Raw genomic sequence first — 72,089 nt, 5'->3', positions numbered from 1 at the left:
GATCACAGCATTAGGAAGGTTAAAAACCACTGACATGGAGCATAATCAACAAGGTTGCTGTGAGTCATAGACCACTTTAGAGTTGAAGACTTGCAAAGGAACAAAAAAAAAGGCAAGAAAAAGAAAACAACTGATGCTTTGCATTGATCTAATCCAATTTGTTGAACATGTAACTACTTTCTTACCTAAGCATAGCAAGGGAGATTCTTTGACGAATGTCTGTGGGCTATCTACATGTGTATGCATTCAGGAAGCTGCCAAGTAAGCTGCATGGGAATGACTGGCTTTGATTCTGATAGTTCCTTTCAGCATGTTTCATTGTATTGACCAGTTCATCTCATGAAGACTATGCACACATGTCTGCTTACGGAGGTTAAAGACAACGTGGCAGTAGCTGGTCTCTCCCTTCTACCATGTGAGTTCTTGGAATTGAACTCAGGTTCTTCAGTTCAGTATCAAGTGCCTTTACTGGTGGAACCAATTTACTCATACTTTTATTTTTATCTTCATGATTGACTCTGATCACTGCGGTCATAAACACAACTTACCTAAGCGTCCACATTTAACTTTTAAAAATATTGTTTCCCCTTGCTTTCTTCAATTTGAAGACAATGTATTACATCATATGGAATCTCATTGCACTGGACATTCCCAGTGAAATTCATTATTTTGTTTAAGGTTTGGTGGTGAATATAGTGTATCAATAAATATTAAGTTCAGAAAATATAAATCATACTTGTTATTTTAATATAGAAGATCCAGTGTAGAAAGATCATGTAAAAAGGATGGATGGCCTACCGTGTTAAAAAGATGTCACACAGAGAATGTAGAGTAGGAGCAGCCATGATTCTTAAGGTTGAAAGAGGACAAGAGGACGTATAAAGTATTTATACTTGAAACTCTGCTAGAAAAACTAGTAGCACTAAGCTCTAGTTTCAGGAAAGGTGTTGATCAACTGATTTCACATTAAAGCAAGAAAACAACTACCTGGAGTCTAGGCCTACGAGTAGAAGATGTTGCCTGATATTGCTGCATGAGTTCAAGTCCAGTGCTTTGTAAAGGTTAGAGGCCAGATCTCTAAGGAAAGGTCTTTGCATACATGGACTGTAGCATGAGTCTTAAAAATTCTTATTAATAAAATCAAACCTGAGACCAGTTATTGGGGTCAATGCTGGTAGATCAGAGAGACAGAACAAGCCACAGCTATCTCACCTTGCCAATTCCTCAGCTGGTCCTGTTTCCTCAGACTGGAAGCCTCTGATTCCTCATCCAGAATGAATCTTAGCTGAACTATGTTGCTCCAAAGCCTGAAAGCTTAACCAGCCAAATGCTTCTAGTTTCTGGTCCTCACGCCTTATATACCTTTCTGCTTTCTACCATCACTCCCTGGGATTAAAGGCTGGCTTTCTGGGATTAAAGGCGTGAGTCACCATGCCTGGCTGTTTCCAATGCGGCCTTGAACTCACAGAGATCCAGAGGGATTTCTTTCTCTGGAATGCTAGGATTAAAGGCATGTGCTACCACTGCCTAACTTCTATGTTTAATATTGTGGATGCTCTGTCTCTGACCCCAGATAAGTTTATTAGGGTGCACAATATTTTGGGAAACACAATACCACCTCAATGGACCCTCAACCTCTATGTAGACATTGCCAGGCTGTTTGCGGAGCGGTATGACAAAAGGAAACTGGAAACCAGTTTCTCCCATAAAAAAGAGCTGTTGTTGCTGGGGCAGTGATGTCAGAATTGACACTAGCATCGCAGAGTACAGAACGAGTAAGGACTTGAAATAAGCAAAAATGCATAAGGTCATCCATGTCAAAACAATCACCCTTTTATCCTTTGCTTTTGATTATTATTGATTCCTTGCTTCTGAAAAGGCTTCACAAAATTCCGTTGATAGAATTTTCTCAAACACAGATTCTTCCCCTGAATTATTAAGAAATCTACTTAAATATTCTTATATACAAGGTGGAGAATGTAGAGATGGTCAACCATGATAATCCTTAATAAAATAGTAAGGAAAAGATTAGTAGACAAGGCAACTCATACATACTCACCCTGTTACAGTCTGCTAGGGAAGACATGCTTGCCTGCTCTATTATGTAATCCTATAATCAATTGTGAAGCCATGGTGAATACCAGGTCCAGGTCTACAGTACTGTGCTGTGTTCCCTGGGGGCCAACACTCACACAAATAACAATTTCCAACTGATAAATGCTGTCACTGAGTGCACAGATGGGAAGTGATGTGCGACAGAGGTCCTGTGATCCTGTGAATTTATATGAGCCTGCCGTTGTTTTCAGGGCACTGGGAGTTGAAACTATACCTGGCAGTTTCAAACTCCTCATGCCACAGAAGCAAGAAACAAAGGGCGAAAGCAACGAGCTAAGGTGACAGGTCCTAATTAGCAGGAAGAAATTGGAGTTGCTTCCTTACAAGAGTCTGTCTGTGACCTAAGGGATTACCTCGTGGTGCCTCTCATTACTTCTTAAAACTAATGAAAAATCAGAACAAAGGAATAAGCAAGCAAAGACACAGATGTGAGGACTCAGATCATTCCCAAATGGAGGCTGAGATCAGCGAAGGGAAAGGACAAGGTCAACACTCTGAGACTGACAGAGAGCAAATGACATATGGAATGTGCAATGTGGAAAGGAAAGAACTGTTGACTCAATTTTTGTGTTCCCAAATCCAAATATTGTTTCTCACACATTTAAGTTCTCAATAAACACTGAGCAACTAAATAAAATTTGTCTACTGTCTACCAGTACAATGGTATCAAATATCATTGTAGAAAGATATGTTCTCTGAACACAATTTGTAAACACATTGATGATTTAGGATTAGAAATACTCACTCTACAAATGTATTCTAAAAAAAGTATGACACCCCCCCCCACAGTATGATTATATTAACACCACCATCCTGATAAAAAGTATTCTGAGTATTCACATTCTTGGTTAGAGTCTTTTAACTTCCTTCTTTCGATTATTTGTTCATTATTAATGATCCCACAGAATCACATGAATCAGTTTGTTAAGGGTCAGACTGGTCCAGGACTTTGCTGGGGGCCCTGATGTACAAAGAAGAAATTTTTACTTTTCAAGAATGAGGAATATGCTTGGCAAGGCTGATAAGAGCCTGGGGCCAGGGCCTTGGAGGAGCCATGGTTTAGGTCTCCTACTCTATTTTCCCTTCCTTGAAGGTCTGTGGTCATCATTCTCAAGGCTGCTGAGTACGAGGTCTGTGGCACATTCGAGATATTCTGTGCTCCCTTTGGGCAACATTGATTAGCTTCCTGCTGACTTCGTCTCATTGTGCTTTCTGCTGATTCTGTCCCATTTTTCCCCTACAAACTGTATATAAGATGCTGTACTTTTTTCCCAATGTAATATTTTTACTGGGAGTTTCACATAATGCACCTTGATCATATTCATTTACCAGTCCTCTCAGGTCCACACTCCCATCTTGTGACTTCCCCACCTTGTTCCCAGAAAGACTAAAAGTAGAAAAAAACATACCAAGTCCAATTTGTGTTTCTCATATACTTAATAGCCCATGGTCAAATTCCCAGTGGCCAGTCCCTTAAAGAAAATTGACTCCTTTCCCACCCACTCCTGCCTGATGTTGAACATCTTAATAAATTTATTTGGCATAAAACATAACTTTTGCAAGACCTCCTGTCCCCAATTTTCCTGTCTTTTTCTTTTTCATTCCTAGGTCCTCTTTCTCAGGAACCTGTCACTGAAGAACCACCTGCTGGTAGAGGTCACTGTTCACTTTCAGCAGACTTGGGGATGTCTGTCCAAAACTCACTGAAAGATGTCCTCGTCTCAAGGATCTTTAGGGATGGAACAGATGAAAAAAAATGTTAGAAAACACGGAAAATCGATTTTATTTTAGGACTCTAGGAATCATTTTTTTAAATTAGTTTTAAAAGATGAACTTATTATTTATTCTACGTGTATGAGTGTTTGTTTTGTCGTCATGTATGTATGTGCATCACATGCCTGCCTGGTGCCTGCAGAGGACAGACAGAAAAGGGCGTCAAATTCTCAGCAGCTGGAGTCACACACGGTTAGGAGCTGCCATGTGGCTGTTAGGAACTGAAGTTGGGACTTCTGCAAGAACCCAAATGCTCTTAACCCTTGAGCCTTCATTCCAACCCCTTAAGTTCATTTGCAAATATTTTTTTTTCTTTTTACTTTGTTTGTGCATGTGTGCTCCTATGGACACGAGAGAACAACTTGCCAGAGTCAGTTCTCTCCTTCTACTGTGTGGGTGCTGGGATCAAACCCAGGCTGCCCAGGCTTAGCAGCAAGCACTTTTACAGACTAAGCTGTGTTGTCGTCCCTCAAATTACTTTTAATGCTATAATATTAGAATTTTACCAACCATCAGGCAACAACTAATTAACACTTGCTCTGAGTTATTACATTATTATTAGTAACTTACCTAAAATGTGATAGACTAATAGTGACAGTCATATTGCTAGCTTACACCATCACAGTACAATGCTTTACAACACAGAACTATATAATTTCTTCATTTAGAACATTCCATATAGAAGCATTATTCCAAATTTCTTCCCAAATGTCTAGTTACTTCTAAGTGATATAAACTTATCCCTAATGTATGTACAATAGACAGGGACCATTTCATATAGGCAAGATCCTATCCTGTGAAGTCCTTCTGAATGTATCAACAGTTTATGATCTCTTTAACCTTTTTCTGTTCCCTCCCTCCCTATAAAATAGTTACTCCTGCTTTTGCTTCATATATTTTCCATTATCTATTCTTCTAATCTTCTCTCTTGAGACTTCTTCCAGCCCCCTTTAAATATATTATACATATATAATTAACAACATATCTCATACATATTTTAGCTTCAATATAGATTCTGCTTATTAATGAAATCATACAGTATTTGTTTCTCTGAGTCTAGATTACTTTGTTTAGCATAATCATCCAAGTCCATACATTTCCCATAAATAGCATAGTTTCATTCTTCATTACAGGAGGGTGAAAATTCAACTGAGTATATATACACATTGTGTATTGATACCTTCTTCTGCTGCTGGACACCCAGACTGGTTGCTACATTGACTATTTTGAGCAGTAAAACAGTACGGATGGGCAAGTATCTCTGTAGCATATTGGCATAGAATCCCTAAGGTTAGTCCAGTAGTAGTATAGGGTTATCATCCTTGACCTTTCTTACTCTCAGCCAACAAGCTACCACAAGTCTATTTTTTATTTTCTCTGCACATCTTGAAATTGCCCACTTTGCAAAGAGCACTGGTAGAGAATAATAGCTACAAACCAATATTTGGCTGTGAATTATAGAAAATTCTTAGAAGATTACTATATTCAGAGGAAGAGGAAGAGTCTCAACCATCAAAGCAGTGGGAAGAAGAAATTGGATGAGATTAAATGATGAATAAAAGAGAGCTAAAAAGAAATTCACCGTGTCCAGCACAGCAAATGAAGATAACCGTAGTAATAAAAAGGTAAGGGAAAAAAAAACAAACAAAAATAATCCAAGCAAACAGGTAAACAACCAGGGATACCATTGGCATTAGGAAACTCCCCTGAATAATGTCTTCAATCACCTTTCAGAAGATGCATGCTAGCTATCTCGACTAAGAAACAAGATCCAACTCCCTGACATCTCCAAGAGAGAGACTTTCACTTGTAAAGAAACCTAAAGACTGATAATCAAAGGTTGGAACTCATCCTTTCAAGCATATGGAAGTCAAACACAAGCTGGCTTTGCTACTCTGATATCTGGTGAAGTAGACTTCATGTGTTTTAGCTTAGTTATCTTCATTCTTAAAGATTAGTTTGAATGCAAGCAGCGTTTTAAATGGCTCCTTTACACACAGAGATTCACAAGCCCTAAGTGTAGATATGGGAACGTTAATGACCTAGGTTTTATAATGTCCTAGTTTTTAAAGGAAGCCTGTTTCAAACTTTTGAGGCTTTATGCTAGAATATTGGTTAAACCTCAGACTCTCTGAGGCTTGGTTCTGCTGATAGGTAATCACTACGAAGCTGGGAAACAGGTTTTCATCTTAAAGTCTAAAATGATGTTCATTGTGTTGATTATCACTGCAGGAAGGAGGAAGGTCTCAACTATGACATCACTCATATGACCTTTACTTGACATGTGGTTAGCACTTAGCTGACTTTCTGAAACAATTCCTATATTCCTAAAGCCAAAATTGTAAAATGTACAGTTACCACTAAAATGGTGAAGTTTTTTTCTAACACAAATTTTAACAATAAAACTACTGTTTACTTCAAAATGGTGTGAATAAGTTAATTTTATTACACTGTGATAAAAAGTTTGTATTGTTTTAAAAGTGAGTAATGATAACTTGTGCAAGCTAATCCACATTCCCACAGAGACACCTGTAGCCATAAGTTTTCTCACACCCTGTCCGGCCCTGCAGTCTCAGGTTCCTCTGATCACACCTGACCCCTGCAGTCCCTCAGCCACTTATACAATAATCATTCAGAGGCTTGATATTATTTATCAACTGTCTGGCCAATGGAAGGCCGCATGCTAGCTAGCTCTTATAGTTTAACTCAACCCATAACTATTAATCTATTGCCACATGTTTTGTGGCTTTACTTGCATCCCATTACTTGTTGCTCCTAGGATGGCAGCCTGGCATTCTGCCCACTCTGCCTTTCTCTTTCCTGTCTCTCTCCCGCCTGCCTCTAAGCTGCCTCACAATAAGCCAAAGCAGCTTATTTATTAACCAATGGGAGCAACATATATTCACAGTATACAGAAAGACATCCCCCAGCAGACACCTTCACATGTTAAATATCTCAGCAATGAAAAAAAGCTTAACTCATTCTTTCAATTATTTTACATTAATAGAAAATATTATTTTCTAAAATACCCACAATCATTAGCTACAAAAGTAACCTGTTATGTACTTCATTTTCTAACTTGCTTTCATGTAGGCAGGCAACATTTTTACTCAATATCTGTGTTTTTCTTTTAAGAACTAATAATTTTGTGTGTCCATATGAAGCCGAAGAGGATCACTTCAGTATCCGTTCAGAACTGTGTTGGAATTTTGGTGGGGATTACATTGGATCTGTAGATTGCTTTTGGTAGGATGGCCATTTTTGCTATGTTAATTCAACTAATTCATAAGCAAGGAAGATATGATATCTTCTTTATTTTTTTTCTTCAGTGAAAAAGTTTTATCACGCAAGTTGTTAACTGCTTGGCTAGAATTACCGCAATATATTATATTATAAAATATATAAAATGTATTATAAAATATATAATATATCATTATATTATTTGAGGCTATTGTGGAAGGTGTTGTTTATCTGATGTCTTTCTCAACCTGTTTATCATTCATATTTAGTAGGGCTACTGAGTTCTTAAGAGTTAGCATTCTATCCAGCTACTTTGCTGAATGTGGTCATCAGATGTACAAGTTTCCTAGTGGAATTTTTCAGGTTACTTAGATATACTATAAAATCATCTGCAAATAAAGATACCTGTACTTCTTTACAATTTGTATCCCTTTGATCTCTTTCAAGTGTGTTGATTGAGCTAAAACATCAAGTACTATACTGAAGAGGTATGGAGAGAGTGGACAACTTTGTCTTGTTCTTGGATGTATGGAACTGCTTCAAATTTCCCTCTTTTTAAGTTTATGTTGGCTATGGACTTACTGCAAAGTGCTTTTGTTATTTTGAGATATAGTCCTTGTACCCATCACCTCTCCAGAACTTCTTTATCAAGAGAGGGTGCTACATTTTGTTACAGGCCTGTTCATTGTCTAGTGAAATGAAAGTGTGTTTTTTTTTCTTTCAGTTTATTCAATGGATTACATTAATTAACTTGCATATGTTGAACCATATCTGCATCTCTGGGATTAAGCCTATTTAATTATGGTAGATAATCTTTTTGATGTGTTCTTGGATTTAGTTTGCAAGTATTATACTGAAAGTTTTTGCAACTATGTTCATAAGAGAAATTGGTCTGTAGTTCTCTTTCAGATGGTCTGTTGAGTCTTTATGTGGTTTGGGTATCAGGGTAACTCCAAGTAGGTAAAACCATCCTAATTAATAAAAGAACTGCTAGAGGGTCAACCTCAAATTGTATTTCTAAGATATAATAATGAAAACAGCATAATATTGGCACAAAAACAAACACATTGAATGATGGAATAGAATTGAAGATTCAGACATAAATCTTCACACTTATGGATACCTGATTTTGGGTAAAGAATCCAAAGATACACAATAGAAAAACAGGCATCATCTTCAAAAAAAATGGTGCTAGTCAAATTGGATATCTGTATGTAGAAGAATCAAATAGATCCATAGTTATCACTATGCATAAAACTTAACTCCAAATGGATCAAATACCTTAACACAAACAAGATACAAAGAACCAATAGGTGGGTAGTAGTTTTGAACTCATGGACACAGGAAAAGATTTTCTGAACAAAACACTATTAGCACAGGTAAATGATCAAGAATTAATATATGGGTTCTCATGACACTAAAAGATAAAGGACACCATCTTTCAGATAATGTGGCAGCCTACAGAAAGGAAAAAGATTTTTTTACCAATTATATACCTAATAGAGAACTAAAATCCAAAATATATAAAGAACTCAGGAAACCAGTTACTTAAAGAAACACAAATAACCCAGTTAAAAGATGGGGTACAGTTCTAAAGAGAGAAAATAGAGGAAACTCAAATGGCTTAGAAACAAAGAAACATTCAGCATTCTTAGCCATCAGGAATATGAAAAGCAAAACTACTTCAGGATCCTGTCTTACACATGTCATAAAGGCTAAGAGCAACAGAAGAAAGTCACAGCTCATTCTGGTAAGAATGCGGAGTAAAAGGAACACTCATCCACTGCTGGTGGAAGCATAAGCTTGTACAGCCACTATGGAAACCAGCGTAGTGGTTCCTCAGGAAGATGGGAATTGATCTTCCTCAAGATCCAGCTATACCATTCTTGGGCATATTTCCAAAGGATGCCTCATTCTACCACAGAAACACATGCTCAACCATGTTCATTTCTGCCAGAAATTAGAAATAACCTACATGTCCCACACAAATGAATGGATAAAGAAAATCTGGTATATTTAATGATGGATTTAACAATTTAATAATATTACTCAGCCATTAAAAAGAATGAAATCATGAAATTTTCAGGGAAAGGGGTGTAACTACAAAAAAAAAAAATCATTCTGAGTGAGGTAATCTAAACCCAGAAAGACAGCTATGGTGTGTATTCACTTGTATATAGATATTAGCTGTTAAGTTAATGATAACATTGTTACAATCCAAGAAACACAGAAGTTACATATATAGTACAATATTGGGGTAAGAGAGAGTTCTTCCTAGGAAAGGGAAATAAAATAGTAACAGATAGATGTGGGTAGGCTTGGAACAGTAAGATCAAGTGGGGAGCAGGAGGAAAGAAGGGGAAAATGAACAGAATATGGGGAGAGACAGCTAAAATCGAGGGTCATTTGAGGAGTCATATGGAAACCCAATAGAGTTGAAGCTTCCTAAAACATATACATATATAATGGTGATCTAAAAGAAATCACCAAATAATGAGGTAGACAGAGCGCCAACTGGACATCTTTTGTCACCAGATGAAGTTTCCAGTACTAGAAATGGGTTACATCTAATTGAGTTGTGTAGATGTAATTCTTAATGATCTTACTAAATAAGAAACACAGAGCCAAATAGAGTTAAAAGCCCAGAGATCGAGCAATAGCCAAGAGCTAAGACCACCTTATCTTTCTGCTCACTGCAGTTCTTCCCTTGAGAGAGAGAGAGAGAGAGAGAGAGAGAGAGAGAGAGAGAGACCTTCTTCCTGTGTCCTGTCTTTTTATTGCCTTTCTGTTCTGCCTTCTCATTGGTTCCTAACCCAACCACACGACTTCCTTGTCACTGCCTGTCTATACAGACCTCCAGGTCTCTATGGTTCTTACTGAGATTAAAGGTTCGGATCACCACTTGGCTTTGTCCTTGAACACAGGAGACTCTGCCTGCCATGTGATCGGATTAAGGGCATGTGCCACCACAGCTGAACTTCTGCTAAATGGCTTGCTCTTAGCTCTGATCTCCAGGCAACTTTATTAACATACAACCAAAATCACATTTCAGCACAAATAAAATATCATCATAGAGTTGTCCAAAGGAGTCCCATAGTAACCACCAAGCAAAGCAGGCTGTGCCAAGATTCTAGGATGCTTTCCATAAACTGATGGCAAGGTCTTGTTGCTGAAGACGACACCTACACAACTCAGTGAACACGGAGAAGTCGAGCTGATGCCTACATACAGCCTTCACCCCTACTCCTAGGGTTTTTGGTACAGGAAGGTACTCTGCTTGCTACCGAAGGAGAAAGGCAAACACCAAACCAACCACAAATGCTTCGATCTACAATGGTGTCCTGACTGCAAGATACGATAGTGCAATGGTGGCCCAAGTTGAGTGGAAGTAATCAAACAATATGTGTTTTGACATAAAGCTCACTTCTTGAGATGGAACCCATATCTGTCACTGCTTGGGTAACCAAGAACCTGAGATTAGATAGTTCAATGATGTACAACAAAACCAAATGCTACTGTTTTCATTAAAGTAAAAAGCAATAAAATGATTCCTAATGAGAATCTACACAGATCAGTATCTTGCTCAGCCATCATCAGAAAAGCTTGATCCTGCAGATGGAAACGAATACAAAGTCTCACCGCCAACATAGTGTGAGAGACCTTGGAACACTTAGCCCAAAGAAGGTGTCTCTATCTAATCATTCCCCTCGGGAAGCAGGGGACCTGGCAGCAGAGGAGGCAGAAATAAGAACCAGAGGAGCTAGGTAACACCAAGGTAACAGGACTGACACACATATGAACTCACAGAGACTGAAGCAGCATGCACAGGGCCTGCATGGGTCTGCTCCTGATGGGGTCTTAGAGCTGAAAGGAGAAGTGGACACATCCTCATTACTAACCCAGAAGCCATCTCCAATTGATAACCACTGGTAAATGAAAATTTCATTTTCTCCAGAAGAGTCTCACTGGGGAAACAAACTACTCTTAATAGATGGCTGTAGGCTCAGCACTAGATGGCCAAAAGAAAATGCATTCAACCACATCATTGGAGTTTCCTTGTTTCATAATGTTGTATAAGGGCTTTTTCCCTACCTTATTATTCTATTATTTTATTTTATTTATTTATGTTTTTCTCTCCTTTTACTCTATATAACCTTTGTGTGTGTGTGTGTGTGTGTGTGTGTGTGTGTGTGTGTGTGTGTGTGTGTGTGTGTGTATATATACATATATATTAAGGCTTTCAGTTTATTGTGTTCACGGGATTCCTGAGTGTGTGAATGAGTGGGACTCTGTGTCTGTATCTGATTCTTGTGCCTTTTCTTGAGCTCTTTTCAAATTTTTTCTCCCATTCTGCTGATTTGCTAGTTTTTGTTTTATCATATAATATTATGTTATTTTAATTATATTATCCCTTAGAACGCTGTTTGCCTTCTAATGGTAGACAGGAAGGGACAGATCTGTATGAGAGGGGAGGTGGGGATCAGCTAGAAGAGTAGAGAGAGGGAAGATCTCAATCTGGATACATTATGTGAGACTAAAATCAATTTTCATAAAATGGAAAAAGTAAAAAGAATTAATAATGTTGGTTATTTTCTATTTCTCAGTGTGATTTTTTTCAAAAAAATGAAGATATTCAGTTTTTAAGTTACACAACAGTAAAGATTTATAATATAAAATGATAAGTCAAGAAAATAAAGAATTTTATGAAAAAAATAGTTTCCAATGCTGAATTATTAGTGTCAATGACTTGGACAGAACATAAATACTTTACAATCTTCTAGTGATTAGGAAATGTGCTACTGCCCTCTTCTGGAAGAAACATAAATGACAGGAGCTTTACATATCCACTTCAAAATGGACTCAGATAAATAGTGTCTAAGTACTAATGATTCTTTCTTTACCTTTATTATGTTTCTTTATTGGTTTGTTTTGCTTTTCTCATTAATTTAACTAATTTTAAATATAATTGTTAAATTTTCTTTTATCCCCTAGAGTGATCAATATATCATTTCAAGAAAATTCTTTATCACACCATGTACTTCAAACTTGTATGGAACACAATAGTATAATTTACATGAAAATGAGATATAATGGTGAAGCATTTAAGTTTGAGGACAAAACTGGGCATGGTGGTGCACACCTTTAACTCAGTACTCAGTTAGAATAGACTGAACTCTATTAGTTTGAGGCAACCAGGTCTACAGTTACTTCCAGGCTGCTTGGGACTACATAGTGAGACCCTGCCACAAATATATACATATACATATACACATATCCAAATATATATATATATATATATATATATATATATACACACATACATATACGTGTGTGTCCTTATTATAGTATATATAATATATGTTTGAAGATGGATTAAAAATTGGTTTAGCATTTAAATTGTAGCTGGTTAACATAGATGGGAAAACTGGATGAAGTAGAAGATAAGACAATGTCAAGGGCCAGAAGAGATAGCTCAATTGATAAAGCACTTGCAGTGCAACTATAAGGATTACAGTCAGAATCCACAGCATCCCCATTAGAAGCCAGGCATGGTGGCATGCACAAGTGATCCCAGCTTTGTGGAAGCAGAGACAGGAATGTCCTGACAGCTTGTTGACCATCCCATGTCGCCAAATAAATGAGCTCAGTTATTTAAGTGAGCAGGAGACCTTTCCCTTGGACCTACATCCTCCACAAACAAGAACACACACACATACACACACACACACACACACACACACACACACACACACACACACACACGTAAGCACACATGTATATATACTATACACACTCATGCACACACAAGCCCACATAGAAGCAAACAAAAATTATGTTTAGGTCAGAGTGAAACCATGTATCACTTGTTATTATTGTTCTAGGTTCAGAGCTAATGATGCTGTACTATTGGACTGCTATGTTTTCATATGAACATTAAGGGTTAAGCACTCTCACCCTGACTTCAGATATTGAGATGGAGGCATGGAGAAGTTTTATAAATTAATCACATAGTAGCAGGGCGGTGGTAGCACATACCTTTAATCCCATCACTCAGGAGGCAGAAGCAGGCAGGTCTCTGAATTCTAGGCCAGTCTGGTCTGCAGAGTGAGTTCTAGAACAACCAGGGTTACACAGAGAAACCGTGCCTTGAAAACTCTAAAAGGAAAAAGAAAATCACATGAATATTAAGTAACAAAGCTAACATTATGTGAAGCTAGGATACCTAGTTACAACCTCTAACTTACCTCTTTTCAAGCAAAATTCATATAAAGAACTTGGATATTTATTTTGGATTCTGGTAAAGAACATTTAATTGGTCAGTTCATGGCATGTTAAATGGTTTCAACTTTAAAATATACATAAACATATATGTGAATATAAATTTGTGTGTGTTTGTTAAATAGACTAAGTTTATTCTATAACAATGAACTTGTTGAACTTGTCGGTGTTCCTTTGTTTTGACAGGACATCGAAGTATGGTCAATTGCTAAAAACAAAAAAGAGGTTTAATTCAGCTTCTATTTCAGTCTAAATGGTCAAACCCATTACCCTCATCAATCCGAGTTCTGTTAAGAACAACTATGACTGTATAAGCTCCCGACTGACAGCAGCATGATGCGAGTGGCAAGAGAGAGGAAGAGTTTATGTGGCAAGACAGGAATCCAGAAAGAGAGCAAAGCAAGGTTTGCTCTTTCATAACAAATGATTTTATAGGAATTATCTGTGGCTCAAGAAGACTGCGTTGACATACTCTAAGGATGGTGCTTTCAGTAACTTCCTATTTAAATCTTTCTCCATGTTTCACATCATGACAGTGGGAAAATGCATCAAACAGAGAAGTTTGGAAGGACCAACCACATCCAACCCACAGCAAACACAGAGACAGGAGCTGTTCCTTCTCTTCTGACATCACCTCTATTCCCTGTTTTCAACCCCTCCCTCTTTTCTATTCCTCCTTTAAACAACACTTCACTCTTTCATGTTAGATGATACATATGTCCTGGACATATACTTCTGACCAAAACAGAATTTCTGACCTTTGGGAGTTGATTGGCAATGTAGGAAAGAATTTTAATATAATGTGATGAATGCTCTTCCAAGGATGAGCAGAGAATGTGATACAGCCCCATTAAGGAAAGTACCATCTAAATGAGAACTGACGCATGGATTGGTTCTAACCAAAGTTGGAGGATAGAATTGAAAAGAAAATGGACACAGGAAACGGCAAGGGTGAATTGAGAGTTCAAAGGACTTTAAATATCAGTAGCAGTCGCTCCATATGCTAACAAAGAGAACTGAGACAAGACCTGTCCTGAAGAAATTCAGCATTATCGCACACAGCCAACACTCAAGGAAGTGGAGAAAATTAGAAGATTTTTTCTGCTTTTAAAGTTCTTTATTTACATAAAATCTTGTGAGATGTTTTTAATTTCTGTTCATTTCTTAAATAAACTTTTACTTTATGTGCCTGCACTGTCATGCAATTTTAAAAGAAAATGTGTTTCAATTTTATGAAGAAATACTATTTTCTTCAAATATTAACATGTTTCTTGACTCTTCAACCACATACAAACACAACTTAAAATATTAAAATATATACTGAAAGTAATCAAGAAAGTTAATACAATGTATTGACACTTTAGCAATAATTCTGGCCACTAGTATAGTACTTTGTTAATACTCTTATTAAATATATATTTAGCCAATTGATAAATGAATCAACCAGCTTTCCCACTGTACTTTAGGTATTTGTTGTATTTCTATTACTATGGATAAAGTATGAATCATCTTTGATGAATGATCTTTAAAAAGAAATAGAACTTCTTAAAATATATGAGCTACAAAAATAAATGTATTCACATCATCCTTAATAGTACATTCAAAAGTACAAAAAGAATTCAATCCCAGGGACTGGAGAGATGGCTTAGAGGTTCAGGGCACTGGTTGCTGCTCTTCCATAGGACTCGGGTTCAATTCCCAGTACACACATGGCAACTAACAACTGTTTAACTAACGACTCCAGTTCCAGGGGATCCCACACCCTCACACAGACACACATGTAGACAAAACACCAATACATATAAAATAAAAATAAATAATTTTTTAAAAATCAAGGCTAATATAGCTAAGAGCAATAATAAGTTATACTTGTCACTTTGTCTTTCAATACTTGTGTAGAAAATCTAGATTACTAGACTCCTTTCAAAATGCAATTTTAATCTGATCATTCTCTTTAAAATCCTAGTCAACCTTGAGAACTCATCAGTACAGTTTACACAAGCTGGCCACGCCTGGCTGATCAGTGATGGACACAGGAAAGGAAAGCAGGAACTCCAGTGTGTTCCTCGGTCTAATGCGTGTCTTTCTTTAATAATATTACAGAGACAATTAAAATAAAAGAAAAGCTCATCCACATATAAAGTACTTCCTCTTCTCTGATGACTAGAATGATAATGTGCCAGTAAAAATTCTACTCAGTTTATTGTCAGACATACTCTGTGATTATTTTTCATTCAGAGCAGCTTGTTAATGCCAAAATTATTTTCCCTTGCAGAATGAATTTTATGTATAATGTTACTCAAAATTATATGATCATAATAAAATACTAGTCCTTAAATGTATATAATTGTTGAGTTTCCACAAAGATGATATTTATAAAGAGTTAGGCACTTTCAAATTGTCATGGCAGAATCAAGTAAATAATCTCACAATTAATACACATCTTATTTATAACCATACACATTATAAAAAGTATTTTTCTGATCAACATTTTGAAAAATGTGATTATTTCTACTCATGACCTCGATCTTGGACCCATCTGCATACTCGGACTTGAAAATAGAGAACTAGGTCAGTTTAACTTGAGTAAAAAATAAAATAAAGAGCTAAAAGCTGTGAAAACCTGAGGTTTCACATAGGAATTTGTTTCTTTTCTAAAATGAGGCAGAAAGATGAATCACAATGTGGTTGATTAGAGCAAGGATATGTTGTGCTCTTGGATGAGTCATCACATTTTAATCATAAAATAAATGTATCTACATATTTATGTTGGGATTTGTTGGAATGTGAGTATTTTATTAGTAACTGGGAAATTTTCACTGTTGAATAAGAAAGAGTTCCCCATGCTTTATGGCTGTGACTTACTGGGATGCAGCTTCAGATAGAGAATAAACATATACTATGATGTTAAGGTAAGTGTTATATAAATGATTAGTTGTCTACCAACAATAAGTTCTAGAATTGGTTTACAGTGACTACAACTGGCTGAAGGAAATAAAGATTGGGGGCTCCTACTGAGAATGGCGCATTGGTCGACAGTGTGAAGTTCATGAAAAATTATTGATGTGATTAAGTTTAAAGAACTTATGATGTGGCTTCATTCAAATTTTTCTTCCCAAAAGTTGATTAAGCAAGTATAGAATTAAAATATTGGATAGTCTTACTTAATTTATTTAGTAATGACTGGACAATCCAGGCTCCCATTTACTGCCTTTATTTCACAATATTGTAAGATATTGATTTAACTTAATTTTTATGATCCCATATTGATGTTTGTAATATTTACTCATTAGAAGTTTGAAATTAAGCAGGGAAAATGTCATATTTTGGACAACAGTGATAGTAAATATTGTGAGAAGATGAATATAGGCGAGTGTCTGTGTCTTTGGATCCATCTTACCTTGTGGATATGGTAGATCAATGCTAGTATAGACAGATTAAATGGATGCCCTATTGATCACTCTACTTGAAAATGTTAAATTTTGTTTCTGCTTCTCAGGTGAGGGTAGACTGTAGTACTGAGATCTCAGGTCAATGGACACTTGGTAATCATGTTTTTATTTGAGGTTCTGCTGGGACATCATGATGTCAGAAGAGGTTCAACCAAGGAAGCATGCTCTCAGGTCAGGTTAATCTAAAGTAGGTACCATGATCTCGAATTAGAGTACAGTAGAGTAATATATACTGATATTACAGTACACTGAGTATGATGGTCTCATGTTAGGATGTAAATAGGATATCATGACCTAACGTCATGGTATACTCAGATGCCATGTCCTAAAGTCCAGGAAGACTGGGGTACAATGTTCTCAGGTTAGCTTACATTGACGTAAAATTTACTGGACACTGAAAGGACATGTTTTTGTAACTATTATAATTACCTTTATTGAGTAATATTTTAATTAAGAAATTTTTATTCATTCTGTATACCAACCACTGGCCCCCTTCTCATCCCTCCTCCCACTCCCCTCCAGCCTTCCCCCTCAGCCCACCCACCATCCCCTCCTCTGAAAAGGTATGGCTTCCCATGGAGAGTCAGCAAAGCCCAGTACATTCAACTGAGGCGGGTCCAAGACCCTCGCCCTGCATCAAGGCTGCGCAAGGTATCCCACCATCGCCCATTGAGTAAATTTTATTCTTAGAACTATGTATCAGTCTCTTCTATGTCTTTTTACAATTATAATTGCTCTAATTTTAATATTTTTCTTAATACTTTTTTATGTTTCCCAAGATTTCTATAAATAAATCGCTGCATTTGTAACTAACAAATATGTGAAGCCAGGTGGTAGTGGCGCACGCCTTTAATCCCAGCACTTGGGAGGCAGAGACAGGTGGACCTTTGTGAGTTCGAGGCCAGCCTGGGCTACAGAGTGAGTTCCAGGAAAGGCACAAAGCTACACAGCGAAACCCTGTCAAAAAAAAAAAAAAAGTGATTTCACGAAAAAATTAAAATATATTGGTTTTAAAGTGGAAATTTGAATCTCAGCATTATAGACTGCTTTAGCTTTTAAGTCTGTTCTGGATATCTGGTAGAAGATGACAAAGGTCTGTGGAACTGAGAAGTGCTTTCGTGGGTAAAAAGTAACTCATCATTATAAATAGAGAGATGGGCCCACACACTCTGGACAAGGTGCTACTGGGCTGGGATGAGGGTAGCAAAGGGGTGGAATGATTAGAACCATCCCATTCAAATACGTTTTCATGAAGAAAGTCATAGGAATTGGGCGGTGGTGGCGCATGCCTTTAATCCCAATACTTGGGAGACAAGGCCAGGTGGATCTCTGAGTTCGAGGCCAGCCTGGGCTACAGAGTGAGTTCCAGGAAACGGTACAAAGAGAGAGAGAGAAAGAGGGGAGGGAGGAGGGAGGGAGAGATGGAGGGAGGAGGGAAGGAAGGAAGGAAAGAGCAAGCTCAGGAAACAGCATAAGAGAGAGATAAAGACACAGGGACGCTATGTACATTTGTACATGCAGGAAACCCACAAAAACACTAAACTGGAAGTCATAATGCATATGTAAAGGACCTGGAAGGTAAAAAGAGAATATATATATATATGTGTGTGTGTGTGTGTATTAAAATAAAAATTAAATACAAAAAATTTTAAATACCTTTTCTTAACATGTGTTTATTTGTATGTGGGAGTGGGTGGTCATAGCATGCAAATGGAGGTCTATCTACCTTACCCGGGGGGTTCTGAGTCAAACATAACTCTGACACAAACTCATGTTGTCAGAGTTGGTGTCAGGCCACTCAGACATCTCATCAGCACCTTTTTTATCTTCCTTACCATAAAACGGAATGTAACCTAGAAAGTTTATTACCACTTCCAAGTAGAATAAGAGTGGATCTTACATTTGGAGCCATTACATCTTCCTAACACACCCCCACACACACATTTCTAATAATCTTGTGAGATACTAGAATGTATAGAAAGTGGAAAGTTAACTGAACAGCAACTGCATGATGTACCTTCCATGCTGTTATCCATGATGGAGCAGGACTTGTGGTAGTGATGTACTCATGTTTCAATATGTAACCCCTCACCCACGCTCTCTAAGCAAGACCAATAAATTCATTGGCTCTCCACAAAAATTAAAAGAAAATAAAAGAAAGCTGATAAAATGATATTGTAAAATACACAAAGGTATAGAAATGCAAATATATCTTTATGCAATTATGTTTCATCACCTAATCATATTGTGATGCTGCCTCCTATACTAAGACGCTAACCTCACCAATGAGAACATTTCTTCCTTCACCCATTTTATTCTTAGCACTGCATTAAGGACTCTGCCTCCTTTCATTCTGTTTTGTAATTGCAAAGAGACATCCCTTAGCAATGACACTTCTAGATGTAAATTAGACCAAATATTGATGAGATAATGTAAAAAAATCAATTAACTTCAAATTTTGGACTTTAGCGAAGGATTATCTCCAATCATTAGTGGTTGTTAAATACCACAGTATCTGAGAAAGAACAGATAAAACTCTCACTGGCAATTAATAAAAGAAAGGGGAATTAAGAATAGGGAATTAATAAGAAAAATATGATTGTATCTATATTTTAATTATAATTATCTTGGTGCATTGACTCAGTATGTATAGGGAGTAATGTTGAGATACTGTCATGTGGACAACATAGAAAAAAAAAAAGAAAAAAAGATTCAGAAACAGAAAGTCAATGTTACATGCTTTCACTTATGTCAGACTTTTTGTTTTTGTTTTTGTTTGTTTTTATCACTATTGTTATTGGAAACTTAGAGCTGCACAATGGATTACCACCAGCAGAGTAGGGGAGGAAATGGAGAAAAACAGATTTGCATGTATGTTTAATGACTAAATGTAGAGGGCTCATATAAATCATGGGTATTAACAGGGTGGGGCATGCATATAACTCAGTGGTAGAATACTTGCCTAGATTGCACAATATGCTCGTAGGATAAATATCCAGGAAAGGAAAGAAGGAAGGGAAGGAGGTAAGAATTATAATTAATAAAGTTGCTCTATGTGTTCAGGTTATTTTTACTACATTTCCAGTTTTTTAGCTAATGTCAAACATGAAACAATTGAAGCAAGTATTCAACTGTGTACACAGTTTGTTGGAAGCTATATGCCTTTTTCCATATTTTGAGACAACATTAGAGCACCCATTAATCATTAAACTCTGTTGTTTATTTGTCTGTAAAGTGGTCACAGCCCTGTGACTTTGTTAATCCCACTGGGAATGTGATAATAACTACAAAATGCTTAAGTGCTGGCTGAAATGCAAGAACCTAGGTCACCAATTGTAAGGGGCCATAATCCAGTTTAAATGATTCAAGGAAAATCAATGAGGGAAACAAACACCATTGTTTAAACGTTGTTTATTTGTAGGTTAAAATGTAATGCCATACAGTTTTAACAATCACTTTTAAAAAAAAAAAAAAGGATTTATATTTGCATAAAATGAAGCAAAACAGAAATATATGAAATCAAATACCATCTTGCTTCAAGTTTCCAAATCAGCACTTAAGAGTCCCAATACATATCTCTATACATCGCAAGTATATTCTATAAATATACTATAAATGATCTCGAAGCCACAATAAATATTAAGTAGGTTTTTAGGCACACGGCATAAGAAAAATGCAGAATCTGCATAATTCTAGAGAGTGTAGAGCAACTCGCTCTTAGGTCATTTTCACCCACCTATTTTACACAAAATATACAGCCATCCCATGGGATCCTCTGTCACCTCTGACTCTAACATGTCATCCACCCTAGTGCCTTCTCATTCTTTGATACTATTGCTCTCTATAACTATCATATAAGAAAATACTTTGCAGTTTTCTTCAGTTAGTGCCTAAATAAGTACAGCCTATCTACAGAACGTATTCATGGAAATGCGCTGAGAGGCACGGACTCACACAACTGTTCTTGGTAATACTGGGACTCACCCTGACGGCGAAATTACAGCTTGTAAGATATACCGGGGATTTTAAAACTGCCAATAATATTAAATTCAGAAATTATTAGAAACTGAGGTAATACCTGTTTTTTTTTCTTTTCTTAAGAGATAGAAATACTTGAAAATATGCCAAAAGTATTTTTAAAAAATCCTGGCAAAATATGACCTCAGTCACTGCAAGCTTTGTTTGCCATCATCTCTGTGCAGATGTAAACTGAGGAATGCCTTACACTGTTGGGATTAAAGACCACAGCCATGAACACCTGAGATCACCTTCTGGTAAGTGAAGCCCAATGCTTCTCATAGTAGAACCAACGCTCATTGATAAAAATGAACCACACACAGCGTCTGCTTCCATTTCAGCTACAAGTCTGACTCTGGCATATCCGGCATGTCTGCCATCAAATACCCAATCCCATAGCGTCCATTCGGAGCCGTGTCCAGTGTCGGGGAACCACTTTGTTTTCGATAAATATTTTTACCAAAATTTGGAGATGACATTTCGCTTGGTATCTTTCCATGAATGAGGCTTGCATCGTCTCCTTCCAAGTTTACGGGCTCTTTCAGGACTCTTCCTCTCTTATACGTCACAGAGGCCAAGTTACCCGAACTATCATCTATGAGGTTGCAGCGACGGATGACAAAAACAACAGGGACAGGAAGTATTGCAAGAGCCATCAGAGAGAAACAGACAACCATCCCCCACATCGGATAGCTCAGAAATTCTTCTGATGCCTGAGGAAACCAAGGAAAAATAACTGTCAGCCTTCTTCGCATGCCCACATATGAATGAGTTCCATTGGTCTTGGGTTTGTGTGCCCAACTCTGGGATTATGTCACTTGCTCAGATTGACAATAAGTAATGGAAGTGATATTCAGCAAATTCAATAGTTAAAAAGTCTGATCATTTATGTTTTGGTTTCTTAGAATTCTGCCCTTATCCCATAAAGTTTGAGAGAACCCAAGGATGAGATAAAGAAAAAAAGGGAGTGGAAGAGAAAGGGAGGGAGGGAGGGAGGGAGGGAGGGAAGGAGGGAGGGAGGGAGGGAGGGAGGGAGGGAAGAAGGGAGGGAGGGAGGGAGGGAGGGAGGGAGAGAGAGAAAGATTCTGTTTCCCAAACCGAATGCAACCACATCTGTTAGTCTAGAAAAAAAAGCAAAAAGAATTGACAATAATTAAGCAAAACTATCTGTCACTAAGTTTTGGGGTACTGTCACTAAGCAACAGACATCTGCAATGTGTATCATACTATCTCTCAAAAATCTGAAAATCTAGATGTTGAAGCACATCTAGTCCCAAGGTTTTCATAAAGATGACAGGCTGGTCTGTGTTTCCATTGTGAATGTGTGATTGTTATGTAGAATTATTGACCATGGGGTAGTTAAAATAAGTGCACTGGTCTATAACAGCCAACACAGATCTCATCTTTGAGCCAGTGTGACTGATACTATTTGGAAACACACCTTCTATAGTCACTGCTCACGGAAAATAACTGTCATAAAGCCTTGTTTCAATATTTATTTAAATTATGTCTACATCACTAATATGTATTTTAAGTGTTGTGAACAGCTGAAATGTAATGAATTTCTATAGAAAAACATTTCCAGAGGTTTACTGTGTTTCCTAGAGTCAAAGACCTTGCAGCCACTGTTCTTCAACGATAAGATGAAGAGATCTGGTTTGATAAGTAGAAGGCTGATGAGTGTCATTTGCTAAATAGAAGTTCACAGAGTATAAACATCACAGCTGTTGCGGGTACAAACTATAAACCATAATACTCCAAACCAAAGCAACATCATTCAAAAGCAATAAATAAGTAAATAAATAAACAAACAAATAAAATACTATGAAGCAAATAAAATACGAAGCTTTCTAAAGTGGCATAGTTTCACTTCAAAATAAGCTAACTTCTTTATTTCGTATTTTACCTTCTCCTCGATCCATGCATTATAGCCCGGAGGACTTAATCCCATATTCACAATGCTAGCAATTAGCAATGTCAGTAGCATTAAAGGGGAAATGTATTTCCACATGTAATAGTAATATCTGCTTGGCGCAAAGCCTAACATATCTGTTAGGTCTTCTATAAACCTGGGTAAAAAGAAAATATATTATTATTCTTCCATCTTATTACACTGCCTTACTAACTTGACAGAAATCTGGATTTAGACACTTTGGTATATCTTGCACTGATCACAAACTTAGAGTAGAGGGATATCTCTGTGGGTAAGTGCCTACCATTCAAGTATGAGGGCTCAAGTTCGAATTCCAGAACCCACATAAAAAACCGAGGCCCATCAGTATGCATATCAACCTCAGTGCTGAGGAAATGAAGACTAGCCAGTCCCAGGAGCTTACTTGGCAGTCTGTCTAGCTGACATAGCAAGCCCCTGGCCCAGGGAGAAACCCCTTCCAAAACAGAAGAGGGGTAGCAACAGAAGAGGATAACCCAATGTTAACCTCCGGCCTCCACAGGCACATAAATAGACAAGCTCGTCTTTACATACATGCATACATACAAACACACACAAATTCATAATGGAAGATGACTTACCCGATGAATATTGACTTATAAAATAAAATGAAGTTATTAGCATTGTGTTTAAACTTTTAGTCAATGATGAGGACCTATTTTACAAATGCAAAATTTGCTATTATGCTAAACTTTACAAAAACGATAATCATTTTAAGCTACTATCAAATATCACCAGTGGGTGTTTATACTTTGTGGATTTCTCACTGTTGTTTTTTTTTTTTTTTGAGTAGTGTCATAATTGAAAGAATGTTCACATTTTTTTATTTCATTCACATATCTTTCCTGTCCCTCCCCTAGGATCCTCTCTTTACTTTGTCCTGTAATTTCCCAGTGACAATTACCGAAGGCCATCTCCATTTTCTTGTTCGCAAAGGCAGCTGATTCTCTTACTACTCACAAATTAGGCTTAGAAGCAGAATCATGAATAGACTTATGCTGGACTGGGGGTGGAGTTGTCTGGTAATTGTGGGATAATTTATAAGGAAAGAAATTGAGTCTTTTAAGTATACAGCACCAACATGGCAACAGTTTTGCCACTGCAAAAATAGTCATCTCCCTTTGTAGTCATCTAAAAGTGAATCTTAGGACCACCAAGATGCTCAGTGGGTGAACGTTCTGGTGATCAAGCCTGTGACCTGAGTTAGATACCAAGAAACTACTGTAGGATGTACCCATGTGTTCCACAAACACATAAATAAAAAATGTAATGAAATAATAAATACATAGATAGGTAAATTTAAAAAAAATGAATCTTACTGCCACCCACTCATCCTTGTACTGATGTTTTTCACAAACTTTCTAGAAATCTAACTCCAGATCTCTAGTGGACAGTTTCTCATAACTGTAATTGTCAACAATCACTACACTTGAATATCAGTTTAGCTACGTTGAAAGATATTTTTTTCTTTTCTTGATTATACACATGTATAGCTAACAAATAATATTTGAAAAAAATGCATGTTGACAAGCAATTCATCTACTAGAACATAGTTTGCTTTATCAAAATAAAGTTTTGTTTCAGTATGATGCTCAATATTTTTTCTTGTACTAATAACTCAGAGATCTGGCATTGGCTATTACATCTGGTTTTGAAGAACTCTGTGCACCGTTTCAATAATCACATTATCACTTATGTCAGGTCAGTTTTTTCATTATAGTTTTGTGTTTGCTTTGAGATGTATATATCTCATATATATATGTATATCTCATAAATACAATATATATATATTTGTATTTATGCTTTATTGCATATATATAGTGTATTTATGCTTCCTTAACTTCTTTCCTATTCCCATTTCTAAATTATTCATTATTTTACTTGATTTTGTAAAAATAATAAATAAATAATAAAAAAATATTTTCTATCTCATTTAATTAACTACTGTGCTTTCTTTTATGTCCCTTTTATTTTTTGAGCCTCATTTATGACATACTTACATTTTACATGCAACTATTTCCTGAACCCCAAACTTTTGCTTTTACATTGACTTTTCCTCTGTCGTATTTTTCAAAATTTAAACAATTCCCCAATTCCACCCTTTTGAAATATCTATCAATTCTAAAATTTTGAGTATGTTGGGAAAATTTTTAATTGTTCATGGCTTGCTATGTATCTCACTCCCTCATTTTCTTTCCCTTGAATTATTTTCTGTAAGACTTGACTACACTTTAAAAAAAATCAATTTTCCTGAATTTTCAGAAGGAAAGGATGAGGACACCTCCATATTTGCAATGATCAAAGATTGTCCTTGCAATGGATCAGACATGTGGTATCTGCATTCTATGGGTTTGGACAAAGTCATGACAACATATATTCATTATTAAAATACCTTTTCTAAACACCCCTTTGGGCTCAATCTATACATCTGTCCCTATCCCCAAATGCTGTCAAACACTGATCTGGATACTGTCTAAACAGACTGTAACAAGTTGAAATCCACCTGGATTCCGCATTATTTTCCACAGCTTCTGTTTCTTAGCAATACAGATTTTCTATCTCCAACATTGTTTTCATGGCTTGGTAGGAAATTTATCTAGGATTGAATAATATTTTATTCTCTGCCTGGGTTTATCCATTCATCTGTTGAAAGGCATCTTGACTGTTTCCAACTTTCGACCATTATGAGGAAAGCTACTACAAACAGTCCTGTACAATTTTTTTTTTAAATCTGGAATATATTGTCAACTCCTTTTAGCAAATACCAAACTGTGTACCTGACACAGCATATGATTAATGTGTCTTCATTTTATCACAAGCTGGAAAACTGTCTTATGAACTGGCTATGCTATTTCATATCTCCAACAGCAATGAACGAGGGTTCCTTTTAGTCTACATTCTCAGCAATATTTTGTGTTGTTGTTGTTGTTTGGAATGTTATCCATTCTAGTAAGTGTATAACAATATTTCATTACTATCTTAATTTGAATTTCCTTTTTAGTATGTAGATAGGTATATGTGGTATGGTTGTATGCATGTATGTTTACATATCTGTGTGTACATATGTATGTATGTATGTGGGTGTGTTGCCCTGGGATTGACATTGCATGGTGTTCTGGCTGGTTTTGTGTGTCAACTTGACACAAGCTAGAGTCATAGAGGAAGGAGCCTCAGTTGAGGAAATGCCTCCATTAGATCCAACTATAAGGCATTTTCTCATTTAGTGATGAATGGGGGAGGGCCCAGCCCATGGTGGGTAGGATGGGGTCATCCCTGGGCTGCTGGTCCTGTCTTCTATAAGAAAGTGGGCTGAGCAAACCATGGGAAGCAAGCCAGTAAGCAGCACCCCTCCATGGCCTCTTCATCAACTCCTGCCTCCAGGGTCCTTCCCTGCTTGAGTTCCTGTTATGACTTTCTCCAGTAATGGACTATGATCTGGAAGTGTAAGCCAAATAAACCCTTTCCTCCTCAGCTTGCTTTTTAGTCAATGTGTTTGATCACAGAAATAGTAACTGTATCTAAGACACATGTATTCCTCAGTCATGATACACTTAGGCAGGGTCTCTTACTGAACACTACGTTTTTGGCTAGCCAGCTTCCTGGAGACTTCCAGCCCCTGCTTCCTTTATGGGGGGATTACAGGCAAGTCACCATGCCCAAGCAACATGTTTTCCATGGGTTCTAGGAATCTGAACCGCAGTATCTGTGAAAGCTGAAATGCTTACTCACTAAGCTATCCCCAAGCCTCCTTAATTCCTATGCATTTCCATGAAGACGCAGAAAGTTTTTCATTCACAATTAAGGCACAAGACTTCATCTACTTCTAAAATTTCTATTGCTGCTTTCTCTAATAAAACGTGGTTGTTAAATGCAATTCCTATTCTTCCTTGTTTGTAGCTTTGGACAATAAGACAGTCTTGACTTTACCAAAATACTCGCTCAATACCAATAATGCTATTTATGTCACATAAGAGGACTCTAGTCTTCAACTAACATGCACTTTCCACAAGACTCTTATCACTCAATCTGTATCTGTCAGGTGGAAACAATTATTTTTAAATATAATGAATAAAGACTTCAAAGATCACTTATCCATTGAGATGAACTTGAATGTTTCATTTCAAATCAAATATACAGCCTTTTCTCATAAAAAGTGTGCAACTTGGGTTTAAACGTGTAGAAAGTTCAGTTAATTGCATATGAAATTTGTGTGGAATGAATGTATATGTATCTCAGAATCAAACAGATCATTTCCCCAAATCTTTCTGACACTAGAAACCATTAACTCCTTCTCTCTGCCTCTCTCTCTCTCTCTCTGGGTGTCAGTCTCTCTCTGTCTGTCTCTGTCTCTCTTTCTCTCTCACCTCTCATAAAAAAATATAACCTAGGAAGTAACGCATAAGCTTTAGAATGAAGTGGGGAAATCTTGAGTCACAGATTCTCTGCTGTTCAGGTTCTAAATGAATAAGGTGCCTCTTATTCTTCTTATCCTCTCCATATATGAAACGTGTGCAACAATAACAAGTCAGGTGGACTTAAGGTCATGGAACATATCAAATACTTTTCAAGTGTGGAAGTTATTCATTGATAATAAGAATTAAGCCCATGCTTAGAATTCTAGACAACCTTACATTGTATGCAGTTCTCAACCCTCATACACTGAGGGAGTGTATGTCAGTAAACTGTTCAGTCAAGAAGAGACTGGGAAATGCTTGATTTGGTGAAGAGTCATCCTTTTTCATTTCATTTCCCCTTTAAAATGAAATATTGATCAAACTTTTCAAAAGCAGAAGTGAAAGCTAACGGCATACAATCAAGTATACTTACTTATCTATGCCATAAACAAAGCTTATAGCAATGTTCTCCAAGATGACCACAATTAGCAGAGGCAATGTGGCAGAATAATCATCAAACATTGTGACAAAGTAATTTCCAGAGCGCTGCACAAATATCAGGCCGATACAAAATGCTAGGAGGCAACAGATAACTAAAGAAAATAAACAAATAAAAAATTAGCATCTAACCAAAGCCAAGACTTTCCTTTATTATGAATCACTACATTCAACCAACAGGGTTCATTTTTATATTTTCTGGTAGGCAATAACTTCTCTTCTTCTTTGGAAAATTACATGTTGGGAGTAGGTTACACTGGGTTAACCTCTACTAAAGTTAAAAGTATGTATCTCATCTCCTTAATTCTGTGGAATTCCACCTACCAAGTATGAATAATAGCTGAGGAAGAGTTGTATGACAATTTTAAAAATAAATATCCATACCATATTGCTGTGGAATGTTCTGTATGGCAAATGTGCTGCTGATTAGTCAATAAATAAATCACTGATTGGCCATTGGCTAGGCAGGAAGTGTAGGCGGGACAAGGAGGAGAATAAAGCTAGGAAGTGGAAGGCTGAGTGAGAGAGACACTGCCAGCCGCCACGATGAGAAACAGCATGTGAAGATGCCAGTAAGCCACAAGCCATGTGGCAAGGTATAGATTAATGGAAATGGATTAATTTAAGCTGTAAGAACAGTTAGCAAGAAGCCTGCCACAGCCATACAGTTTGTAACCAATATAAGCCTCTGTGTTTACTTGGTCGGGTCTGAGTGGCTGTGTGACTAGCAGGTGAGAGAGATTTACCCTGACTGTGGGCCAGGCAAGAAAACTTTAGCTACACCATATTTCTATTATTAGTAGAAAAGTGACCTTCCTGGCAGCACATTCTCGTAGATGATCACTACATTTAATAAGCTTCTGTAGTTTTGAAATCCCTGTGCAATTTTGAATTAATAATGAGTCTAGTGTGCCTTATAATGAGATTATCAAACTTACATATGCTCATATTTGATTGAAATAGTAACTGTCAATATAGTATCTTATCATTATAATACACTTTTACATGTCATTGAAGTATAACAAGAAAAATCCAATTAGAAAAAGCCTCACCATCAATCCATAATTACATATTTATCTTGCCTGAATAGCTTGAATGTGCAAAGTAAAGCAATGATTTTAGGGCTGAGTATTTTGATTATCCAAACAACGAGGAGGAACTATATTAAAGTTGTTTCCTGCTCAACATCTAAGACATAGATTCACAAATTTAGGGACACTTGTTGTTAATATAAAAACTTACAGATACATTTGTAATCTGGGTGCGTTTTCTACACATTTAAAAACTATTTTCTTGGGCTTCTTGGCAGGGAACATAAATAAGTAATGGCTATATTATATGTTTCAATCCTGTTTTAACATAGATAAGTAAAATTAAAAGAAGGAGGGAATAGCTCTCTCTACTTCCTATTTGTGGATCCAGATGTGAGTTCTTAATATTGTTCCACTTGCCTGCTACCCTCTGAAACTATGAACTCCCCCAAATAAATTCTTTCTTCAATTAGTTACCTTGGATACGGTAGTTTTTCACAGTAATAGACAAGTAACCAATATAGGATAGAAATAAAAACTACTTTTTGGAGAAGATAAAAATGTAAATGTAATTTATAATAAATATAACTTTTCTCCTAAAAGAATTAATACCCTAAAATAATAATACCTACCATTGTATTATTATGAAGTATAATCTATTATCATATAGATATTAGTACAATCCCAGAGATAACACGGTCCAATTACAGTCTCTAATCTCTCACCAGCATAAATGGACCACACAGTTCATGTTGAAAGTCAAAAGTGGAATCTCACCAGTGAGTATTTCCTTCCTCACTTTGAACGTGTCCACAATAGGTGTGATGATCCCTTCAATGGTTCCAAACATGCTGCCAAGCCCGAGATTTATCAGCATGAGGAAAAACATCACTGACCAGAAGGGAGATGCTGGGAAATGAGTCATGGCTTCTGTAAAGGCAATGAAAGCCAATCCAGTGCCCTGCACAGCCTGAAGAACACAGACAAGAGCGATAACCTGAGCTGCTTCTGTGCATCAGTGAAAGTGGGGAAATCATTAAGTAATAGCCAAAGCTACTGCAAAGAAATATGCTAACATAAGCTTTTATTCCTTAAATGGAGTTCTCATTCCCAGGACCCAGATTGATGGTGTTGAATAACCAAAGAAGGAAATATAGTTCAGAGTGCCTAAACAGAATATACAACTATATGGTGTTGATTATTACTTCAAATATCGTGGAAGGATATACTATATTAATAAATTTTGTTAAAGTTTATGAATGTAAACACTGATTTATTGTAATAAAAACAAAACACAAAATGTATGTATGTAAATATTTCTGGCCTATGAAATAGTTTAGTCATCTGGAATAAAGAAGCAGAAAATGGGAAGAATAAACCTTTTAACTTAAAAGAATTCAAACAAAAAAAGGAATTACTGGTACATTCAGTTGAGGCAGGTCCAAGCCCTTCCCTCTGCATCAAAGCTGCACAAGGTGTCCTACCATGGGTAGTGGGCTCCAAAAAGCCAGCCCATGCACCAAGGATGGATCCTGATCCCACTACCAGGGGGCCCCCTAAACAGTCCAAGTCAAACAACTGTCTTGCATATGCAGAGGACCTAGTCCAGTCCCCAGGGGGGCTCCACAGCTATTGGTCCACAGTTCATGAGTTCCCACTAGTTTGGCCTGGTTGTCTCTGTACATTTCCCCATCATGATCTCAATGTCCCTTGCTCATAGAATCTCTCCTCCCTCTCCCCCTGGCTGGGGGCAGGAGGAGGGAGAGAGGGGGATCTGTGGTTGGTATGTAAAATTAATAGAAAATTTCTTAATAATAAAAAAGAAAAAAAGGAATTACTGAATTACACAAAGTCAATTTTCAATCTTAAGAAAAAATCAATTTCGAACCCCCCCCCCAAAAAAAAAGCAAGAAATACTTATTTTTGTCTGTTTCTTTGCTTCTTCTTTTTTTTTTTTTCTAATTAGAAAGAGAATGAAAGGGCCTGGAGCTGGGTGGGTGGGGAAGTGGGAAGGAGGTACGGGAGGGGAAACTGTTATTAGAATGCATTGTATGAAAACATCTCTTTTCCTCCTACTGGATTGCCTCTCCAGCCTTGAGACAGTAGCTTTTGCCTTGTCTTACTGTATCTTATTTTGTAGTGTTTGGGTGGTCTCTCTTGGGGGACTGCTCTTTTCTGAAGAGGAAATGGAGGGGGAGTGAATCTGGGAAAGAGGGGAGGTGGTGTGGAAGACAGAAAAAAATAGATTGAACAGAAACTGTGATCAAGATGTATTGTATGAGAGAAGAATGTATTTTCAAACAAGTACAAAAAAAAAACACGTTTTCAATGAAAAAAAATCCATTGCATGTTTATCTTATCTAAGTCTAATATTCCTGTTTTCTAATGTTCAGAAAAAATGGGTTAATTGATAATTTTCATAATCACTAAAACTGTTAGAGAAAACAGTTAGGAAAACACAAAATTATAGGCATGTACAAAGACTTTCTGAATAGGATTCCATTTGCAGACAAAATAATGCCAACAACTAAAAAATTAGATATCATGACATTAAAACGGATCTGTAAAACAAAAGAAATAATTGAGTGAATAGACAGCCTACAGATAAAAGTTTGCTAGCCACACGACTGACTAATGATTAATATCTATAGTATACAAGGAACTTTAAGTATTAAATAATAAGAATCAAACTATCCAATAAGCAAGCAGGCTAATGAAACAAACCAATATTTCTCAAAAGCTGCAGTACAAATAAACTCATACAATGGACTCAACATCATTAGCCATAACAGAAATGAAAATTAAAACAACATTACTCTTCCATCTTACTGAAGTCAGAGTAGCAGTCATCAAAAAGAAATTACAAGAAAGACTGATGAGATTGTGAAGAAAAGGAACTCGTATACCACTGGTAGGAATGTAGCTAGCACACTCTATATGGAAATCACTATGAAATTTTCTCCCAAACTAAAAGTAGATAAACCATACAACCGAACTGTACCATGCCTGGTATTCTCTCAAAGAACTCCAACCAGCATACATGAACGTTAGTTATTGTGGTACTATTGACAACAGCTTAGATATGGAACCAACCAGGTGCCCATCAACAGAGGAATGACAGATGTGACATGGTATGTATACACAAAGGAAATGTTTTAGGCCTAAAGAGCAAAAGTCACACCTTTTACAGAAAGTTGGGTAGAACTGGAGAAAATCATATCAAACATATTTAGTCAGTTTCAGAAAGACTGATTGTGAATGTTTTCTCTTATTTGTGCTTCCTAAAATGTGTGTGTGTGTGTGTGTGTGTGTGTGTGTGTGTGTGTGTGTGTGTGTGGTTAGTGGAAAAAAATAGCCCATTTATTGAATGGGTTGTTTGATTCTTATCATTTAGTAGTCAGTTTTTTGCATATTTGGTGTGTTTTCCTTATTTTTCTGTCTAACACACACATATATACATATATATGTCAATATAGGCACTAAATAAATACATTAAATTAAGAAATACAGATATATATTAAGTTTTGTGTGCATTAAGTTATAAGCAACTTTGTCTGGGGGAAAGAGAGTGGGCAGAGGTATAAAGAGGAATGTGTATGGGAGGAATACAACTTCTAAATGAAACTGTTCTTATGTAACTTAGTACTACATACAATGAATATACATCCACGGGAAAAATTAAACTGAAAATAATTTTTTACTGAAAAAACGAGGCCACAGGTCAGTGGGTGAACTGTTCGCTGTACAAATATGAGAATCTTAGTCCAGATCCCCAACACCCATGTAAAAACCAGGCCTGTTGCCAAGTGTCTATAATTGCAGTAGAGGGGTGAGGGCTTGTTGGAACTCACAGACACGACATGCAGATCCCTGTGGATCACAATGTCAAGTTCCAGGTTCATTGAGAGACCCAGTCTCAGGTCATGAGGTAGAAAAGTGATTGATGAAGACACCTAACAACCAATGGTCTCTCTGCACATGCCCAATGGGAGAGTGCCCTCACGTGCACGCTACACATACACACACACACACACACACACGCACGCACGCACGCACGCACGCACGCACACACACACACACACACAGTGAAATATATTATTATAAAAAAGTGAAACTCTATGCAGAGTGATTGTGTTATTTCACTTAAAAAAATGAATGAATAAACTAGAAACTCTATTTCCTCTTACAATTCAAAGATATAATTGCTTATGACTTCAGGCACAGTTGCCAGCATGAGATATTGATGTTGAGTTCCAGGCATAGTTAACTATATTAGAGAAAGTGATTAATGGTCAATTTCTGTCTTCCTATTTTGCAATGTGAGTAGATAATAGCAACCAATAGAAGGACATTTATTGCTTTTCCCTAATTCCCTGCTAATTAAAATAAATTATAGTCTAAGAAAAAGACATAACCAGAATTTGTTGAACTGAACTGTCAAAATAACCAAAATTATCATTCATTCATTCATCAAAATCTCCAGAATCAAAATTCAAATTCTGCATTCAATTTTGTACCAAAATATGCATTCGGATTAGTCTTCATTCTAGAAGGGCTATTCATTTACTTGTGATGAGAGTGTATAATAGTGCGACTCAAGCAATAGGACTGATTTTTAAAATAATGAAAGTCTTTGTAAGTAGACACACTCTATGAGATGCAGAGCTATCCGAGAATTTTGAAACTGCATCCCTAGGCATTTTGTAACCCACTTTGCTGAAGAAGTCTTTGGGGTGAGGCATATGATAACTGAATGATAATTGCTTGGCTGCTCAGACACAGCTTACTAACTTTATTTAGCTCATCCTCGATCTGACAGGAGTTGAGATGAAGAACAGCAAACTCCTCTTCCTTCACTTTTTGAATGATGTCATACACTAAATGATAATCTTCCACGGTGACAGCTGAAAGGTTAATGTGATGGGGAATGACATCCCGGCTAATGTTTCCCATTTTCAAAAATTTCAAGATCATCTCGGAATTTCTGAAAAAATAGATACAGAATGAGGGTGAGCACTCGGGTTCTTTGATGCACATTTTATAGAGAATTGTGCCATTAAAAGCAAGTTGATATTAATTCTCCGTACTGTGAAATGCATTTTTCATTTACAATATTGGCTTTGAACCCCAGCACTGCGAACACCACCAGTGTGGCCAGGACAGAAGTGATAAAATTGATGAAGGACACAAGGACCGCGTCGAAGTGGCAGTTGTTGTCTCTCTTGTTATAACTCGAAAAGGCAATGACTCCACCAAATCCCAGACCTAAGGCAAAGAAGACCTGAGTGGCTGCCTCTCTCCACACCTTGGGCTCCAGCATCATTTCCAGCTGTTTGAAATGAAAGAGAACAGACGTCAGGAATAAATTCCTAGTTCTGATCAACTCACTTAGATGGGATTAGATCAATTTAAAATGGGGAAATAAATTCTCCCTTAGGAATAAATAACTTTTTTTCCATAAAAGCAGCTAGGAATGCAACAGGAAGTACTATCAAGCTCTTACATAGTGATTTTTTTCCACTTACAAAAGAACTTTTCAGTGTTTTCAGATAAATTATAGCAGGAGATTGTGACAGAGAAATGACTAGTCCTTGATAATTTCCCATTACATATCCTTCTTTGTCTTTTCCATAGCATAATACATCAATTACCAACATAAAGTGAAATAATTACTTCACATTACAGTCCTCTCAAGTTTTGAGTATTCTGCTGGAAATCTAATGATGGAAGTAACTGGCATGTAATTGGTCTGATTTGGCTGCTACTATGGCTTTTCATTGTTTTTATTCATTCATTTTAAAGTCTCCTGAAGGTCCTTTCTTTGAAAATAGAAGGAAGTCTATTGCATTATGAATGTTCTGAATGTGCAAACACATTTCATAAGGTTGTACCTTAATTCTTTGAAAAATCATCAAATATTTCAAGAATGTAATAAAATAGTTAACTGAAATAATTAATATTATCTACAGCTGACATGGACCTCAATAAGTATTTAAGTTCCTTTCTAGTCACAAAAAAATGCTTAACTGGTATTTTTTTCTCTCTCACATTGAGGTCAAATTGTCTTTATTGAGAGTAATGTCAATTGGGGACTGGGGCTAAGAATATGAATTGTACCAAGTTTCAGACCATGATGTTGCCACTGGGACACTTCATGAAAGTGCAAACCAAGGCTAACCACAGTCCTTTTAATTCTGCTTTTTCAATAGAAAGAGTAACAAAATAATTGCCACAGTATCAACTAGAGTCTAAGCGTCCAATATTAATAGTGTATGAAAACTATACTGACAAACACAGATAAGCACTTTGCATGTTTTCTTCTCATTTAATAGTCACAGGAGCCCTTCCAATGTAGTTGCTAAAACTGTTATCTGAGCCTTTGAAAAGATGAGAAACCAGCCCAATGTTACATAGCACATCAGAGGTGGAAATAAATAGTAAAATTTGTGGTCTCTAAAATTACCAGTCTCTCTCAAGTATTGGGATGCTGTGCTTCCATTAATTTTAATATCTGTACTTTTAATACATTATGAGTATTATTATTAAACATAATGATTAGATCCATATTTTTAGCAATTAACTAATATTTCTCCAAATACACACAACTATCTATCATGGCATCACCACTAGATGGCAGGAAAGAGTCATTTCTAAAGACTTCATTTTGCCTACTTCCAAATTCCAAGATGAATTTCCACTTGGTGTTTCAGGGTATTTTGTGTGCTTAGGCACTTTCCTCACTACAGTAAAAAAAAATATATATATATATATATATATATATATATATATATATATATATATAAATTACAAGTAACTTATAGCGTACCATGTTTTATGTTTTATTGACACTCATGGGAAACTGGCCCTTTCTTGAATAGAGACGAATGAGAAGGGGGTGAGGGTAGGACAGGGGTGGGGTGGAGGTGAGGGGTCAGGGGTCATGATATGGGGAAGGAACTGGGAACGGGGTATGGGAAGTACGGGGGGGGGGTTTAGGAGGGAGGCTGGGACAGGAATGCAAAATAAATAGATGAAAAAAAATAAATGAAGAGCTGTTTTAGATTTAAAATAATAATAATAATAATAATAATAATAATAATAATAACAAAAACAAAACAAAAGTAACTTATAGCCAGGTGTGGTAGCTATGCTTGCCATCCCAGCACCTGGCTATAACAGGAGAATTGCCATAGTTTAGAGGCCATCCCGGACTAAATCCCAGACCCTCAGGGACTATAAAGTGACACCCTGTCTGAAAAACAAACAAAAAGCGTGTTATAATTATTTTCATTTTTATATCCATACTGTAGATCAGAGGTTCTCAGCTTTCCTAATGCTGCGCCCCTTTAATACAGTTCCTCATGTTGTGGTGACCCCCCCCAAACATAAGATTATTTTTGCTGCTACTTCATCACTCTAATTTTGCTACTCTTATGAATCAATATGTAAATATTTTTGGAGATAGATGTTTGCAAATGGGGTTGAGAACCACGGCCCTGGAGTAAACCAACATTATTTTGTCAACAGTAAATGGGAAGTTAGCCAAAAAGAAAAACTAAAATTAAGAAAGGAAAGAAAAGAAATTAAAATTTTAAGGTGAATCCCTAGTCCAAATTAAAAACGTTAATTCATGCTGAAATTTTAAATGCTAGATCTATGTAAAAGTTTGTATCAATTCTAAACTATGTACTAAAATCACACTCCAGAACTGTGTGACAGTTCAGAAGTTAATTCAGAAGAATCAGTTGCCTTGAAATCAGGAAACATTTTCTTCAACGCTCTGAATATCAATCGTTTTGGTCATTGGGTATGTGAGTCTTGATGTGGATTCTAATTCTAAGGCGGCTGAAATTTATGAATCTAAAGCAATGTGACATGGAAAGTTCTCAGTGGCATCAGATATTAAAGAAGAAAACCAGACGCCCACATCAGCATTTTTGCTCCTCCAAAATGAATACAAACTCAGAGCCAGACATGCAAAGAACACAGCTTCTTTTACCTCCTAACAAGGCAGCTGACAAAGAATTCCACAGAAGCTAATCCCTTCTGCCCCTGCTTACAGGACCCACCCACAGCTCCACAATCGTCCTTCACATAACCTCCAGTGTCGAACCTGTTTTAACTGCATGCTATGACCTCCTTACCAGAGTCTTAACAAGCTAATGGTGAGCTGAAACTTTATTTTGGTGAATCACAAAAACACATAAACACTCAAACCTATTTCTGTTTTCTGTTGAGTTAAAAATAACAAGGTATAATTAAGTCTGCAAGTTAACTTTGAGTAACCAGAGTCAAGAAGAACAGCAATCAGCTTAGCACAGCTTAGTAGAATGGCAGTATGAGTTTCAAAGCCTCTATGAAGCTAATGGAAAAGTTCCTGATATATGTATGTGTCTACAAAAATTACCAAGCTTACCACTATAGCTATGACTCCAGGGGGAGCAAAACATTCCCAAGAAAACACAAATCTCTGAGACAGTATTCTAGGCAACTTTCCCCCAAGTCTGTGGATTTTAGATTATCTGTAACTTGCAGACACTTGGGAGATTAATATTTTCTTTAGTTTTTCTAGCAGAAAGATACTGTTGATGTTTCAAATAATCCATGATACCAGTTGGATAGAACCACTCAACTAGAGGGAGATTAGTAAATGCAGATCTAAATTTATCAGTGTAAAAACCATAAGCTATTTAATAAGTAGAGGAAGTTCTGATTTAAATATTGACAATCTTACTCAAGAACTAGAATATGTTTTAGAGATTGGAGATGGGTCTAATCAAAAATACAGAAAAGCTGCTTTTCTGGAGTGGGCAACATTGTCTAATTTAGAAGTCTAACACATTTATGTTAAAACAATTAGCCCTTGAAGATAGCTACACTTTTATAATACATGTAATGAAAAATAACGCACATACCTTAGGGGTGAACATGTGTCGAATGCCATCAATTGAACCATTTAATAGCAGGGATCTGATTAGGAAGCACACAAGTACCACGTAAGGGAACAGAGAACTAAAATACATGATCTGCAAACAAAGAAAATGATAATAGGTGAGGCAGACGAATGACTGTTCTCACAGTTAACATTACACTTTGATAGCCACTGTTTCTGCAGCGTAACAACAATCCTAACAGCTCCTGAAGTCACTTTGAAAGGGAATTGTCCTGGATTCTTTAAGCTCTTATTTGAGACATAAATAAAACTCTGTTCAAACTGGTTCATAGTGTTGTATATATTTATGGGCTTCAGCATAAGTCAATACATGTATAAAATGGTTAATAACATTTTTGTTTGTTTGGTTTTCGAGACAGGGTTTCTCTGTAGTTTTGGTCCCTGTCCTGAATCTCTCTCTGTAGACCAGGCTGGCCTAGAACTCATAGAGATCCACCTGGCTCTGCCTCCCGAGTGCTGGGATTAAAGGTGTGTGCCACCACCCTTGGTGTGGCTTAGTTAATAACAATTTTAAGGTAATTAACATTTTCTGTTGTGAACCTTTAAACTCATGTCTTGTAATTATTTTAAGTTGAACAATAAATTGCGGTCAACCATATTTACCCCAGTGTGATACAGAATGCTAGACTGTGTTCTTCTTTTTGTCTTTTGGGAGTCCTTGTCAAATAGTTCTTCATCCATCTCTTCCTTCCCCAGCCTCTACTCTGACCACTCTTTTGCCCTCTAATTTTATGTAAAAGACTCTTTTAATTAGCCAGTTGGGAAAGCACATAGAATTTGCCTTTCTCTTACTGCATTATTTCACATATCTTCCATCTGTGTTACTATATGATAAGTCGTTGTCCAATTTAGTAGATGGATAATTTGTGGGGAGTGTGTGTGTGTGTGTGTGTGTGTGTGTGTGCTTGAGTGTGTACAGAATTTAAAAAAAAGCAAAATGTTTACCATCTAAACTGCTTCAAATAGCAAGATTTAATTCTGCTCAAAGGCTTAATAATATCTCATGTGTGCCTGCATGGAAAAACACTGACTTAATTTCCCTTGAATTAGTGCACAAATACGTTGTAAGATTAATGATGGTGACTGTTTAAAAGCAATGTTTAGGAAAGAAATCAACAAGCGTAAGTCCCTAACAAGTCCTAGTTCATGTTTTACACACATTTTAAGCAATGTTTCATGATGAGTCTGTAAAGCTCCCAATGTATTGAGTAATCTGTAGGCATTGCATTCAGTATAAAGTCTTTAACCATTTATTTCTGCCATGTTTGCCTCTAAGGAACTCAGCAAATTGCTATCATCCCAAGGAGTCATTTGATGCAGACATTAACTATCTCTTTGGTATCTTCAGGTGGAGGTCTGACACATAAAAAATTTCCTCACTGAAAAAGCAAACTTGGGAATTTCTAAGTTGTGCCCCCTCTAGTTCAGAAAATGGTCCTGGCCACCCAGTTGCTGAAGTCATAAATGCAGTTGTCTGAGACAATCTGCAATACGCTCAGCGTTTCCAGATCAGCATCCCAGCTGTGCCATTTTCTGCTAAATGCATCCTAAGAGTTCCTAATGGCATTGAAGAAATTGCTAATTGCTCCCTTAGCCCTGCAAATCTTTAAACTATTATGTTTTCCTCCTGCAGAGCTCAGGCCCTCATGCCCTGACTACCTGGTAGGTGCAGCAAGCTCAGCCTCTCCCTATAATCACACCACCTGCTTGCTCCTCTTCACTGCTCACAGAATCACCTTCTCCCAGAAGTCTTCCTGAGCACCCCAAATCAGACTGTCCCCCCCCCTCTTTTTTCCAACCTGAATCCACCATCTGCTGTCAGTTCTGCCACAGTAGAGGCGATGACATCACCTTGGAGATGTTACCATTAGGTTTGGTTTTGTCTGTGACAGCGTACAGCATCACTGAAGTCACCTTACTTGAGCTTTCTTGTCTGCTGCTATACAAGCTCTGTGAGGGTAGAGGCCATGTCTTTCCTGTTCAGTCACAGATCTTGAACTCCTAATACCCTTGCAGATGTTGGGAGAATAAAAGGGGAAACTGTCAAAGCAGAGGAGGCCTCGGCGTGGGCAGTGTGTGAATCGATAACTATAAAGAACTTGTAATAGAAAGATGATGCTTGTGTATACCTCCTCTGTAGTTTATCCTCTGAAAGTCATATTTAAACATCCTGAAGATATCAGGGACAAACTAGTTCTACGTGTAGAATGTCAGTATATTAAAATCAATATTTTAATAAAATAATTCCATTTTCATTAGTGAAAACAAACATCTTTTCAATAATCTTAGATTGGCCTCCACTTTGATGATATGGTTTCCCTTTCATTTCCTGGTTTCTCCTTATTAGGGTGCTTTTTTGTAGTGGGGGTGGCTTTTCTGATCATCTCTGAGGACTTTAACATTCTTTACATGTACCAGTCCCCAAGGTTTCATTTACTTGTAGCTCTCCACCATTTTGAGGCTACCAAAAAACATGAAGTCCTTTCTGAACATTTCTGAAATCAAACTCAATTTGCAGCTTCACAGTCGACTTGAGAGGCTTTCCTGGTTCTCAGTTTTACTTCCTGCTCATCTTTCCTCCAGTGTCTCCCTGTCAGCTCTCCTCTGCATCCCAGAGATTCGACATCCACGACTCTTCTGGAAGGAGTTTTCTAGCAAGCTGATGGTTCTGTTTGCTGAACTGTGAAAACCTTCAGATCTTCACAGTGTTTATTGCATAACAAAGCCTATCGTTTTACCAGTTTCTGCAGACACTTCAATGTCCATCAGGAACCAGCCCACATTCCTTGCTTTATCTCCCTCCCTCTGCAGGAATGGTATGCCAGATTCCCATGGGAGCATTTAGCATCCTCTGGGCTTCAGGCATGCTTGATTCTGTGCCTGCAATAACCTCTTTGCGATCCTTCTGGTAAACTTTCCTTCAGCCATCTTAGCATGGCCCTGAATGACCGGCTATGTGAAGCCTCCCCAAATCCAGGCTAATTACAATGGCTGTCTCGTGCATGTTCTCATTCCCTCTGTTGATGATGTACTTAAAACAGCAATTATCTGCCTGGCTCCTTACCCTATGGGCTTTATGAGGACAGAAAATGCTCTGCTAATATCTATATTCACTAATTCACAGCATGCAGTAGGTCATCAAAAATACTGTACATTAAAAAAGAACTTATAGAAAGTTAAGGTTTCTTTTGTGTACACATTCTCTAAACTACAGTCTCTTTATTCTATAATATTTTCACACCATATTCTAATTATGTGGTCCCAATTATTTCCACTTTATTTTATTAGTTCAACACACATTTGTGTTCTTAAACTAATCTGGATTTAGTGAGAAGATTTTTACATGCATTCTTAAGAAAGAGAAATAGAAATACTTCAAGTTTATAATATGAAAACAAAGTCAATATGTCAAACAGATGAATAGTTCTAAATATGACAAACCATTGACTGTATTCTTCCCTAAGCAAAGAAATGTTTATACATTCAATTATAAAATTATAAGAGATAAAACAATGTATCTTGAGCCACACTATACAAAGCATCTACCTTGTTCTTAAACCAAATTCTTTACATTTACACAAATGACTATATTTTTATAGCAAAATCTTATATGAAATTGCAAAAATAATTTCAATGAAATATGCCTCCATATACTACAGACACATATACATTGTTATTTGAAATTGCTTTATTGTATGTAGCTACCTAAACCTCATGCATTGTACACATTGCTGTTGTACACTTGGACCCGGAATTACTTTAAAAATTTGTGGTTTGCCTCTATTCCTAGAATAGAAACTTTGTAAGTCCAGGCTTTGTTGCTAAACTGAATTAGACTCTGGTAAACACAAAATATTCAATACTTTTGTAAAATAAATAGATGAATGGAAGTGTCCACGAGCCTTATATTGTCTAAGTTCATGTTATTAGAATAGAGAAATGAGATACATTCCTTTGTTTAATTTTGAGCCTCCTTAAAGTTGTCAACCAAAAGACTTTTCACAGCAATTGCATTAAGAAAAAGATTACTTTATCAACCAAAATATTATATAGAATATTTTCATGTTGTTACACTACTAGAATTGGAAAATACATAAAAATTCTCAATTGTTTTTCTCTTTGTATTAAAATGCTTATTATAAACACACATTCTGCAAGCTGTTGAGGACGATCACCTGGCTTTCGTTCTGTGGTTTGTTAGTTACTTAATTCAGGATAGTTAACTTACTCCTGAACTTAATAGACTTTGTTGTGGATTAGAGATAAAAATATACGGCTCATTTGGCCTTCAGAATAAAGAAACCAATGTCTGTAACATATTTAACAGAGTAATACATTAATAGTGAAGAAATGCTAACTAGAAACATCGCCCTGGTACTGGAAGCAAGTTGATAAAACTTCCTTTCAATCTTCTATTCTGGGAACAAGAATTTCATAAGATGCTGGAACAAGGGCTCACACAGCCTCTGAACATTGCCAGTGCTACTGAGCTGTCTGTTATGGAGACAATTTCACTGTCACCAAGCATCGTCCCTAAAAGGTTTTCTTTATTTGAGGATGTATGATCACTCTTATTCCCTCTGTAGTCTGATACTGGAACACAGTCCTGTTCTTTGTAGTTTTGCTGTCTCCTTTTTATTCAGCTGATTGTTGATTGTGCTCACAGAGCAACAATTTCTCCTCTCCATGAGAAAGGCAGAAAAATAAAAGATACCAGAATTCAGTGCTGCAGTTGCATTTTGAAGTGTGTTTACCTGGCCTGAGAGACTACCCACATCTTCCTCTTCTCCCTCATGCAAGTTCCAGTTAACCTGCCCCCACCCTGTGTGTATTTGTGTGTTTAAGAAACTATATAACAAATTCTCATCTCCCAAGTGGGACTTCCTGGTCACAACGTGCAGATGCTAGCCTTCCAGTACCCTTCTCTATCTAATGCTTGCAGAATTCTCTATTTGGAGGCTTTCGGTTGATTGTTTAATACACGTAGAGAGAGTTACAGTCATCCTTTACAATTCTCTCACTGTATTCATATCACTATTTTATACTAAAGAGCTGTGTTGATTTAAACATTCGTTATCTTTTCTCATGTTATTTTCAGCTAGCGTTGGCCCCATCTGGACAGTCAAATCACTTTTGGATAAGAATGATGGCTCAGAGGAAGAGACCCTGGATTTTATTAGAGCACCCAATACAATGCGACACTAGACTTGTTTCAAATTCTGCCTCAATGTCACCCTCTCCCTAAGGTCCCTTCACTGGAATAGTAAATCACATGTACTACACAGCTTGTACTCCATTTCTACTGATACAATTTTATTACCAGATGTTAAAGACAAAACAGAAAAGTACCACCAATATCACTGGCAGTAAATTTCAAATAGTCTCATCAGAAAAGCTGTTAAATATTTGATGTGATGGATATGCTGATTAGCTTCTGTTGATGATTATACATTTTCCTCAAAATGGTAACAACAACTTTGTGCTCCACACACCTGTACAATTATAACTTGCAAATATAGCATAAAAGAAACTGGTATATTTTTTAAAAGATGAAATTATTCTTTAAGTGACAATAACACACAAACTCAGAAAACCTTAGCAAACTTGGTCATGACAGCTTTTAAATCTCTGTGGGCAACCAGAGGTAGGCCCTTCCTCCCACATAACACTACCTTAGCAATTATATACATGTGATTAAACCTGGCTTAAGAACTTATTCCTTTATTTATGAATTAACTTTAGTGACCCCTACATGGTCAACATGCACTCAATCAAAGCAATGTCTAAAATTACTAAGTTGTTGTGAAACGTAATAACATTTACAAAAGATTTAAAGACATTTAGTTGTGTTAGCTATTATGGTCACTTATTCACATGCAAATATGTAGTAGCCACAATAGGAATGTAAAGATCAGGTAACCTGTGATTTACAGTATAAAATACCATCAATATTGTTACTAAAATTGAATTAACAGGAAGCAGAGGTGAAATCAGTTCAACTTCTGTTCACCCTCATTCCCATGCCCAAGTCATCATTTGATGGGCATAAATATTGTACATACTAAGAGTCAGCATAGAGAGGATTTATGAAGAACTCACAGGTTCTTTACTCAAAGACAGGAGACAGTAAGGCAAGGTGACACATGGCTGTAAGACTACCATACAGGAAGCAGGAAGCCTCCATTCAAGAGAAGCTGAGCTGTATAGGAGAACCTGTCTCAACCTCTTTTTTAAAAATCAGTAAAGTGGGTCTGAAAGTTGTAACTACATCTTAGAGATTTTAAGAGTTAGTAAGATAAACCAGTACAGTTCCCAGAGCAAAGAAACACATACTAAGCATCAGTGCCTAATACTGGTTTTGTTCAAATCACCTGTACCCAATGTCACGTCATTATTATTCTTATTATTATCATCATTATTATTATTATTGGCATGCTTTACTGTTACTAGTTATTCTTATTATGATAATAGTAGCATAGTCCAACTACCATTATTCCCACTATTTCTAACATATGATGCCCAGTTAGACTGAAAAGATACATGATTACAGTTACACTTTGAAAAGACAAATTAATATGCATACTCCATTAGGGGACAGTGAGAGAGCCAACTCTGAATTCTTGCTATGAGTCAGCTGAGAGATGGGAAGGGCTTTCAAACAAGGGCAGTGGTAAGAGTAGGATTCTAGTGCTTTTGAAAGCAAAAGAATGAATAAAAATTATGTGCAGAGTGCATCATCTATAAAAGAAAACAGCAAACTCCACAGATTTCACACTTCACCTAGTGTCCTTTTCAAGCACAGAATTTTTAATTTTTAATTGTTCTGGAAGGCATGCTCTTGTAGTCTTTCGTTTATTCTATGTGGCTTGTTTGAGTTTTTCTAACTGCTTAAGGTCAACCAGAACTTTAAGAAGCACTCAAAAGTACATGATTTGAATATTCTTTATGTAATTATTTCTTAGAACAACACCTGAAAGAAGGAAATGATATCAAACAAACAAACAAAAAAGCAAATTCTTCATTGCATCACTTTCTATCACTGGAGGTGACTTGTAGTCAGAGGACTGTCAGATGCTGAACAAAGAGAAAATTGAACAGACTTTTAAATATTGAGTGTTTTTTTTAAGATTTTGCTGGGATAAATAGATATCATAAATCATATTAAATGTCACTACAAAACACTTCGATTATTATGTCGTTTTCGAAGACATATTTTTTTTAAAAGAGCATCACTTTTGATAAATACCTAGAATGAAGTTTTACAAGCAATTTGTCAGTTGGGTTTTGGGGTATAGCTACAAGGGATTGGCAGTACCCAGGAATGGTACTTGGCTGAATCAGGAGGGATTCTAACATACTAACTTTTCCTGAAGACTGAATGCCTTTGATCATGGCCAGACAAACCATGACCCAGGCAGCCAGCAGGCAGACAGTCATCTTCCAGTTCAAGCCTCCACTTTCAGAGATGGAGCTGGTGATATCCAGGGCTTCCCTGTACCAGTAGTAGGTGGTGGCAGAGCTTTTTTCACATTCAGGCTCAATATCTGTGGGAGAAAACAGATAAGATGCAATAATTCAGACCATCAACAAATCATAATGTGTAATTTTGGGTTTTGCCAAGCAAGCCCCTTAGCTAATTCTTACCATTCCCTAAAAAACATGTACCCCAAAACGGAGGTCAAGTTCACAATGAAAAACAAAAATTTGCGAACTTCCAAAAATTTGGAAACAGGTATCCTCTTTGACATTTATTAAGAATTCTTAGGGGATACGTGAACTTCTTACGGCAATAATTAAAACAAGTAGTTTACATTTCCCTTCTCAGACTCATAATTATGTGGCCCACTAACACAGCCCAGTCAAATGGGACAGCTGATGGCCAAAGGGATCTTGTTAAAAAACAGAATGCAGTGACATGTGCTGTTATTGTAGACTTGAAGCATGATTTTTGGAATTGCTGCATGAAAACTAATGCTAACTATCATGCTAACAAAGCAATATTTGCACACTTTGCAAGTCAAAATGGCAACTTTTGCATATACTGAATTAAATAAAATATTTCACACTTGTTTTATTTTATTTTCTTAAATGTGGCTAATAGAAAAACTTTAACTTCATAAATGAATTATATTCTAGAGAAAACGGTTCTTCATTTCTTAATATTTTAAAACGTTGAAAACTACAAAACACTATAGCCAACTACATAAAAACAGTAAGTTCAGTTCAAATCAGGGTTTTACTTCCCTTTTGTAAGTTTTAATGAAAAGGAGGCTTCCCTGGGGTATATAGAGTTTGTAGGAGAAAGCTTGCAACCTTGCAGCTTTTTAATTTAAAGTCCTAAGTACACTCAGTTAATCCAAAAAGAGTCAGTAAAATTACATGAGGTCCAGTTTATCTCTCTTGTTGAGCTGCTCCTAATGTTGAAGCAAGCGGCCATTCCAAATACTGAAGGAAGTCTGCTATGATGCTCATTACATTTCCTTTGTTTTGTTTTGTTTTGTTTTTTGTTCCATCCCACCACCATATTTAAAAAGCAGAAAAGAAAGTCTGTGCCTTTTGCTAATTTTTAAACCATTCAATGTAAGAAAACAACATAGCATGCGTCTTACAAGTGTGCGATGCGTTTTTCACCAGGGGGCACTGATCCCAAGGAAGAGGTTGTTGAAAAGACTGAGAAAAGTAAAACAACGTCCAGCCAATGATGACGTTGTAGTAAAGAGCCACAAAATAGCACACCTGCAACAAAAAGAAACACACAGAGTTTTATCGCGCATCCTCTGCCCCTCCCTTTAAGTGGGGTGCAATTCACTCCACCTAATAATATTTCAGTCTTGATCTGACATTTTTTTTTCATCTGAAAGACATTATCATTTCTTTAAAATACCCTTTCTGAGTTCAACGTTTAAAATACAAGATCAAAGTATTATCAGCAGTCATAGATGGTTTTGTACAGTGCCCGATGTCCCAGTAGCTTCTAAAACGTGATTAAAGAACTATACTGAGACAAAGACTTGCAGTTTACAGAGATGAGGATTACACCATTCCAAACCAGTAAATGTCAGAACAAAAGTCACCGGGAGGAAGCTTACCACACAGCTTGCGAATCCAATCCCGCCCAGTTTAGGGCTTATGTAATTCCAAACCCCGATGCTGCCTCTCCGAATTCTTTGACCCACCGAAAGTTCCAGGAAAAAGAGGGGGATTCCTATTACCAGAAGTAGTATTAAATATGGTAAAAGATATGCACCTAGAGAGACCAGAACAAACAGAATGTGTCATGTTTTCAGTAGTCATAGTAGAGTATGCATTGATGCTAATCACTTCATGAAAGACAATATTTGAGTTTTTCTATAATATACATGGAGGTCTTTGAGATAACTGATTTTCTTTAAACTTTCAAACGTTTGAATTCTGGATTTAATTGTTCTAAGAAGTCCCTCAGGACAGCAAGTAGGCTCCATGGGTAAAGCCCTTTGCTACACAAGTCTGATGATCTGAGTTTGATTCCCCGAGCCACAGTAGAAAACGAAAACGGTCCTGAAACTTCTTCTGACTTCTTCATACATGTTCCCCCTCAACACACATATGTATCACACACAAACACACACATACAAAATAATTCTTTAAAAGTAGTTCATGGTAGAATAATTCTGATTAAAAACGGTTATAAATAAGCCTACTTTCATTTTGTTAAAAAGATAAAACAACTTCATTGGAAAATAAAGGATCAGTTCTTTGAAATAATTGTTTTTGTCAATTGACTTCGCAAACTCAAATCCATCTTCACACAGCGTTTACAAAGTTATTTGCTGAATACTAACCTAGACTCATTTAAGTCCTGCATTCCAAAAGCACGACTTGAGATCAATTGTATTTGATAGAACAAAAAATGTTTGTATTCTAAATAAGGTAATACCAGAGAAGAGCAAATACCTCGTCTGGAAGACAGAAACAGAAAAAAATAATTTCTAGCAAAGATAATATATTTTTTTCATATACACCACATATAAAAAGTTTACTTCAGGAACCATATGCTTTTTGTTTTCCAAAATTATGAGGAAGGATGCACAGAGTGTTAGAGAAAATAAAGCTAACACACTTTGTATTTACTGTTAAAGTGTTATATTTGTAGCAAAACACCCATAGCTAAGAAAATAACCATTTTCCATCAAAATCATATGTAAATTTTAACTAAGGACTTGCAAATCAACTGAATAGCTGGGCGATATCATTTTTTTTTTGATTGATGGGATAAAGAAGTTGTGCACATACATTTCTATATGAGAACATTGCAAAAAAAAAGTATGAAATGACACATTGGATTTCATACATTCAAATTTCTAGGCTGGCAGCCTAGCTCTGGGTTTATTGGTAAATACACCCTGTCACAAAGAAGTAAGGTGGATAGTGATAAAGCTGGACGTGGAAAGTGCTCCTTTACCCTCAGTGGTACACAGGAACGTGTACCTGCACAAATGCATTTGCAGACCACACACACACACACACACACACACACACACACACACACACACACACAAATGTAGTATGCTGTAATTCCCAACCTCATTTAACATGTGTAGAAACTGACCATAAAGAAAGGAGGCAGCTAAGGAAAGGTCACATGACTTCAAACAAGAGAAAAAAACAAGGCTTCCAACTGTCAGAGCGACTTCAAAATATGAGGCATCCTCTGCATCCCAAGATTTAGTATAAGCATGGCACTGTACAGTAAATATAATATCTACACAAACCGATGTATGTTTTAGACTTGGTTTGTTTCTGTTATTCAGAAAATGCCTCAAATGATTCATGAATAAAGGGTTTTGGTTGTTTTATGCTTGGTTATTATACTTCTCAGCTTTCTAAGAAACGATGCTACACAGTCTTTGTCCCTCTCCAGTTCAGCCTGTTTCTCACGAGACATGCAATACTGCTCTCTATTTTCATTTGGAGGCAAAGAAGCAACAGTAGGGAAATTATTTTGAATTTTACTTTTATATATAAAAAAAACAGGTAGAGGGATTTGTCAGGCTAACAGCTAATAGTCAGACTTCTAGCAGCTGCCCATCAAGGCCGATGTCACAGTAAAAGGAATGAGACCTGACTTTTATCTGAGGCTGCCTTCATCCTTAGCAGGATGTCCGGTAAGGTGTAGAAAGGGAAATGTCTCAAATTAAGAATTTCTGTCAGTCTTAGAAAATGAAATGAGTAGTAAGAAACTAACAAAAAAAGCAAGCCAGCCAGCAAGCAAGAAAACAATTTTTTTTTGAAAAATATTCATATGCAGGTACTACTCTTTGACACAATGAATAATTCCCTTGTGATATTATCAACTTGCTAGGGAATTACTGTTTTATGAACGATACATAATGTGTGGCTCATTTCATATAAAATTGAATTTTTAGCTCTCTGACAGGTCTGATAAATAAGTTGCTTTCCCAAACCTCTTACTGTGTTCCTAGTGGAATTATCTAACCACCTCAAATATACTTCAATCACCATAGTACCTTAGAGTTTTATAATAGGAACTAGGAAAATACTGCATATGAATATCTCTATTCATTTGACATGGTGTGTGAATTATAATTAATGTCAAATAAAACCATATTTGTTTTCAGCCAACCAAATTGTCAAAGACCAGAATATAATATCAGAATAATCCTCATAACATTTGGTGATAAAATGTGTACCTTACAGAATATGTAGGTTTGGGTTTGTGGATGTGTGGGGAGGGAAGTTCACTCACATGCATATGAACATGTAGAGATCAAAGGTCAATATCAAGCATCTTCATCTACCAAAATACACCTTATTTTTGATACAAGGTCTCTCACGGAGACTGGTACTCACAGTTTTGGTTTAACTGGCTGGCTAGCAAGCCCCAGGGATTCGCCTGAATCCCTGCCATGAGCTTCGATGTTAAAGATGCTTACCGCCATGCACAGCCTTCATGTAGGTGCTGGGAATCGAAACTCAGGGCCTCAAGTTTGTGCACCATGTAATTTTCCTACTGAGCCATCTCCCCAGCTTAGAATATGTACTTTTATCCATATTTACTTTGACAGACTTTATATGCATATGCATTATAACATTCAAAACAATTGGCTTTTCTCTATTTTTCCCTTGATCTGGAGAGTGAAGCTTTGAGTCAGAAAACATTTCACTCTTGAGTCACATCTAGAATTCCCTCAGTTTGATTTGGGTGACTACAGAACTATTAAGATATCCTCCTTTATATTGACTTTTTTCCCACAGGATTTTTGTTTGTTGCTTTGTTTGTTTGTTTTGGGGGATAGGGACTCTCTGTGTAACAGCCCTAGCTATCCAGGAACTTGCTTTATAGACTAGGCTACCCTTGAACTCACAGAGATTCACTTGCCTCTACCTCCTGAGGGCTGGGATTAAAAGTATGCACTATCATGCCCAGTTTTTCCACAGAATTTTTAAGAGAGTTTTTTTTTCTTTTTAAAACATTGATAATTATGTGCCCACTATACATAGCAAAAGTGTTGACAATGGTGAAATTATTTTTGTTTAAAATTAAGAATGTTCTCCTTTTTTTTACAGTACTTGTTGAACCTGGACGTCATTCCATACTATTACAGAACTGGAATTAATGGTGTAAAACCCCCAAGGACAAAGAATGACTGGCATTATGGTAATTATTGGTTTCACTCCTTCTCATGAATCCAAAAAGTGCTAGGGCATTTAAAGACCATAATCATTCTAAATTACATGTTTCTTTTGCTTTTGCTAAAGAATGAAACAATGTAAAATCCAGAGGTAATAAGTCACCGAGAGAACATACATGTTTCGTTGTCCCTGTTGTTGGCTTTAGGTTCTTACTGAAAGCCAAAGCCTGACATGCAAAAAGAATGTAACACATATTAGAAAAGTTCCCATCAGTACTTTAGCAATGTTTACAGTATCCAGGGAAGAAGTTTGAGAATGTGTTACCTTGAGCAATCCCTGAGTGTTTGTAGGACGCCAATCTGTTTCTATGGAAACTTAATCTGAACACAGAGCTGGGCTCCCTTCCCGCAAAGGAGTCCCCCTAGCTTTGTAATGGAATTCACAATTTCAGACATAACAATACTGTAGCAGCAACAGGAGCGACCTGAAATAACGAACTACAGTTTACTAGTGCAGCAACTCATCGTTAAGGCAAACAAACACAACTTACCACCGCCATTCTTCTGACATAGGTATGGGAATCGCCACACATTTCCCAGACCTACAGAAAATCCAACTTGAGCCAGAATGTATTGCAGCTTACTGTTCCAAGCTGGCCTTTCATCATCAGTTTCAGATCCATCTTCAGCATCTGTGTCTTTCTCTTCTTGAACATCAACAATCAGTTCACTCTTCTTAAAAGCATCTTCAGGTGAATCTTCATTGGACAGAAGGTCCTTGACAGACTCAATGACCTCATCGTCTAAATCTCTTTTTACCACTTTGCTATTCTTAGGCATTGGAAAGTATTCTTTTTAAAGACACCTTTGAGGAAAATATATTTTTAAAATGCTTTTTTTAGTGAAGTAAATCTGAGAAGAATATCATATAAATCCTTGATTCAAGGTGAGAAATTCTTAGGGATCCTGGATCTGATCCCAATACTCTCAAGGTACCTGTGAAATGAAAAGTCAAAATGTGATATTTAATAATGAAAATATCAACAATACTTCAGCATCCTTCCTTGCTCACTTTTAATGCTAGAGTCCCTTTCTAAGACTATAAAACATGATTGATTTTGGTCATTTAGAATTCAATAATTTCAAAAGTGCACAAATTAGAATGTGTATGAGTTTCACATGTATTTCTTTCAGTTAAATTCCTCCTTGAAAAAAAATAAACTTTTATCTCCACTTTAATGTACAGTTTATAGACAGTTCATTGCTGCTTACTTTTTAGCATTCTTAATTTTTTCCTCTCTAACTCAAGTAGGTCTTTCTTATACATGTGTTATTTTTCATCATTACAATTACATATGTAACTTCAAACCCACCATGTAAATCTGTCTTAAATAATCTTCTCTGTTTATTTATTAATTACTCTTTATCCATTCACATGCTTGTTATTAACTGTGATGGCACCCTATAGATTACAATAATGAAGCATACAGTGCCCGTTTTTAAGGAATTTATATCTAATAAAGAGAAAAGTCCATCTTAAATAACTAAACCACAACAGAGTATTTCAACACAATTTTGCCTACTCCATGTGGACAGTGAACTAAATAAACCAATTTTCTCTCTGACTCATTAGCATTGTAGACTGGAGTGTGACATCTCTTTTCTCTTCTAACCTACTCAAAGCTATTTTATCAAGAAATTCACATTTTTTCCAGCAGGGAATGACAAACTTAGAAATCTTGCCTGTCCATCTTTGATGAAAGCCAGTGTTATATTCAGTCCCTTTTGAAGAGGTCAGAACCATTTACATGCAGATATGCTTTATGCACTTCTTACATCGGAGTCTGCATATGCAAAGGATAGGAAACATAGTGTACAAGCCTAAAATGGGAAAGCTGTCAACCTGATTGGTGTATGGAGTGGCAACATTTCGGAGATCTATCATGAATGTCATAACGCATTGCTTGTATTTAGACTGTTCCTTACACTTGGTATGCCCTTACCCCATTTCAGTCCAACTATAACACCTTTCAACCCAATGGTCCTAATGTTTCCAGTTGCATATATTATCTAACACTTATCTTGTGGTACAGCAGAAGACTATGTTATGGTTTATAAAACCAAAACTACGCGCAGACTCTTTGACCAAAAATGCTTTCCAAGGTCTCTTCCAAAACATAAACCTCAGTCTAAGAAGTAAATTTCCCCCAGCTACCTTCATTTATATGTCATGGTAAGATAATGTTTACTGTATTAAAAATATACATACCAAGATAGAAATCCTCTCCTACCCTCACAAGACCAGTCATTATGATAAATGAAATAGTATTTTATAGACACAAGAAACAAAGGAGTGGAGCTTGAAGAAGATGCAAAAGCATAAATACAAACACAGAATATAAGTACAAATAAGGGAAATGGGTGTTAAGTAACAAAGAGATCACACTTAAGCAAACACAACTTACTTTATATTGCAATTATGAATGCCACTGGCAAGTATTCCATTCTGTCAGAATAGTGGAGTCCCATGGGGCAGCAGATTGGGGAACTAGGCTACAAAATCATGAACTTCAGCCATACAAGGATCATCATAACAAAAGTCACACAGACACTGGGGCTTTAACAGGAAATAAGATTTATAATTTGTAGAAATTAAGTTGAGAGGAAGATGCAGATTGAAATTTCAAAGAATGTATCAAAATTGGGAAATAAAATGAGAGGAATAGGTAGAAATATAGGTGTAAAAGTGCTGTTGCTACTTCAAGAAAGAAGTAGGAGTTGTTTAGACACGACCCTCATAATCAAAAAGATACTGTCCTCAACTTCTTCATCTCTTCATGTTCTCATATAAACTTTCTTCTTCTACGATAATGGAATCTTATAAGAACTAATATGCCCATGTGAAGATATATGGCACTACCAAATATTTAAATCTACTTTATAAACATAGGCTTTCTGAAGTTGAATCTCCTCTCTCACTCTTAGGGGTGTTATGATCTTGGCCAAGTTAATTAACTCATCTGTAAATTGAAAATGATAATTAGCTTGCCCCACAAAAGTTCTTGTAAAAGTACTATCACAATGAGAAGGTGCAGTTAGTGTCCCCTTTTACTACTGCTACTAAGTTCACTCCTTTGAAAGTATTACTCTATAGTTAATTTGTGGCATGTCCAGAAAAAAGTTGCTCCGTGTTTCAGCAGGTATTTTTCCTAAATACTATGTTCTTTTCCTGCACACTGGATCACTTCAAAACCTACTAACTTCAAACAAAGCAAGAGTTTTCACTGTGTCTGATTCACTGGTTCACTAATGAGAGGTAGGTTTTCATGGACAGTTGTTGCACCAGTTACAACATGCCATATTACCGCACCAAAGACCTCTTTCAGCTCCAATATGGTGGCCTGAGAGTCTCTACCTCAAACTAACATTCTGGTAACTGTATTTCTACTAGATATAGACTTTCTAAAATCCTGGCTCCCACTGTCTATATTGCAAACACAGATTCCCAATATATATCCCAATATTCTACCCTACAGAAGGTAAGCCCAGGCAAATGTACTAGTAAGCCTCTGAGCCATAATTGAAAACAACTCACTGGGCAGAGACAGGCTTACAACTAAATGCACACTGATTTGAATAAAATAGACATCTAGAACTATGGAACAGAATAGAGGACCCAGAAATAAACCCACACAGTCATGGCCACATTATTTTTGATGAAGGTGGGAAAAATACAGCCTATTCAACAAATAGTGCTGGCAAAATTGGATATCCATTTTGCCATCAAAAGATTATATATATATATATATATATATATATATATATATATATCTCATAAATGCAATGTTGCATAAAACCAATATTAATGATAAAAGACCTTAATTTTAAATTTGAAACTTCTATAAGAATATAGGAGATGCCCTTCAAAGTAGAGACAAGAATTTCCTGAATGCAACCCTAATAGCACAGGAAACAACATTAAATTAACAAAGAGGGTTACATAAAATTTTCAAAGTGTGCACAGGAAAGAAAATGTCAGCACAGTGAAGGGATAGTCTATAGAATGGGAGAAAAATCTTTGCCAGCTATACTGAAGATAAGATTTGAGTATCTAGAATATGTAAAGAACTGCAAAAGTTAAAGAAAAAAATGTGCCAAACTAAATAGGCCAATGAACTAATCAGGAAGTTTTCTAAAGAAAAACACATGTGGTCAATAAATATTTTAAAATGTGGGAAGTATATCAAAGAAAGGAATCCTATTTACTCATGGTATGAGTGTAAGCCGATGTAGCCATTGTGGAAACCAGTGTGAAGGTTTCTCAATAAAATTATAAGACCCAGGTATTCTAGTCCTTAGTATATACCCAAATGACTATATCTGACCACAAAGATACTTGTATATCCATGTTTATCACTGCTCTATTCGCAATAACCATGAAATGGAATCAGCTGAGATGTTTATCAACTGATGAATTGATAATGAATATGTGGTGCATAGTCACAATGAAATTTTACTCAACCATAAAGAAAAATGAAATTATGCAATATACAGGAAAATTGATATATCATGAAATGAAAGTATATTAAATGAACTATACCAAGTTTAGACAAATGCCACATGTTCTTTGTAGGCAGTTTTTCCATCAGGACTGCCGGCTCCCCAATAATCATACAGAGACTTATTATTAATTATAAATGATCAGCTGATAGCTTAGACTTGTTACTAACTAGGTCTTACAACTTAAGTTAACCTCTATTTCTTATCTGCACTCAACCACATGAAGGTACCATTTTTTTCAGCATGGCGTGTTCATCTCCTGCTTCCTCTGCATCTGCTGTCTGCTGGCAACTCAGCTCTCCTTCTTCCCCACATTGTTTCAGACTGGCTCTCTGGCCTAACCTCTTCCAGCCTAGCTATTGGCCAGCCAGATCTTTATTAATGATGAGAGCAACACATCTTTACAGTATATAAAAGGATTATTCTACAATTCTATGTCATGAAGATCTTATTTCCTAATATTATATAAGTATATTTATATGAAAGTGAGTGTAGTTGGAAGAAATGAACCAAGAAAGAGGCCCATATGAGAGAAGAGGTTTTAAGGAATAGAGTTATAGAGGATGGTAGAACACATGGTATTTGAAAAGTGGAATGGGGCATATTGAGAAAGGAAGGGTACAAGAGGCCCAGAAGAGGGGTAGAAGACAGGAACAGGCAAGGACAATCAACCAATACAACCAATGTATGGAAACTTCATAATGAAATCACTTACTTTGCTAGCTAAATTTGGAACAATTTACTTTGTTTATTTGGTTTTTTTTTTTTTTTTTTTTTTGGTTTTTCGAGACAGGGTTTCTCTGTGTAGCTTTGCGCCTTTCCTGGAACTCACTTGGTAGCCCAGGCTGGCCTCGAACACACAGAGATCTGCCTGGCTCTGCCTCCCAAGTGCTGGGATTAAAGGCGTGCGCCACCACCGCCTGGCTTATTTTAAAGGGGTGTTAAGATAGAGTCTCACTATATAGCTCTACCTGTCCTGGAACTCACTATGTAGACCCAGCTGGCCTTGAACTTACAGAGATTTGTCAGCCTCTGCATCCCAAGTGCTGGGATTAAAGGCATGCACCACCATGCCCAGTACAAGCTAGTCTTTAGATAGAAAAAAGGAGAAATAAATGCCATTTTTTTTTTTTTTAAGGAAGGGGCAACAAAGTCATACAACAAAGGGTGTGTGATGACATAAGAGAAAACTATCACCACCATCTTTGAAAACAATTCTCCATGTTTGTCCCATTGGATTATCTTCCTTGTTTGGGGTTTGAATCATAGGGAGACACAACATTATCGAAAAGCTGGTGGCTCATTAATCTCCATCAAATATGTCATGGACAGAACCCAACTACTTCTGTAGTCATGGGTCCTGCTTTCTGACTCTCAGGAACTACTTTCATTCTTTCCCCTTTCCATCTCATTGCCAAGCACCCTGGTGTGTCTCTGAGGCCTTGTGCCAGTATCTTTCTCTTTTTTTTTCCATTTGCTTCTTTGCCAGCATCGGTTTCCATAACTTGTAAATAAGAACTCTAAATAACACAGTTGTTTTAAATGCCAAAGTATTTTATCTTTCTTTTAATCTGTGTATAAGAATATCTACTCATAAAATACGTTAAGAACTTTGTTTAAATTTGTATTTAAATTTTCCCATCCCTACATTTTTCGTTGATTTAATTACCTTCACACATAATTTTTCACAATAAAATTCCTTTGAAGTAATTAAATTTTGACTCCAAACCTTTTTAAACCAATATATAGTTACAACAAAACCACTTTATATTTTCTTCTTATTACAAATTGCTTTATCTAGTTTAGGTCTCTGCCTTCCAACATACATGTTGAAATCAGCTAGTTAAGGGCTACCAAAAGACAACAATAAAAACATGTGAAACAGTCCAGATAGTGAATGCACTTGCCACCAAGCCCGATTAGTTGAGTAGATGAGTTTGTTACAAAGGAACCACATGGTAGAAAAAAAAAAAAAAACCCAACTCTTACAAATGGTCCTCTCATCTCAATATGTATGCCATCATATGTACATACAAACACACACACACACACACACACACAGACCAACAGACAGAGTCATAGACAGAGACACAAAGAGAGAGAGAACAAGAAAGAATTTAAAAATTAAAATTTTAAAACACAAATAATTAATTAAAACCAAGTTTACTGGTATTCCAAACAGTATAACATTAATTATGTAAATTCATTTGATAACAATAGCATCTGAAAGTTGCGCTTTTCTAGTTCGTGAACATCGCATATCACTGCATTTACAGGCGTATTCATCAATTTTACTAAAGAATGTTTCATAATATATTTTGTTAAATTTACCCCTAGTTACCTTATATTTTTTATAATATTATAATCTTTCTTAATTTTGGACTTCATTTTTACTGTATATAGAATAAAACTGATTGTAAATTCAAACCTTCTACCTTCTAATGCTTATAAATAAGATTTTATCATTTTTATAGGATAACGTGGAATAGGTATTTATGTGATCGTGTTATCAGTGAATGGAGATAATTTAACTTGTGCTTCTTTAAGTAGTTAATTTTAATATCCTTCACTCAACTGTTGTTACTGGCTAAGATATAATGTTGAACAGAGATGCTAAGAGCAGACATCCCTATTTATGGCCTAACATAACTGGGGAAATCTACGTTTCAATTAAATAAAATTTTAGCAGCCAGGCTGTGGTGGCGCACGCCTTTAATCCCAGCACTTGGGAGGCAGAGGCAGGCGGATCTCTGTGAGTTCAAAGCCAGCCTGGTCTACAAAGTGAGTTCCAGGAAAGGCGCAAAGCTACACAGAGAAACCCTGTCTCGGAAAAAAAAACCAAAAAAAAAAAAATTAGCAATTGAATTTTTAGTGTACATACTTTTATCACCTAAAGAATGTTACATCTTCTTACACAGGAAGTGGGTTTTATAATTTTTATTTTAAAACATGAATAGGAGACCAAACTTGGACACACACATTTATGCCTTTATTAAAATAATTATATAACTCCTTAACATGCCAATATAGAATACCAAAAACTAACTGTTTCTTAAATTGATTTAATTTATGTAATAGTGTATGTATTTTGTGTTTAATGTACCACTAAGAAGAAACCTGTGAAAATTATTTTAACCCTTGGCTCCAGTATATTTTATTTTTTAATGTATTTTTAATTGAAATAAAATTACAACAATTTCATCTCCCCCTTTCTTCTCTCCATCCTCTCCCATGCTTGCCCCCTCTCAGGTTGATAGCTTCTTTTTCTTGGGTTATTATTGGTGTGTGTGTGTGTGTGTGTTCACGATCATGTGCAAATATAAATACAACCTTCCGAGTTCGTTTTTTGTTGTTGCTTTATATGTGGTTTCAAGGCTGAGCTCTCTGTATTTAATTACCATTAAGTGGGCTAGTCTCTGGGAAAAGCTGACTCTCCTGGCAGTTATTAGTTGTCTGCAGTTTCCTTGTATAGAGGTGAGACTCCACAAAATCTACCTACTTCTATGTGAATATGCCCATTAATATTGCCTTGAATCAAGTCTTATTTATGCAGCTATTTCTAGGAAAGACTATTTCACAATAGACTTCCCAGTATTCTGCCTCTTACAATATTTCTACCCCCTTTCCTATGATATCCACTGAGCCCTAAATACAGGAACCATGATGTAGATCCTGAGTTCCCCAGGATCTGTTGATCTCTGCATTATTTCTAGGCACAAGGAATCTCCTATTAGATGGTTGGTCAGGGTAGTCCAAGTAACTTTCAAAACAGTATAGACATCCATGTTACCAATGGTTGACTCTTAGGGTGTGAAGGCTGAAGACACCACACAGTTAGGACATAGGACTCAGATGACTTAGCTTTATCTAACCCAAAATCCTCTTTTCTTGTGGTCTAGCTCTCACAGTTCCAGAAAATGCTATGCAAGCTGCCTGTGGGGAAAGTAATTAACAGCCCTACCCAGCTGCAATACCTATGAATCACAACAACCAAAGGTGCAATACTGACACTCACAGGTTGGGGCAACCAACTGCTGTCTAGTTGAACTTAAGGCCACTCAATGGGAGGGAAATCATGCCTGGTATTTTGCTAGAACAGAGTAATTCCTTACTACATTTTAAGTCTTATCCTTATACACAAAGATGAGTGTGGCTACCATACTTCGCCAAAGCTTCTCCTTATAGTGAATTGTGACCATCACACACCACACACACACACACACACACACACACACACACACACACACACACACAACACACACACACACACACACACACACAAACACACACACACACACACACACACACATGCACGCACACACACCCACTCATAAACTGAATATTTTATTACAGATATTTTAAAAGTGTGAGTATAATGTTTTTCTTATATTTTGTTTTTGTTTAATTTTAATGCTTTTATAAAAGGAGTTTAAGGAGTTTTGTCATGATTTTTATTTTCTGAAAGAAAGTGTAAGGATCATTATTATTTCTCTTTTAAGTATTTGGCAATGCTTACCAATAAAGCCCTCTGAGACTATGAGTTTCTTTTCAGAATATATATTTAATTTAGAAATTCAATTCTGACAAACAACTACTTAAACTACTTCTTTGTTGCCTTGGTTTTAGGAAACCACCTTTTGCAAGGATTTTAGCTATTTCGCCAATTCTACTGGCATAAGGTGACTGCTGATATTCCAAAGGAATTTTAAAAAGCAACTATCCTTTTTATTTTATTTTTGTCGTGATGTTGATGTTAGCTCTTCTCTATGCTTTTCTTCTTCTTCTCCTTCATCTTCTTCTTTCCCAGGTCACACTGATACTTTCATTACAGAATTGCCTCAATACGTTGGTCATTTTTTGCCCCATATTTCAGGAGTTCCCAGTTCCAAACTATTATAGCCTCTCTGAAATATGTTTTAATTAACACGTATAATAAAACTATGCAGAGACATTGCAGACAGAGGGACATGTGCATCTTACAGACATATGAAGCACAGCTCTACAGGTTTGACTACACTGGACTGAGATATAGTTCTGGCCAAATTGCCTGCACTGTGATGAGGGATAGTTCTGACAAGTCAGCCAGCACAGGCTAAGCTTTGGCATTTGCCAAAAGCTTTATGCTCATAATGCACTAGAACACCCACAAATCTATATTAGGAAATTCAAATTCTAACAATTTAAATTTTACTGGCTACAGTTTTCTTTAAATATTAATCTGAGTGTTGAATTTGAAATTCATCCTGGATTTAATTAAATGTATTTTTAATTCTAAAACATAGAATATAGAGTACAAAGTATTTGAATAAAAAGGAAAAAATCAAGCTTTATTACAATGCTCAGGAAAAAAAAATAACAGAATATTCTATTTGCTCTAAAGTTGTGAAATAACTGCAAAAGGAAACAGATGAGAAATTTATGAAATGATGAAAAAATGATGTTGACAAATATTATAAAAATATTTAATCTATATAGAATTCAATCTAAAGTTTCTCTTGTAATTTCTATACCCTTTATCTATATCTATTGCATTAAGCAACAAGATAACCAAATGACACATCAAAAGGTGGGGGAAGAATATATTTTACAAGTGACAATCCCAAAGTCATAATCTATGCTTTATTAAATATATACACTACCAGAATAACTCAATAGTAAAATGTATTAGCACCAAATACTGGTGAGATTGTGAAGGAACTTGACCACATTACATATTACAGATGATGACACAAAAGGATATGTCTGATAAGAAAAAAACTATCCAAATATTTCTGAACCTAACAATGGACTTCTTTGAGTGATCACTGACCACACCATTGTACATATCAGAGAAATTAAAACTTACAAAACTTATATAAAATGTTTATAGCAATTAATTATCCACAGTAGAACTCATGTCAGAAATTGCATATATGTGCATAAGTGAATGAATAATCAACCTACTATATTCACATCGTGAAATAATTGTCAGCATTAATAGGGGCAAGTGTTATCCCTACCAGAAACAATTAGGACAGACATCAGGGAAATAATGATGCTGAGTATAAACCATTAAATATGAGTAGAGATCAGGATATCACTAAGTGGCCATTGGGTGAGGCTTTTAATGGAGTGGAGGTAGAAAACACTGGTATATTTGTGTAAAGGTTTAAAAGAGAATCACGGAACAGGAAGTGATAAATTGGATGGAAATGGAGGACAGGGTATAGGAGGGGGCCTGGAGAGGGATAAATTACATTAAATACCCTTCCAAAAAAACATATGGAAGCCAACTGCTATAAAAGTTTCAAACCTATAAATAAAAATAATCAGAATGGAATTACTCTACAACAGGGCAACAATGAACTATTAGATACCAGAATCCAACAAATGAAAAGGCCCAGTGCCAGGAATGAGTTACTTCATTTGGAGTTGTTATCTCTGGAGCTATTGGCAATTTTTAGCTTCTGGGAGAACAGACAGGTTTGTTGTTGTTGTTGTTTGTTTGTTTGTTTTCCTAAGAATATAGCCTCTGCTAAGTGAACTGTACTCTGGAGGAATGACACATACTCAAGGATGTTTGGGTAGCACAAACTGGTCTTGAAGAAAAAAAAAGGCAGAGCTAGACCTCCCACTTCCTTCTCCAGGGTCTAGCCTTGGTGAGCCTTTCTGATCTTCTCCATAAACGAATTCTCAACAAGCACCAGAATTAACCCAGGTCCCAAAAACAAAGCCCATGCCTAATCTGGCCACCCAAGTTGTGCATGGAAACCCATGTTTAGTGTTCTGCCGTGACCTACCCTACGTGCCACCAAAAGCTGGTCCCTTCTGAACTACATCAAATTTTTCCACAGACAGACCCCCTACTTCATTCTCCTATGTCTATCTGACTCCCTTCCCCTCCCCAGCTATGCATTCTTACCAACTGTCTATATCTAGTCTGAGTCCTACATGCAGTGATACAGCCTAGTCTGTCCTCCCTTGCCTGCACCACAACCATTTCCATGTTTCTGCCAGAACCCTCTCTACTTGTTCTCCCCTCTCCCCGTTCCCACTCTCAGCCCACAGGCCCTTCCCATGCCACACTCCATCTTTTCTCCCTAGCCAGATCTACATCACATTCTTGGCTTGGACTGAGAGTGTCATCCTGTACACTAGCCCAGTCTCTTCTGTACACCTAACTTCATTCCATCCAACCCATTTCCAACCCCTAGCCCCAACCCACCCCAACATCTTCTCTTCTTTCCCAACCTGCTTCATCCATAACAAACTCAGATCTAACAAAGAAAGCCTGCATACGTAGATCACATCACAAAAATACTGACAATAGGAAAGATCAAGCCAGTGCTTTCTCTTTAAAACCTACCAGTCATGTAGAAATGTTTGCCAATAAGAATTATCTAGATGATCCCCAGGACACTAAATTTTAAAAGAATAATTAAAAACTGTATCAAAGAACTCAAAGAAGACACAAACAACCAGTTCAATGAAATTAAGGAGAAGGAGATTAACTGGAATAAATGAGAGAGATGCCCAAGGCAACACAAACATAAGGCTAATGGAAATGAGAAAGACAATCCAGGACTTGAGAACAGAATTCAGTAAGGAAATGGAAACACTGAGAAGGAGTCAAGCTGAAATGAAGATGGAATTGAAAAACCCTATAATTCAACTAAAAAAAATGCAAAGGAAATCCATGTAAATAAAAAAAAAGTCAAAATGCCAGGACTCAAAGATAAAGTAGAAGATCAAGGAACATGAAAAATGTAAGGAAACACAGGAAAATAACATACATAAAATATGAGACACCATGTAAAAACCAACCCTTTGAATTACAGGCATAGATGAGAGAGAAGAATCCCAAGTCACTACTGTAGACCAGATCTTCAACCAGATCTTAGAAGAGAACTTCCCAAACTAGGGAAAGACATACAGACAAAAGAAGCAAACAGAACACCAAATAGACAAGACTAGAAAAGAAAATCCTGATGATATATTATAGTTAAAACACTAGGTATACATGGCAAAGAAAATGTATTGAAAGCTACAAAAAAAATTTAATAAGTTCATGCTACATAAAAAGGGAAACCCATGATAATATTAGCTTATTTCTCCAAGGAAACTTTGAAAGTCAGAAAAGCCTGCAGTAATGCTTTCTAAATCTGAAAGGACTATGGCTGTCAGCCTAAAATAATATACCAAGAAAAACAACATGCCATAATTGAGGAAAAAGGAAAGACTTTCCATCATGTAAACAGCCTATAAAATTTATATCCAAACATACTAAATATCAAGAAAACCCAGGAAAAAATATTATGCACTAACAAAAAGAATGAGCATAACAGAGAGTCCATGGAAAGATATATAAAAAGCTGTAATTATTAAAACACAAAGTAACACAGAATACAAACAACACAAAAAATACAATATAAATAATAATAAGTACCATGAATGGGGCTAATACAAAAACAAATTCATCAATCAATGGAACAGAACACTCTATCCAGAAAAAAAATGCACATGAATAAAATATGCCCAGAGAATTTTTGATAAAATACAAAGGTAATGCCAGTAGGAAAATAACAGCTACTTTAATAAGCTAATCTAGAAAAAAATCAACATCCTTAGTCAAAACTCCAATTCTGAATGAAATAAGCTTTAAACATTATACTAAAGCTAACACAAAATGGTTTATAGACTTGAATATAAAACATAAAACACATAACCAGGGAGTTTTTGAGAACTAGAGCTAAGAAAAGAGATCTCTCAGATGTGACATCAAAACCAAGATCCGTCAACACAAAAGTTAGTAAGCTATGCTTCAAAATACACTTTTCCACTATGAAGAGACATACTAAGAAGATGAAAACAAACAATAAAAAAGAATCAACAGCCACAAACTGATGCAGACATCAATGGATTGTCTACCCACCCAAAAAGACACACCAACACAATTCCTGCACCTAAGGCACAGGGAATATTAGAGAAGACGGGGCTGAAAGGTTTATGAGCCAGGATACCAGGAAATCTGCTATGAGATCGTGTCTCCTAGAAATGATTGGGAAACTACATCCATGATATCTCAGCCATATGGCTGCCTAAACAAGACCTAAACAATGATATGCTAAGTCAGATGGGGAGAAATCTCTAGGGAGTCTGTCTCACCTTTAATCAAAGAACTACCAGCAACTAATGACTGCTGAGAGAGGAAAAATTAGCCTCTACATGGGATGTGACCCCCTCATTAGTTATCCGATACAAACAGATGAGTCCTGAAAGAGTATACACACAAGACACAATAAATGAAATCAGGGGGGTTATATTTATACATTTATGCATGTGTATGCATATACATACAACATAATCATAATTAAAAGAAGGCCATCAATTTAGGAGGGGGTGAAGAGGGAACATCGGAGGGTTGAGAGTAAGACAGGGAAGGGGAAAATAATGTATTTATATAATTTCATTTCTCAATTTAATTAAGAAAAGAAAGGAGAGGAACAAGCTGAAGACTGAGAAAAGGCGTTGATGGCTTAACTAAGGGGTAAAGCATTTGCCTAACAAAAAGAAGGCCCTAAAACTGGTCCCTACTGGAGAAAATGTTTGAAGATCACGCAATGAGCAAAAGTCTCACACTACGGATGTATAAAAGGTCCTTGAACTCATCCATTAAAAATACAAAGAACAAGCAAGGAGGTGGTAGCATGGGCCTTTAAATCCCAGCACTTGGGAGGCAGAGGCAGGTGGATCTCTGTGAGTTCGAGGCCAGCCTGTTCTACAAAGCAAGTTCCAGGATAGTCAGGACTGTTACAGAGAATCCCTGTTCCCCCCTCCCCCTCCACACACAAAGAATGAATAAGTAAATAAATAAATAAAACTATAAAGTACAAATTGAGGGAAGAACCTAGTGGAGCATTCCACTGAATGTTATGTGGATGACAAACACTTGAGATAAGATTAATATTAACATCAATTAGGGAAACAAAGCCACAACGAAATGCCACTACATACCCGTCAGAATGTCTAACATCTCTTGAGGATGAATCAAAAGTGGACCACTCATTTATCCTTGAGGAGAATGTAAACTATGGCCCCTACTCCAGAAAACAGTTAAGGAGTTTCTCTTATGGAAACTGCTTTAACATTGAGTGTGGGATTACTATATTACTTAGCAATTACATCCCTAAACACATGTCCTAGATAAATGCAAAGGTATATTTTGTAAAAACCTGTGCAGGAATCCCCCTAGCAACTTCCCTCACAATAGATCAAGATTGGAAATAACCCAGATGCCATCCTGTGGGTGAATACTTAAACTCTGGTACAACCATGCCATGGAGCAACCTACTGATACACATTAAAAAACAAAAACAAAAATAAAAACAAAAACAAAACTGAGTGAGAATGAAGAAGACCAGGCATGTGGAAAGGCTACCTGTTTACTGCATGGCTCTATTTCCTAACGTTCTTGAAATGGAATGAAATGACTTTGGTCATGAACAGGAAGCCCAGGTATTTTCTGCATGCTGGGATGGTTCTGTACTGTGATTAAAACTAAGTCAATGTTTTGAAAATGATTTTTATAGGATAGTTTGTAAAAGAGGTTAACAGTAGCAATAAAGTTATCTTTTTAACTCATAAACAAGTGCTCTCATTGCTTAACAACTACATGTGATTTTGTAAATATCTCATAACTAAAGTTAAAATCTTTCATGCATTCACTGATATTTTTAAAAAAAGTGCTGTTTGTTTTTATGTCTCTATATATCTAGCTAAATTTAGCAATTTAACTAAATCTACTGTAAATGAAACCGTGAAGGAGATGGCTAACAAATTATCTTAAGTTTTCTCTCATACAATTTTATTATAAAAAATATTTGGCCTTGTGGGCTGTCCCCCAACCTTTACCATATGTTTTGTTGTGTCCTTGTTTAGCTCACATTTAGGCAGCCATGTAGGTTAGATTTTGTGACTGCAGCTTCTGACATTACTAGGAGACACAGTCTCACAGCGAACTACCTATCATCTGGCTCTTTCAATTTCTTTTGCCCCTTCTTCCTCAAAGTTCTCTGAGTCCTAGGTAGGAAAGTGTTTTGTAGATTTACCCACTGGGACTGGGCACCACAGCTTTGAATTTTTATTTACTGTGGTTTTCCTTAATGTTCTCTGTTGCAAAGAGTGGGCAGGGAAGCCTGAATCCTACAGAAAAAAAACTACAGGCAGTGAGGAATGCTCAGAATGGAACAAAAGAAACAGTCTTACGCAGGGAGATCTCGTCAATTGGTTACCGATACCAAATGGTGAACCTTGAAAACACATGCAAGTAACATTGTGTCGACTGATATGGATGTATATAACAACACTCAATGGAAAAAAAAAATAAGGCCATGAATTTGAAAGACAGCAAAGCAGTCTGTATGGGAGGGTTTGGAGGAAGGAAAGGAAGGGAGAAATGTTGTAATTATTATCTCAAAAATAAAACAAATAATGAAAAATTATTGAAAGAGTAAATTCCTTACAAATTTGAAAACAACAGTAAAATGCCTAAATACTCCTTGACTTTTATACTTCATAAACTTGATTATATGGATTATAACTTCATTAACTACTCTAGCATGGGCTCTTATTTGCTCTTTTCACTTTTACAATGTTTTCTTGCTAACCTATTTCTTTTCATACAACTTTTAATTCCAATTCTGCATTTCTTTTGTTTTTGATGTCAAAAATCAACACTTTTGATCTTAACATACTAGACTTATTTTAATAGCCTTACAATATCCCTGGTGTTTATATTCTCTATGCATACTTTGTGTCTTAGTAGAGAATCCCAATAAATTGTTTTGCATAACTTGCATTTATGAATCTACAGAATAAATTCCTGGTGGTGAAACCGATGGATCAAAAGTACTGTTGTAATTCTGATAAGAATTACCAAGTTGTTCTTTATAAAGCTCTCTCAATTTCCATAACCACACACACCATCTGAGAGTGATTGTGCCTTCTTCCATTCACTGAGTCATCTTTGTGATCTTTTCCAGTCTGATGCATGAGAAAGCTTCCATGATGAGCATTCTACTCAGAGATTACATTCAGTCATGCTCAGAGGACATCGCTGTGGATTAATCTCAAAAGAAATGAAGTAACCTGGCCATCAAGGCTAAAACATTTCTCTCTTTCCTGTTATCTAGTAATAATGTTTATTTATAGCTATTCTGCATCCCTATCTTTAGAGTTGGTAATTCTCAGAGAAAATGATAATGACTGATCACAGCTGACATTTTAGCATAAGAAGTTTATCCAGAATTACTAAATACCAGCAAAAGAGTAATGTTAATAAACCAAGACTAAATCGAAAGATTCTGGCTGTGGAAAACTGGATGTCTTCCACGCATCGCACTATGCCTATGGATTTTTGTTAATAATGCCATCTGCTCAGAAATCACTTCAAAGTCAAGTCTGCATATTAATATATTATTATATCCGATCATGCATATGTAGTGGTAAAGAATTAACATAATCTTCAACAAAAAAGTTGAGTGATAAAAGAAGCAAAAGAAAAAAAAACTGGTTTGTAATAGCCACTGGGGTCCCTTTCAGTTTTGCCATTCTAAGAGAGTAATGTTTTTAAACTGACTGCATAATAACTCCAGAGTTTAAAGAAATATTAAAGTATCTCCTATTTTGTACATTTTTAAGACAGAGAAACATTTTTAACATGCACATGTTAACACTGGGTAAGTGTATGATTGTAATCATAAGGCTCAAGTTATATCTATTTTGACTTATTTTTAGATGTTTCAATAATTTATAGAAAGGTATCATGCCTATCTCCAAAAAGCTAGATCACCTACTTTTAAAACTCCCTATTTATTGTTAATTAGATGACAAAATACTTTTCCAAAAAATATGTATTGGAATTTTACCATGATTCTTTAACTAGAAATGTGCAGTAATGTATTTTTAAGTAATAAACATGGAGACACTAACTTCCTTTCAAATTTTGTAATTCTTGTCTCCTAGCAACACAAAAGGAATGCACTTAAGACTCACTTGGAGAAAAATGGTCAGTTAATTTAATTTTAAATTTGGTAGGATAATACAACCTCATCTGAGTTAATGTGAGAGGAATGCACATATCGTTTATGAACAAACAAGAAACCTCGTTCCATCAAGTATTTTATAAAGTGCCCAAACAACTCCGGGCTAAGAAAGTTGAGAAAGATGCAGTCAGGTCTATATTTAATAAGACGTAATTTAGAAATGAGACATTCAGGGTTTAAAGCTTGATGTAACTGCTCTGATCTTGGCTTTCCAGAAAGGCAACCAAGCACTGGCAGTCATAAAATACCCTTTACAGAAAAGACTAAAAGAAGCCTAAATGGGGCACCCAAAGCAAAGCCTACATCTCCCCCCACCCCCAACCCCCAATCATTCTCAGGTCTGCAAGAAAGAACTCAGACCTAGGAATGGGTATACCTTTAAGACCTGCAGAGACTGGGAGGGTGGACCAGAGGCTATGGCTGCGGTCTTATTTGCATAAGCACCCAAACACTTACTACGTCACCACGCTGGCCTCTAGGCCCCGCCCAGCCTTACTCCAACCTCTCCTCACCAGGGTGGAGGATGAAAGGCAAAGGGAGAAGCCAGATTTGCTGTGTTAACAAGCACATTCAGTGCCATTTCTCAGCTCACTGGAAAAAAAAAAAAAAAAATCCTCCCATGGAGCCTTTGAAAGCGGGCGGGTCTCTCTTGCCACCCCCACCCCACCAAGCACCGCTATGGGATTCGGATTCATTCCTTTGCTTAAGGCTGGTGCACAAGTTAGGAGTGTATGGCTTTCGCTCCAATGTACAGCATTCCTATATTCAAATCTTTCTGCGCTGTCACACACAGACGAGTCGAGTGGATGAACTACGTAGAAGGCGTAAGGGCATTCCCCTCCAGCCGGCTCTTCCTTAAGATCCCAGTGCCACCATCCTTTCCCCCAACCCTTTCTGCCACCCTGTCCAATTCCCGGGTGCGCAGAGACGCCCAAAGCTGTGCTTTTCTTCAGCAGCCACGTGCTGAGTGTATGCCTAAGGACCGGTTTTCGGACAGCCCATCACAGGATGCCTCAAGCGAGAGAGAATCGAATCCGGGTCACGAAAGCACTGCCTTGATAGACTGTGCTGCTGTGGCAAAGGATCCACAACCCCTCAGGAAGGAGGCAAGCGTCTCTCCCGCCTCACCTCCCACCCTTATGAGGATGGGATTCCCATTTACTTCAGGAGCGCATCTCTGCCCTGGCAACAACTTTCCTCTCGGACCTCCGCTGGTGTCAAACACTGCCCTGCAACCCCCAACTTGATTTGGAAAGGAGTCGGTCTCCTCGGATGCACTAGGCAGTTTCCACCTAGGTTAGGAGGGATGGAGGCACGTTTTGACCCACGTGCTTCTCCCCACAAGTACCGCCTCGGACCCGCACCACCCGAACCCCAGTTCGCACAGGTACAGGACGCAGAGCCAGAGGCTGTCCCCAGAAACCAGCTTCACCCTTCCACGTTTTCCCGTTGCCCTTCCTCCTCCCATCCCAGGATCCTGTCTGAGTCTTTCTGGAGCTCCATCCGTGCATCCTCCTGTCCTTCCTGGCGCCTGACTCCAGGGTAGCTGGTAGAGAGCCCCACCCTACCCACCGCGGTACCCCAGCACCGGAGCGTGACATTACCTCTGGTGCTTCTTGACCCAGCAGCACCTCTTCCTGTTTCCACCTTCCTAGGTCGAGAAAGGGTCGGATCCAGGTGATGGTGGTAGAGGCCTCAGAGGAGCTGTCTGGAGAGCAGAAAAAGCTTTCCAAGGGCAGGCTTGATTTCGGGGAGTCGCTGTCCTGCGGGCTGGCACCAAGAGACTCGTGAGCGCCTGTGTCTGCCAGAGAAACGGCACGGGATGCTGGTGCGCGGTTCCCGGGGCTCCTGTGCTTGTGTGCTGCGTGAGTGTGTTTTGGTGTATGTGTATATGTGTGTGTGTGTGTGTGTGTGTGTGTGTGTGTGTGTGTGTGTGTGTGTGTATGTGTATGCGCGCGAGAGAGCGTGTATGTGTGTGAGCGTGTATGTGTGTGTGTCTGTGTGTGTGTATGAGTGAGGGTGTGACGGAGGCTCCCACGTGCCCAGCCCGCCTGTGCTGCGGCCCCCCGGCAGGCTGCGGGGGAGAAGGAGGTGGTTGCGGGCGGGGACCTGGCGCCAAGGATCGAGCCAGGTCTGCAGGCTGGGAGCCGCCTCTCCTCCCCACCACCCCATGACGCAGAGGCCACTGCGGCTGCCCGCTGCGTCCTCCCAGCGCGCAGGGCTAGGCCGCCCGGGATGCTAGGTGGATCTGGGGAAGCCCCACGTAAAGCCAACGAAACAGATTACCCCTCCCCTGGTCCCCCCAACCCCCACCCCCCCACCGAGCCGTTCTAACATCTGTCTTCTAACCCACTCAGCTGAAAGGATGGGCACTAGTTGCCTACCCCGTCTTTGTCTCTGTGAGGACAGTTGCAAGGATCCTGCTCTCCTACTCTCCTAGAATCAGTAAGGGGGGAGTCTAGAGATGAGGGATTCTGGGCTTCCTCCCCATGCCACCATTTACATATTTTGTGAAGAAAAAAAAAAGCGCTTGCAGCTTTGCATCTCAGCTGAGTGCTGACAGCTTCAAGGATTCTGGTTAGGTGGTGCAAAGTTAAAGTGGTTTTATGAGAGCTAGACCTCACCCTAGGTTTGCGTCCACGGATTAGATTCTTTTTTCAAGAGGGGTGACCAGCTGAAGTCTGACTTGCCTCTTACAATATTCAAAGCATCCTTTCAATGAGGCCACGTGGAGAATTCCTAAAATAAATATGTATCGATGAACACGGAGTTTTGCCTCCTTTGTAGAATCTCTGAACAGTTCCTAAACATATTACCTAGGCATTAAATGAATGGTCGTTGAAACTTCAGATTTTTGAAAGAAGTTTGAAAAAAAAAAATGACGCTAGAATGCATTGCCGAAGAATGGGTTTCGTTCTTTAGCAAGGTACATTTCTTCATTTCTACATGATTAATATTATCAGTAGAAATTTTGTGCCCATGTAGGCCTTGCAAAGATCCCTTCGGTTTTGATTGCTTGTATCCAATTAAGGCTGACTTGAGTGGTATAAAGCCACTACTAGATAGGGTTTCACAAAGTGAGGAATGTCTTGGAGAGAAATCACAAGACCTGAATTTCAGCTCAGAACATTGCCACTAATCCCTTTAAAGGAACCAGGAGAGCTTTCCCCATCAGCCTCTCTTCAAACTCACCTTTAAAAATATATATTAAACCAAGGGCAGTGGTGCCATATGCCTTTATTCCTAGTACTTGGGAGGCAGAGTCAGGCAGATCTCTGAGTTCGAGGGCAGCCTGATCTACAAAGTGAATTCAGGACAGCTAGGACTGTTACACAAAGAAACCCTGTCTCCAAAAATTTAAAATAAATAAATAAATAAATAAATAAATAAATAAATAAATAAATGTGAAAGTTTGTCTCTAGGAAGCCCCCTCATCTGTCAGTGTTGATGTTTTTCAGGAGAAAAAACAAAGGAAAAATTGCAAACATCTACAAGGAGCTTCTCACTGAAGATTTTAGATAATAACATTTTTTTTTTCTTCACATACTGATGACAGGCAAATGTTTACATCATAGACTTATACATTGCTTTAAATGCTAAAACAGAAATCTGAATAGTCTAGGAAAAGAATTTCAGAAAATGCACAGTACTGTCCTCTAAAATCAAGATTAGGTTTATCTGTGGGAGAAAAGTGACAGGTTTGCTCCAATGAATGTTTTCCTTGAAACCAATATTTACTTAAAGTCCATGTTCCTGATACTATTCCAGTGATAATCGAACTCTTCTTTAAATGCATGGAACAAGCTACTTGTCACAAAATGTAATGATGCCCCTAATAATGACTGGTATTTGATGTCCAAAAAGAAAAATTGAGGAAACAACTGAAATACCAAACCTAGCTGGCGACCTGGGGGTTTTATCTTATTTTCCTTAATCTCTTCAACTAGTTAGTATAGCGAATTTTCCTAATTCAGAGAATTAAGAAAGATGACACTGAGAAAAAAAAAGATTTCAAAATTTATAGAGCTAGTTAAAAACTAAGCTTAGACCCACTGTCTTCTGTAGATCTGGCCCCAGTACCAGCTTTGAAATAGTTTGTAAGATGGTGTTAA

The 72,089-nt window shown here is 37.1% G+C and overlaps 1 protein-coding gene across 2 annotated transcripts; it reads right to left on the bottom strand.

Annotated features, from left to right (window-relative positions):
- Positions 1–20,253: 20,253 nt before the first annotated feature.
- Slc6a15 (solute carrier family 6 member 15) lies at positions 20,254–70,141 on the bottom strand. 2 transcript variants are annotated; one of them, XM_052753248.1, is made up of 12 exons: positions 69,582–70,141; positions 50,887–51,331; positions 46,793–46,950; positions 46,313–46,439; positions 45,066–45,247; positions 37,666–37,776; positions 33,838–34,079; positions 33,542–33,734; positions 29,528–29,720; positions 27,655–27,814; positions 22,783–22,945; positions 20,254–21,589 (listed from the first exon to the last, which is right to left on the bottom strand). In XM_052753248.1, the coding sequence occupies exons 2-12, from the start codon at positions 51,173–51,175 to the stop codon at positions 21,218–21,220; spliced, it is 2,190 nt and encodes a 729-aa protein (XP_052609208.1). In that variant the 5' UTR covers positions 51,176–51,331; positions 69,582–70,141; the 3' UTR covers positions 20,254–21,217. The 2 variants fall into 2 exon arrangements, with proteins under 2 accessions (XP_052609208.1, XP_052609209.1); XM_052753249.1 differs by lacking the exon at positions 69,582–70,141 and adding an exon at positions 47,525–47,641 and having other exon boundaries at positions 50,887–50,983.
- Between the last annotated feature and the right edge of the window lie 1,948 nt (positions 70,142–72,089).

Source organism: Peromyscus californicus, unplaced genomic scaffold (assembly GCF_007827085.1).
Source record: "Peromyscus californicus insignis strain IS unplaced genomic scaffold, ASM782708v3 Scaffold_24__1_contigs__length_46423439, whole genome shotgun sequence".
Classification (NCBI taxonomy): Eukaryota; Metazoa; Chordata; class Mammalia; order Rodentia; family Cricetidae; genus Peromyscus; species Peromyscus californicus.
Note: the sequence above shows the minus strand (reverse complement) of the source record. Positions and strands in the feature narration are given on the sequence as shown.

Coding starts and splice junctions, on each gene's coding strand:
- Slc6a15 (XM_052753248.1), bottom strand. CDS start 51,175: ATGCCTAAGAATAGCAAAGTGGTAAAAAGAGATTTAGACGATGAGGTC. Junction 46,951..50,886: donor ATGTCAGAAGAATGGCGGTG/GTAAGTTGTGTT, acceptor TGGTCTCTCTAG/GTGCATATCTTTTACCATAT. Junction 22,946..27,654: donor TTTGTTTATGGCATAGATAA/GTAAGTATACTT, acceptor CTTTTTACCCAG/GTTTATAGAAGACCTAACAG.